Below are 72,089 nucleotides of genomic sequence, written 5' to 3'. Positions count from 1 at the left end.
TTTAATTGTTTCCTTTTTTTGGGTTGAGGCTGCGATGGCTCAGAGTTTTTACCGAACGCTCTCTTTTTTTCTCTCACTTTAATTTCTTTGGTTTCTTGTTCACTTGCATCAATATTAATATTTGTGCTATCTTCTCCATTTTTTTCCCTATTTTCTGTAAACTGTTCAGGTGGTTCATTTGACATTGAAGCTTCCGAATTATCAGTGAGCTGCTTGTACTGGATTGATTGTAGTCGGGTCAGATGTTTTTTTAAATTTGTCGTACTTCCATAAAATTTCAACTTATTGTTTACAAATTGAACAAATAGCTACACTTTTATCCTGTTTCTTAAAAATATCCCACAAAATGAACCTCGTTATGTTATTATACACGTAAGAAAACTCGAAGAAAACTCTCACAAACAAACTCAACTTTTTAACCAACAACAAAACTCTTCATCTAATTGAAAAACACAGGTATTTATTTTTTCCTCGAAAGCAAAAGCAGATAAGCAAAACTAAAATACCTGAATACGTGCAACTTTAAAATTGTCTTTCTAACTGAAAAAAAAACATTAGGCTCAGCTCCTTTTACGTTTTCTCCGAATCTGTTATCTGCGTGCCGACAGAAAGGGCTCGTCCTATGTAAAGTATAATAAAATATAAAAAATCGCGGAAAAAAATGCCGCCGTATTCCTTTGATTTCTCTGTCTATGCCGTCGACCGCCAAGTGCCAGCCGTAGAGCCGTAGCAGCGGGGATCGATTCAAATCCAAAGACTTGATTCCGTTCCGTTGGAAATAATGTGAAATAAAATCGAACTATGTTCGTTTTTGATTTCAATCGATCGTGCTGGAGTGTAAAGTACAGATCCAGATTACAAAATAGTAGTTTACTACTGAATCGAATAAAATTTAGAAATTCAGAGTACCGGAATCGATTCCATACTAAAGTACTCGAGTACTTTAAATTCTCTTAGGAATCGAATACTACTCGATTCCCGTATCCGAGTACTCCCATCACTACGGCGGCTTAGTATTGGTCTTCTAGTAGGCAGGAGCGCGTGTGCCGCATTTCTCTTCATACGTTAAAACACGTATAGTGCCATGGGGGATTACTGTGATCCCCCATTCTGCTTAGATGTTTTGGTCCATACGGGCCGTGGGGGATATATGTGGTCCGACAGACCAGAAATTACATGGGCCCATGTCGCATAGCACTGATGCGACAATTTAATGCAAAAGAAATGGCAGTGTAATACAAAGGTATTGGACAAAATAAAACATCAATTGGCTTTCATGTAAATATTATTTTAGTTCTTATAAACATGGTAAAAAAAGTCCAATATTTTATTTTCTGAAAATTATTTTATTTTAGGTTTGAAACATGTAATTCGAAAAAGCATTGCAAACATAAGTGTTTTTGACATAAATTACATCTAAATTTAGTCTTAGGGGTTTTGTTTTTCGCTATTTGACGTCCTGATTTTTTAGAAATATTGGCATAACACTGGCTGCAAGACCTCTTTTTTTCACTATCCTCAAGTATATGGCCGGTTTCCTGATTATTCACAGATGAGGTATCCTCATATTTTAGTAAGCCATCAATGACTTCTTCCCGGAATTTGGTGATCTTCATTTTATTCTGCGTTATTTGCTGATGGAGGATATAGGCATTTACAAGTCCCGAACCGACAACTACCTCAATCGCTAGTTTACGATACCACTTTACCCCACGACGAAGTGAAGAATTGTAGGCTTTCATGTGGTCTGATATATCAATATAGGCTTTGTGTTTATTATATTCAATAATACTTCTTGGCTTTGTTTTTTCTCCTGATTTTTTCTTCTGAGTAACCATTTCCGGAATAAATTTTGTTGTCAACATGAGAACATCTCTTCGGTCTTTCCATTTCTCAATAAATATACCATTGTTACTCTCATTGGCAATATGCTCCCCACGTTTTAATTTTTTTTGAACCACAACTTTTGAATTGTTTTTTCGATTGCTGCGTAATGTGCCCAGAATATATGACTGTTTTTCTAGAAGTTTAGAGGCCAGTTCGACAGATGTATAGTAGTTATCCGCAACGATTGTGCGTCCCTGGTTTAACAAATTATCCGTGAGTTTCAAGACAACATTGGAGGGTACTGACTGTCCTTGATTAGGTTCTTTTTCTTGCCCACAGTAGATTGAAAGATCGTAAAGATAACCATTTTGGAGACATAGTTTAAATAATTTTATGCCAAATTTGTGGCGCTTATTGCTAATATATTGTTTGAATTTCAGTCTGCCTTTAAAAGGTACAAGAGTCTCATCTATACAGATAAACTCGCCAGGGACAATTGGAGACTGAAAATTCTCCAGTAGTTTTGTAACAAGAGGTGTTATCTTGTACAATCTGTCACCATCAGGAACGGTTTCGTTGTTTGCAAAATGCCAAGTTTTTAACAACAGTTGAAAACGATTTCTAGGCATAATTTGTTTTATAAAATTTAAGTATATTTTGCTTGTTGACTAATATGAGGAAATTCAAGATAATTGAACCAGACCCATCCACATGATACAGCCAATAAACTGTTCCTTCTCTGAGCGGTCTGTGTTTTTCCAGCTTTGAATACGTGCGTTTCGTGATTGAACTTGGGCTTTTTGTTGTTCAGCGTATATATTTGTTTCTCGAACAAATAAATCAAATATGTCGTCAGTAATTATTAATTTATAAAATTCATATGGAGTTTGGTCATACAAATCATAAAGATGCGCTCGAATGCGACTGTGACTGTAAATAAAAAAATTTTCACGTGCACGCCAGTTACATCGGACCAAAAAAACAAATCACTTTCATGTTCTGCTAGAGATTCATCCAGCATGGTCTCATCATTATAATTGATATTTCGCTGAATGACACTCTCAATAACTTCGTCAATATTGTTACCTGGTATTGACGTTTGCGATGTGTTGTCATTAGCTTGGAGTTCTTTTGCAAACACTACTCTTTTTGCGGAAGTGCTGGGCATATCAGAGGGAGGAGAAAAAAACTCGCGTTTCTTCTCAGAGCTATTGCAAATCCTAATCTTTTTTCTCGGTGTTTCTGGATCTTCTTCAGAACTTGAAGACTCAGAACCAGAAGGGTTATAGTCACTCACATAGGGCGAAAAGTCATCCTCACTCGCAGAAAGCACTTCGTCCCATAATGTGGCTAGATTCTCCTGTTCTTTTTCGTAATGACTCATAGTACTGGAACTAAGATTTTACGCTTGCAACAGTTTTCTTTTTCACACGCCTTGAAATATCACAAGCTTACTCCACAAAAACAACCAAAAAAGAAAATAACAACTTGCGACTACTATGCGAAACACAGCGAAGAACAGATCATACAGGTGTGCTTTCTAACGTCAAACTGAATCGAATATCGAAGAATGCGCGTCGCAATTACGATTGGGTGACGGTCACCTTTGCCCCCCCACTGGCCATAATATTGCGTGTTTGCTTTCAGGCCATGGGGGATACACGTCATCCGTCAAAAAAAAATATGAAAAATTCGACAAAAAAAATGAAAATTTCGTAAAAGAAGCATGAATAATAGGATATTTACTAAAGTGGATTTAGTATATTAAATAAAATAATTTGGCCCCAGGGTACTACAATAATGCATTTCCGTTATGGCACTTTACGTGTTAATATATTTGATTTGCGCCAAAAACTGTAGGTTTAGTTTTTTATAATCCCTATTTACATTTTTACGTGGAAATATTTTTCTTTAAAAGGTAAGTTTATATATTTACTGTAAGTTTATTTATTATATTTTTATATATTATATATTTTATCTTCTTGGTAATATGTATACTCTCAATAAAATATATATATTGTCATATAATAAAAAAATAGAGCTACAAATAGGATTAGGAAAACTTGGCGTACTCAAATGAGGACGCTGGGCGGATATATACAGTAGTGGCCATAATTATAGCAACAAGTACATTTTTCCTTCAAATTATATGATGTGGTAGATTAGAAAAAAAACTGGTATATATTATGATGTATTTTTTACAAAGCTTTTTATTTATGTTTATTTTTTTGTTACTTTATAAAAGAAATAAAAAATGGGAATTTTTTTAGGAAACAAGTTGGACAAAATTATAGCAAAATTATAACACATTTTAGAAAAATCAATTTATTTATTCTCTAAAGTCAAAATAAGATTACAATACAATAATATTCTTCAGTATTTAGTATGGTACCCTTTAGCCCTTATAACAGCAATGAATCTTTTTGGCATGGATAAAATAAGTTTGTTTATAACATCATGATTGATAGACAACCAAGTATCCTGAAGAGCTTCGAAAAGTTCTCCAGCATTTTTGAAATTCCTGGTTCTACACCTGTTATCCACAAGTTCCCAAAGATTTTCTATTGGATTTAAATCCGGAGATTGGGAGGGCCACTTCATATCATTAATTTTTTCATCATGGAGAAACTCTTTTATTAGCCTTGAAGAATGTTTTGGATCATTGTCATGTTGAAATTGATATAACAGTGGCATATTTTCTTCAGAATAGGGTAACATAACATTCTTTAATATATCCTTGTACATAAATGGATCCATAATCCCTTCTATTCTGTGAAGAGGTCCCATACCATACCCCGAAAAACAGCTCCACACTAAAACTGAACCACCACCATGCTTAACTGTAGGAGAAGTGTACCGAGGATTAAATCTTTTGCCTACAGGACGTCGAACGTATGCAGCACCATCACTTTTAAATAAATTGAATTTTGATTCATCGCTAAAAATAACTGCGCCACTGATCAATAGTCCAGCCCTGGTGTTCTCGAGCAAATTCAAGTCGGGCCTTCACGTTCTTCTTGGAAAGAAGAGGCTTTTTTGCTGGTCTGCGTCCAAACAACTTATTTTCAAATAGACGCCTCCTTATGGATCGTTCACTAAGATCGAAACACCCACTGCCATCCAAAAGCCCTTTAATTTTTAAAGAGGACAAAAATGGGTTTTGCCTGGAAATCCGAACAATCATTTTGTCACCTTTCAAGTTTTCCGGGGACGTCCCGAATTTTTTTTGGGTACTACCAGCCCTGTGTTATTGTATCTTTTCACTATACGTGATACAACTGATCTGTGAAAAGCAAAATTTTTTGCAATGGATGACTGTTTGACGCCTGACTTATACTGATTAATTATAAGTTGCCTCACTTCAACAGACACGGTTTTACCACGACTCATACTGTTATTTAAATAAGTTAATAACTACCAAGAAATCACAATATAAATTATTTCAATATTGCACTTCAACAGATTGAAAGAGCACTAAATTTCAAATGTTGCTATAATTATGACCAGGTGAAATATTTGCAATTACAAATATTTATTGTCAGCAAAAAAACAGGTAGGCTTTTTTTTATTTGAATGAGAAATTTTGTTTAAATATTAAGAGGCCATCTAAACCAGTGGCGTACTTTTACGATTAAAACATACATATAATAGTTATTATTAAATATTAGTAAAATTCAGATTTGTTGCTATAATTTTGGCCACTATTGTATATATATATATATATATATATATATATATAAAATTTCTTTAGAATACTAGTTATTACAAAAAAATGAAGTAAAGGTAAATAGATGTTTTATACATGATTTTGGTTTTAGGATGAGTCGGCAATATTTTCGTCACCTGGAAGATGCTGTTGATTATCTATATTCGGAACAAATAGATGCCGACATAGGTGCACTACCTCCTGAAGTAGATGAACTTAAGATTTTTATGTCAAAAGATAAGCATATACTAAAAATCATGAGGGAGGTACAAAAAAAATAATTTGGGCGTTAATGGGTTAATAATAATAATTATTTCAATATAAATTTAAAAAAATTATTTTCAAATTACGGGTACGGCAGTTCAGCCTAATGTTGGCATCTTTTGGTATGATACAAAAAAATGTCATCTCCCACGCGGATTACCAGCTTTTCAAGCATAATTATAGATCTATTGCTGGTCACCGAGAATATAGAAATTATTAAAGTTGATATTGTATTCGATGCTTCACAGTTTTCAAATTACGAAGTTATATTCTGCGAATTCTCATTAGAAAAAAGAAACCTTATATAGGGAAGTTAGAGACCTTGTAAATATCGACTTAAAACAGTTTATTTACAATTTACAATATATTCCACGAAGAAATATTTACGAAATTTCTGACATTAATGACAAAATAACGTTTATTAATAACATTTCTATACTTATCAATATTCATGATTCTTAAAAAAAAAAGTCAAAATTACAAACAACTACCAATCCTGGCTAAAAAATACTAAAGAGTAAATGAGACTTCGTAATAAGGCATTAACTAAGTATAAAAAAAAATGAAATCTCGGCAAATCGAGGAAGCTATATAACGCAACTTAACTATCAAAACAATAAAAAATGAGAAAAAGGCATTTTTAAACTATTGACTATCGCGTACATCTAATATGTACGCGGAAGGACGTTAATAAATTTTATAACGGAATTCACCCGAACAAATTTGAAATACCAAACTCACTGAAAAACTCAATTGAAACTAATCACTTTTACCATAATTCTCTCTTCTTCTGGTACAGCTAACTCTGATATTTTTCCATATCATAAAAATAACACTGACCCCTCTATTTTCCATTTTACGCCCACAACGGAAATAGAGGTACTAAATATAATATCGCATATTACGTCAAATGCATTTGGGCTGGATGGACTAAATAATTACATTATTAAACTCTGCGGTCCTTTTCTTTTACCTTTTATAACACACATTATTAATATTTTCCTCGAAATGGGAAAAATTAATTGTTTCCAAGAATATAAAGATTTAATATTGCGGAGGGTTCTTGGGTGGGGTCAGAAATAAAACAGAAACCTGTTTATCTAAATGTCGACGTTTCGATTTATATTAAGTCATCCTCAGGACACTGAAATGGATTCAAGTAATTACAGAGATAAAACAAAGTAATTTCAAGTACATAAAAAACACTATTAAAATAAATGTTCTTTAAGTTACAAAAATTAAAACAACAAAAAACAAAAACCACGACGCAGTTAAAATTACATTCAGGTACAATCCGTTAAAAAAAATTTTATAAAAAAAACAATTTAAAATTAATTTTATTTATTTATTTTTTTTTTTTTTAACATTACACCTCTTACCTAAGTCTAGGTTTCTTAAGTTATAATTAAAACACATTTATAATAGGAGCGTAGAATTATTTTTAACATGGGTTAAATTGTAGGTGTTATTGTAGGTGGATGGGGAAAATAAAATGTAGGTTACCATTTTTTAAAAGATTCGTTGACGACATTGCCACGTGTATTCCAAAAACTGAAATAGAAAACATAAAAAGTACATTTAACAGTTTCCACCCTAAATTACAGTTCACTATAGAGTGTGAAACAAATAACAAACTTCCATTTCTAGACATTCTATTAATCAGAACAGAAGATAATACAATCATCACTGATTGGTATCACAAACCCACTTTCTCTGAGAGATTTCTTAACTACCAATCAAATCACTCATTTAAACAAAAATTAAACATAATTAGCAACCTAAAATCCCGCGTAATAGCCTTATCTCACTCCAGTTTTCGTAAAAAAAACGTTAACAAAATTAAAGATATTTTACTAAAAAACAATTTTCCTCATAAATTATTAAACAAAATCCTAAACAACAACCCTACACCTATTAAAGTCAAAGAAAACCAAAACCATAAATTTGCAAAAATTCCTTATGTCAAAGGTTTGTCTGAAAGGCTATCAGGAGTTGTTTCTGATGATGAAGTCAGAATAGCGTTCAAAAATGAAAATACTATCAACAAGTACTTCTCAAAACTCAAAGATAAAACACCAAATGAGTTACAAAGTGGCGTGGTTTATAAAATACCCTGTTCTGATTGTCAAGGTTTGTATGTGGGTCAAACGGGCAGGTACTTAAAAACCAGAATTAGCGAACACGAAAGAAGCGTAAAACCAACGAACTACACAGCATCTGGGAAGACTGCTCTAGCAGAACACTCCTTCAATCAACAACACCAATTTGATTTTAACAGCACTCGGATCATTGGCAGAGAATCAAATTATAAAAAAAGAATTTTACTAGAAATGGTTAATATAAAAAAGTATAAAGAAAGCATTAATAAAAAACAAGACACCGATGATCTAAATGCAAGTTACTATAATTTAATTAATTTACTACCAAAAAGATAAAACTAAAACATAAAATTTATTTTTGTCAAAGAGTGTATGTCCCAAATTTAGATCACACAGTGTATTAACAAATTAAGTTTCTGGTTTTGAACGTATAGATACATACATCTTCCTTATCTACTAATCCTTAACTTATCAACATAACATTAAATCATCAAAATTAAATAAATAAACGCTCGGAAGAATAAAAACATTTGTTTCTTGGCTTTTTGTTGATTCTAGTTTGCCCACAATAACACCTACAATTTAACCCATGTTAAAAATAATTCTACGCTCCTATTATAAATGTGTTTTAATTCTCACTTAAGAAACCTAGACTTAGGTAAGAGGTGTAATGTTTAAAAAAAAAATAAATAAATAAAATTAATTTTATACTGTTTTTTTTATAAAAATTTTTTTTAACGGATTGTACCTGAATGTAATTTTAACTGCGTCGTGGTTTTTGTTTTTTGTTGTTATAATTTTTGTAACTTAAAGAACATTTATTTTAATAGTGTTTTTTATGTACTTGAAATTACTTTGTTTTATTTCTGTATTTACTTGAATCCATTTCAGTGTCCTGAGGTTGACTTAATATAAGTCCACCCATATAAGTCACCCAACAACCCTCCGCAATATTGAAGATATTGGGTCACAAACACGAAATTGAATATAAAGATTTAAGGCCAGAAAGTGTACTTCCTTATCTATTAAAGGTATTGGAAAAGGTAATTAATAGTTTACTGACTAAGTATGGCGAAAGGAACAATATTCAAAAATTCAATATTGTGATTTCGACATCATAGATGCGCAACGGGACTTTCGAACGTATTAGGGTACAAACATAATGGAGCGGCGAGCCTCGAGTCTAGCCGCGATTCTAGCGGCGAGACAAATTTTAAGCAATTATATTCAAATAGAGGCGCATATAGTGAAGCAACGAGTGTCTCGTTATAGCATGGAGTCAAAGAAAGCGACGAGCCTAGATTTAAAATTTTATTTCTTTATTGCGCAATATGCAGCGATACTACACGTTACTACAGGTCAAGTGTACGTTTGTTGGCCGTGAAGAATAGCCCGAAAATGAGTATAAATGAAAATATTATAATTTGTGTTTATAATCTAAAACCGCTTTGGGATCAATCACATCCAGATCATTATAATAGATATGTTTTAGACCGGTTATGGGCCGACGTAGCCAAGGAATGTAAAATATCAGATAAGACAAATATTAATATGTTTTATTAAAATAAAAGCAAAGTATATTATTCAAAATTAAATATTTATGTATACTGGATAGGAAAGGAGTTGACATACATTTGAAAGTGTCTCGCGTAAACTGAGCTTCATTAGTAGCTCGTCCTCTTGGTCTGTTCACAACATTTTGAAGTACTCTGTCAGTTACCAATTTTAAATGTTTTTCAAAGCCTTCTTTATGGATGATAGTGTTATGCAAAATACATATTGCTTTAATTATATGATCAACAGTTTCTTCATTTGTTTCAATTGCTTTTGACAATATGCGCCATTTTGAATACAGAATGCCAAATGCGCATTCAATTGTTTTGCGTGCTCTTAAAAGACGCACATTGAAATTCATATTTTCTGTGGTCAAGTTTCGCCTACTATATGGTTTTAATAAATGCGTCATAAGTGGATAGGCTTCATCAGCAATAAAGACGAAAGGTGCTTTAATATTTGTTTCAGGAAGAAAGCTATCTGTGGGAATTTTCAATTTTTGTTGTTTAAGTAACTTATACATACTAGAACTTTGAAAAGTGCCGCCATCGCTTTGTTGTCCAAAACCTCCGACATCAATAATCGTAAAAACATAATAAGCGTTGCATACTGCTTGAAGAACGATGGAATAGAACTGTTTATAATTGTAATACATTGTACCAGAGTGCTTGGGACTTTTAATTTTGATATGCTTCCCATTTAGAGCACCAATACAATTGGGAAAATTCCACAGTCGCATATAATCATAACTTATTTAAAGAAAAGCTTGTGTTAAAGGTGCTGGCATATGTTGAGGTTGCAAAACTTCCCATAATACCTTGACTGTTTCTTTTACAATTTGGCCTACAGTTGCAGCTCCCATTCGAAATGTAAATGACAGACTCTTGTAGGATTCTCCGATTGCCAAATATCTAGAAAAGAAAGAAGAATTTTATCATAATATTACCTTCATTATAAACTGATCTTAAAACTTATGTCATAAAACATGAATTTGATCATGCAAGTACACAGGGTTCTCTCAAAAGTGTAAAAAATAATTATTATCAATACACGATTGGCATTCTGTTTTTCTTCATCAAATTTTATTTATTCCAGCAAAAGAACCACAAGCAAAATGGAAAAGTCTCAGATAATATTTTTGACGAGAACCTAAAAAAATACCTTCTCCTCGCTCAGGAGATCCCGGAGGTTCAGCACCGAAGTCTAATTGGGCCCACTTCAAACAAATGCTGTTTTTGAAAGACCAGTTTACCCCTCGACCATCCCAGAGCAATCTTTCTATTACAACCGATGACAATGATTTTGAAAACTCTGCTAGCGTATCGTTAAATAGTCCTATGTCGCCCGATAATGCCCCATCCGTCAGCGGAGATGACAATAGTCTACACGATTCAGGCACTCAATTGAACTCTTCGTCACATCCCACGCCTTCCACATCCACTGCTACTTCGGTTTATGAGGAATCCAGAACAGTTTTGCAAGCAAGACGTCGGACTAGAAAAAACGAAGTTGATATTCTCCTGAAAATTGAGAAACAAAAAATGGACTACATACAGAGGAAGCGAACGGAAGAACGTCGGTCGGAATCAGCACCCGATGAGGATAAGCTTTTTTTTGACAGTCTCATACCCCATGTCAAGAAAATTGAAGACTCTCGTAAACTGGCTTTTAGAAACGAAAATATTCAAAATATAGTGCAACGTTATGCCTATCCACAAAAATTTACAGCCACCACAATCACATCGTACGCAGTTGGAAGGGTTCAATTATAAATACGACCGAGACTACGACTCACTTGACCTAAATAACTACACTTCCTAACTCTACTTCAACTGTATTACAACAGGAAAACTATAATTTTAATAATATACCTGGTTGGTCTGGTAAGAAAAAAAAAGAACTTTTTATTTTTTTTTCTGTTTTGTAAAGTTGTTACTTCTCTTTCTAGTTAAGCACAAGATGGATTTAGATAATTCAGGGAGATACTTAAAGTGGACTGTATTTGTGTGATTAAAAGTAAATGTGGAAAGGTCGAAAAACCAGCCTTTAAAGATCCTTACCTTAAGGTGTCTGTATCCAGCTTCAGCAGGCCTGCTCTGGACTTATTGGGTCTTCTAATTGGGTTGAATCACCAAGAGTGGTTGCGGGTTTGATAAGTAAATCATGATCTGTGATGCGGTAAGATTAAGACAACAGTTGCGGAAATAAACGTATAGATCACGACGCTGGAATCAATGCGCGATGATAAAGTGCTAACAAGGAAGTCGTCTTCTCTCTGGTCCCCGTTCAGCACAAACCAAAGGAATTTAGAAATTTAAAGGCTATCGTACACGCGCAGATTTGTTGTTGTTAAGACTTAATATAAAAATATTAATTAAATTGGTTATAATAAAAGGAGAAAATTAAATTAAATGAAATGATTGGAGAGAAAAACAAAGAAATATTATAAAAAGAAAGAATTTAAACTATTTGGACGTTCACAAACTAAATGTGGACGGACCATTTTCTCCCGACCAAAGCGCAATTTTATTCTACCGGCAGAGGACAAAGTTTGACCGCGGGCCTTTTAAAAGTGCCAGTAGACGTTTTAACTTTAGCTAGTCTTACAACTCCATCACTACACGGGTAAGTCTCCAGAATTCAAGAAAGGTAAAGACAGTATAAACCTCTTTATAGGTCAGGATATGATTTCCGATGACTCGAACTAAATGAGTTTTAATTAATTTAATATTAGCCTCCCACAAACCTCCAAAATGAGGTGAAGAGGGTGGATTGAAATGCCAACTAATCTGGTAATTAGCGGCTGCATCACGAGCAAATGAATCGGAAATTTTACGAGCTTTTACAAAATTAGTGCCGCAATCACTATAAATATGTTCACATCGGCCTCGCCGACTAGTAAAGCGTTTAAACGCTGCGACAAAAGCTTCAGCAATTAAATCGGAGACTAGTTCTAAATGAACGGCTTTAACAGACATACAAATGAATAAACATAAATAAGCTTTAAGTGTTTTAGAGCCTCGAGTGCGTGACATCGTGATAGTAAACGGACCAGCATAATCAATCCCTACATGAAGAAAGGGTTTAAGTTGACTAATGCGGGAAAGCGGTAAATTACCCATTTGGGGTGAAGTAGATGTTGGATTGGTTTTCCAACAAGTAATGCATTGCGACAATATTCTTCGGATCGTTCGTTTAGCAGATAAGATCCAAAACCTTTGAAACACTAAAAAAAGAACCGTTTGGACTCCAGCATGGAGATGTTGAATATGAATAGATTTAATCAGTAAATCTGTTAAACGAGATTTAGAAGGCAGGAGGGCAGGAAACTTTCGGTCATATTCAATAGGTGCGTGACCTAGCCGACCGCCAACTCGAAGAATATTGTCGGTATCAAGAAAAGGTGATAGTTTCAAGAAGTTTTTAGATAATTTTTGACCTGTTTGAAGAGAATGAATCTCATTGGCAAAAAAACGTTCCTGACTGCGTTTAACAAAACAAAGACTAGAGCAGTATAGCTCATTAGACGAAAGCATTTCCAGGCGCTTTTGTGATAAATTTTTGCAATTATAATAAAACCGACGAATATAGGTCAAAATGCGAACCGATTTAGAAAAAGATGAATTTTGATCAAGAAGACTGTCAAGAAAATTTGACTCTACGACTGTAGCCAAAGTTGTGACAGTGCGTTCCTCAAAAAAGGCATCAGCAGAAGGTAATGTAGTTTCAACATGATTGTGAAAAGGAAATTCAGAATTTTGTAAAATAGGAGCAGTCCACCATAAAGAACAATTTACTAGTTCGGAAGGCAGCATCCCGCGGGAGCCCACGTCAGCAGGATTGTTTGCAGACGGAACGTAAAACCAAGAACAAACATCCGTGTTTTCTTGTATGAGAGCAACTCGGTTACTTACAAATGTTTGCCATTTGTGCAGAGAAGATTTAGGCCAACTTAGAGCTATAGTGGAATCGGTATAGCAAAAAACTTGAGAAATGTCAATTTTGCCAGAAAAGACTTTTAAAACAAAGGCTGAAAGCTGAGCGGTTAAAACTGCGGCACAAAGTTCAAGTCGCGGTAAGGAAATTTTCTTTAATGGAGCAATTTTGGACTTAGAACAGACAAAATAAGTAAAAATTTGAATCCCTTTTTACTCGCGTCGCCAAAACAATGAAGCTCACATCGAGAAGATTGCGATAAAACTATAGAACGACAAAGATTAAAATTATTTAAACTAGAAAGATCGGTAGCGAATTTATCCCAAAGCCGAAGAATCTCAGCAGGCGGTTCCTGATCCCAATCAAGTTTTAATGTCCAGATTCGTTGAATTATATGTTTAAGTAAAAACGTAACCGGGGACAAAAGACCTAAAGGATCAAAGATTCGTGCCAAGTGAGATAAAAGATTTCGCTTGGTACAGCTTCTGTCGAAAATGTTAACTTTAAATTGAAAATTATCTGTTACAGCATTCCACTGCAATCCTAGGACCTTTAAAGATGCTTCATTTGCATTACAAGAATCAAAATTTACCGGATTTATTACCTGATGAGGTAATAAATCATTAAGAAGTTCCGGGCAATTTGAAGACCATTTTTGAAGTTCAAACCCTACCTTTAGCAACAAAGCTGTAAGTTCAGTTTTAAGCGACAGCGCAGATTCAAGCGATGACGTTCCCCCGACGTAATCATCTACGTACATGCTAGAGCGAATAGCTTCAGCTGCCAATGGATAGGTAGCTTCTTCATCATCGGCCAATTTTAATAAAGTTTTAATAGCAATATAGGGGAAACAAGTTAAACCATAAACCAGTCTTTTGATACGGAAGACCTGGACAGGTTCATCTGGGAGAATCGCCAAAGAATGCGCTGATAGTCCTGATGATCAGGAGCAACAACAATCTGCCGATATATTTTAGAAAAAGTAAGAACAAATTTGTGGTAACGAAAACGAAGCAAAATAGATCCAAACTAGAAACCAAAATAGAAACCAAATCGTTCTGCAGTTTTGAACCACAATACAAGGTCTTATTTAAAGAGGGTAGGTTGGGCAAATGAGCAGATCCATTAAAAACTACTCGTAATTTTGTAGTTAAGCTCTCAGGCCTAATTACACAATGATGTGGAAGATAAAAGCAATTAGATAACGAAGGAGATACCGACTCCATGTGGTCTAAGTCAAGAAATTCCTGAATAAACTGACGATATAATTCGTAGGTTGGACGATGTTTTATGAGTTTGCGTTCTAAAGAATAAAACCTATGGAGAGCTAATGAACGTATATTACCAAATGTAGGATTTTCCTCTTTAAAAGGCAATTTGACAATAAATCTACCAGAGTCAGATCGTTGGTATGAATCTAAAAATATCTTTTCACACTGAATCTCGTCTGACGATAAATGATGTTGTTGAGGAATTTGCTCAAGGTCCCAAAATTGTTTAACTTGAGATTCCAATGAAATAGGATCATCAATTTGGCAAAATAACGTGGTCACTGATAAAGGTCCGGGGGTTGAAATAGGTCTCATTAAGATATAACCAAAAACAGTATTTACAGCATCAGGCTGACCTGATTCACCCCGAATGCGCCCATCTAGTAGCAGCTTAGAAAATATATCAGCTCCTAGAAGAATATCCACAGCATTTTCAATATTAAATCGATGCCTTGGTAATTCTTCACAAATTTTGGGAAGAACAAATGCATCAAGGTTAAAGGTAGGATTAGCTTTATGCAAAGGTCGAAGAGAAATAGTAACAGCGTGGTAAATGCGAGATTTCATAGAGCTGAGTCCATGTAACTGCACGGAACTTTGCGTGGGACGGAGACCTAACTTTTTGACACATTTGTCAGTAATAAATGAGGTCACACTTCCACTATCCAATAAACAACGTAGCGGCTGATAAATACCACGATTATCGAGAATTTCCACACGGGCGGTAGACAAAAGTATGCTAGAATGAGATGAAGTAAAACCTGTATGCACAATAGGCAACGAAGGCTCACTTGAGGATTGAGCTTGCGAAATTAGAGGAATATTTTGAGAATTTGAAGTCGAAGTGAAAGTTGATGCGGGTAAGGACAAGCCTGAGGAATTTCGTGAAAAATGTATTAGTGTATGATGACGTTGATTGCATTTGTGACAATTTTTATCAGAGCGACAATCAGCAGAGCGGTGACTAGTACTTAAACAATTAACACAGCTTTTATGTGTTTTAATAAGCTGATAACGCTCATGAGGGGTTTTGGACAAAAAATCTGAACATTTAAAAATTTGATGATTGGATCTGTTGTATATTTTGCAACTGGATGTTGTTGAATGTTGGGGGTCAGTGTAAATGTGGACGGGCCAATACCATAGATTGAAACTTTAGCTATGAAAGAATAATATAATTTTTTAATTTTAATTATTTAAACACAGTTGTAAGAGGTGTATTATTTTCCTTAAAATAAATTATACCATTTATGTAAACCTGTAAACTAATTAGTTAGTTACTTACCTTAAAGTAACTAAAAGTCTTTCTTCAGGCGAAATAGGTTGTCGTAGAAAATTTGTGCATTTATTTTGAAGAAATGGTGATACTGCTCCAGAATGTACGAAAATGTAGATAAGTCCATTCTCACATAGTTGAAAAATCTTTCAGGGTGGTTTTTTAGTTCTCTAAACAGAGTGTAGTAGACACCACACTTCGTTCTTCTTTTATTAACTGTATGTACAGCATCTTGTCTTTGTAAAAGTACTAAAATTCGCAATGCGGCACCACCTAGAAGAATTTTGTCCTCATTATCCAACAACATCTTGGTAACTGGACTTTAGGTTTTGTCTCTCACTAAAATGCAAAACGCGTCGCTCTACTATAGGATATATGTCTCTTCGAGTTTTTAATCTCGCCGCTAGAATTGCGACTAGACTCGAGGCTCGCCGCTCCACAATGTCTGTACCCTTAGACGACATTCTTAAAGGTACTGATGTAGGTAAAATTACTGTTTTGACTCTGCTCGACTTTTCTAAGGCATTTGACCCTATTAATCACAATCTCCTTCTCCGAAAACTACACTGTATCGGTATGAGTGTAAATGTCATTAAATTTTTTACGAGCTTTTTAACAGGTTGATCTCAGGTTGTGAAAATTGGTAGTGAGACTTTCGAAGAGTTGGCAGTCACAAAAGGAGGTCCTTCAAGGTGCAGCATTAAGTCCAGATCTTGTATACAAAATATATTTTTTTGATATTGATACGGTGCTTAAAATATGTAGTGTATATATAACGCAGACGATACGCAAATATACTACTAATTTCATAAAAATGATATTTAGGCCTCTGACAAAAGGTATAAATACTGATTTAGAAAAACTGTATAAGATCTGCCTGTATAAGTCATAACCTTTTTCTTAACCCAAAAAAATGCGTTGTAATGATAATTGGGCCAAAAAAGGAAGTTGCTACTGCGCGGAAACAAAAGTTGAAATTAATTACACTCATCTAGAAATTATGGAGAGGGTGAACAATTTCGCTGTTATGTTTGACTTGTTATTAAAATTTGTTAGATACATTTCCTATCAAGGCTGTCGGCTTTAAACCTCCCATTATGTATCAGACAGAATTGCACTACCCAGGGTTGAGTAAAGATTAGTCGCCGTACTAACACTGTTCTACATTTAAAATCAATAAGAATAATTCCTTTTTTACTTCTGGTAAAATTAGGCCCTCCAGTATTTTTACGCTACTTCCTAGCAATTTTTTCTCAAAAGAACTTATTTATGATATATAAAAATCATTATTTTAAAATTATAATGAATTGAAAGACCTTTTCAATGATTATTCATTTGACTCTGCCCGTAACTGCATCTGTTTTGTTTTCGATGCGCCATCCTGTATAAGAAAAATAAGATTATTCGGGATAATATATTTCAAGCTTTACGGTTTTGAATCTACAAAGTGGTTTGTAATGAGACAGTACGACAACTTTATTTTCGAAAAAGCCGTCATTATACATCTTAAATTTTTAACGGCAACGTATTGCGAACTTTTCTTCTCACTTAAGCGCACATTTTACTGCGCGAAGAGAAAATTAACCTAACTGTAAATCATTTTGTGTATTGTTTCGTGAAGTTTATTAGTTTACGCAATAACAGTTTACATGACAATGTATTTTACCTTTGTACATTTTTAACTTAGACGTTATTTCTGGTCGATTCCAAGAAATATCTTGATTACTCTTAGGCTTTTTTATTTTAAAGTGAAGTAATAATTAAGATGCTTGCAATACTGCTTAAATTTCTAAATTTAGAACTAAGTATATTATTACGGTCATTTATTGAAAGAGTCTAAAGAAAATAAAGTGTGTGCAAAGTGTAGTGGACCCCATGATGTTAAAGAATGTAATGTAAGCGCATTAATTGTGTAGTATCTAATGAAAAGTATGGTCTCAGGCTAAACGTCAATCACGTTTCTGGGGATGTAACTAGTTGTAATTCCTATAAGCGAATTGAAGAGTTACAAAGGAATAAATATATTAAGTAGCAATTAGACCTAAATATTGCACTTAACACCAACATTGTTTATCTTAATTGCCAAGGTTATCTAAATAACAAAGATAACATTATTTTACTGGTAAATGACTGCAGGCCTAAGATCTTGCTTTTGAGTGAGACTCACGTAACGCCGGTTATTGAACCATGTGAGTTGATTACTGATGTAGATATAACAACAGTAGAACAGGTGGGGTCTGTATTGTCTATTCATGATTATGTCTGGTTGTTGCTTTTTGAGCTATCTATGGGTGGAGGTAAATATTTGTGCTGGAGTGTAAATTAATGTTTTGTACCGAATTCGCCTCAGAAACAAGATGCCAAATTTATAGAGTTTTTTGGGGAATATTTAGAGCAAGTTAGAGGATTTAATGGCACCAACATTATTCTTGGGGATTTTCATTTTGATTTATTAAAAAACAGTTGTTATAGTAACAAATTATTAAGTATCATTTATACCAATGGGTTTAGTCAAATAATTAAGATTCCAACTTGAATAGTCCAAAGAAGTCAGACTGTGATCGATTATTTAATTTTAAATGACAAATCTCTTTCGCATAAAGTCCATCAAACTCCTAAAATTAGTGACCATTCTATTATATCAATTTCTAGGGACGAATCGAAGGAACAGCCAATGGATATAGTAGGTTATACTAGGTCTTTTAAAACCTATAAATGCAATAAACTTCAGGGAGAACTGCTTACATGCAATTGGAATAGAAATAGTTCAGATGTTGACTTACTAGCTAATACTTTTGTCAAAGATATTAGAACAATTCTTGACAGTATGTGCCCACATAGTAAGCAAGATGAGAGTAAAAAAGGACAGATTTTTTGCGAAGACCATAGATTTAAATAAAAATAATCAAAAAGAAATCTGGAAAAATCTGAAGACGCTTTTGCAAGGAAAAAATCAAAGCATGCCTAATGAAATAAAGTTTGAAAATGAAATCATTACACAGGGGGATGATATTGCACACAGATTTAATAATTATTTCCTAAATAGTATCTATAGATAGATCTTATTCTTGCAGATATTCCACCAGCAGCAAATGGTCAAACATATTTCATTGGACTACCTACAGTCCAGAATACCTTGACACAGTTTAATAAAGTTTTTATGACTAAAACGAAGGAAATACTTAAAAATCTAAAGAACATTGGTGATGGGGAGAGTGGCATTTCTAAGCAGGTTCTTTGCGATGTTGCTTATGTTGTAGGTGATCGTCTTTTGGATATTATCAATACATCCTTAACACGTTAACTGCCAGTCCCAATTAGAAAAAAAAATTACTGGGTTCCTACGGGCCACGTAATTTTTTAATTAAAAACAGTGTCTGTGTGCATCAAAACGAACGCATGTGTAAACATTTATGTAATTTTTACTTTTTTTAGTTTAAAAAAGCTGTGTCCAAATATGGTACACATGGCACCTGATTGTACAGCTTTTATTTTTTGATGTCGTGGGCCATGTGTACCTTATCTGGACACGTACAAGGTCAATGTTGATTCGCCTGGAGAGATGGCAGCAGTTGTACGGTTTTCACTAGAAGCGCAAATACCACGTGCATTTTATGTTTGTTGCCTTCTTCAGTCATTCTTTCTATAAAAATCGGTGTAAAAACATGTTGGTTTGTGGGCTATAATTTGGAGAAGCAATGGCGGCAAAGAAAAGAATTATTTCTGATACTGAGATGCAACAAGCAGTGGAGGCTGCAGCAGAAGAAATAGAGATTTATAGAAACCTCGACATGAGTGACGACTTTTCAAATATCTCAGATTTTGATTTAGATCCGACATATTTGGCCGGCGAGATATCTTCAAGCAGTTCTGAAGAAGACCGCCCTAAAAAGAAAAAGATGAAGTATGTACGTCAGTTAGGTACGTAGGAGGTTTTTGCAATTCCATTTTTTAAACATAGTTTATTTTCTAAAATATTATTAGAAAAAAACAGTGTTGTAAAAAGTTTCAATATACTAACTCGCGTACGAAACTAAGTGGAATACTTATGTATATCAAATTTAATGCCTAAAATTCATATTTTCTCTTATACCCTACCCTCCATTTTTTTAGATACTTCGGAGCCTTCAACATCTGCTCAGTTAGATATAGACATAGATTTTTCAGGCAATGATGAAAGACCGGAGTGGAGACCAGCATCAGGAAATTTTTCGACATTCACTCTACCAATGAATATTGGAATTTCACTAGCCTTGCAGATCTAAATGCGCGGTAAGGATGAACTTCATTTTTTTTAATTACTTGTATCCGACGATGTTATTAATAAAATCGTTGTCGAAACAAATAGATACGCGGAACAGCAAATTATTCTCGCCATAACGAATGAAAATATTGGCCAAATTCTCGCCTAAATTCATGGGTGGATACTAATTATAACGAAATACGAACATTTATTGCTATTTTAATTTGGATGGGATTGGATAAAAAACCATCACTAAAAGATTATTGGCGCAAACATCCATTATATAAAAACGAAATATCAAAATATTTGCCGTGGAATAGATTTGAGCTGCTTTCACGTATGTTTCATTTGGCAAATAATGAAGATTGTCCTCCCAATGACCGGCTTCATAAAATTCAATGCCTTGTTGATATGCTGAACAAGAATGCTTTTTCAGCATTATTCCAGAGTCTTTTTGTATCAATGAAACCATGATACCTTTTCGAGGTAAATTATCCTTTCGACAGTATATAAAAGGAAAACGACATAAGTTTGGCATTAAAGTTTATAAAGTATGTCTAGATGGAGGATTTACTTACAGCATGAAAGTATATTGTGGTAAAGAGAAAATAAATGGACAATCGGTTGCGGAATCTATTGTTATGGAAATGTTGCAACCATTGCTTGATAGTGGCCGGACCCTTTTTGCAGACAATTGGTACACCTCTATTCCTCTTGCGGAAAACTTGCAAAATAGATCAACTCATCTAGTTGGAACGATTCGTAAAAACAGAAGAAACCTACCAAAGTTTGTAGTTGATGCAAAATTAAAAAAAGGGGAAATTATTGAAAAACAAAATAAAAATAAAGTTGTTGTTATGAAGTGGCATGACAAGAGGGACGTGCTCTTCTTATCCACAAAACATACAGATGAACTAAAGGAAGTACACCATAGAGAGGGTCCTAGGCTCAAACCTTCTGCAATAATCGACTATAATAAAGCGAAATCATGATGATATGTTAGACCAAATGTCAGCTTATTCAAATTCTCTTAGAAAGTCAATTAAATAGTAGAGAAAATTGGCCTTTGAATTTATCACAGGTACCTCAGTCGTAAATGCCTTAAATCTGTACAATAAAATTAACAAGAAAAAAAATTCAATAACGACTTTCAAAGAAAATCTTGCCATGCAACTTTTGGAAACGGCAGTACCGCTAATCCCAATGAATCCCTCAAAAGAGCACAAAGTTTCCGAAAAGACAGATAACAAAAAAAAGCTGAAAAGAGGCAGGTGCAGATATTGCTATGAAAAAAACTCACAAGAACAGGGGCGTAATTATGCTGTAAAAAATACCAAAAGAGTTTCCTACTTACTTCCTACTAATATTGTTATTTGTATGGACTATTTTTTCCAAAAACATGTTTTTAAAAATATAAAATAATCTTTTCATTTTGAAGAATTTTTTTTTTTTAAATTAGTTTGTTTATTTTATAATTATAAATAACAATTTTACATGTTAAATTACTGTCCATTGAAAAAATAAACGTATCATTTAAAAACGTCATTATTTTATGTCATATTATTTCGAAAAATAAAAATATTTCCGAGCCATTCTCAAGCAAACTATTTCCTACGCCAGACCAATCCATACATACATTTCAATCAACGCTTAATGTGGCCGCCCCATGTACACATGGCTTGGAAGGTAAGAAGTTCTGTGTCCACTGGTGGTACACATGGCGCTGATTGGAATTGACTGTCCATATATGGTACACATGACAGTTAACGTGTTAAGTACTAGGGTTTTTCCGCAAGCCTGAAAACTTTCTACTGTTGTTCCTGTTCCAAACGTGCAAAACACTAAATTGTGTAATGAATTTCGGCCAATTAACACCGTACCTATTTATGAGAAGCTCCTTGAAGTATGTGTTAAGGAACATCTACTCGAATATTGTAATATAAATAAAATAGTTGTACCTAATCAGTCGGGGTTCCGTGAGAATCATTCATGTGAGTCTGTCATTATTAATATAGTTGATAATTTTCTCAGGGCCCTTGACTCTGATAATCTAGTACTTGCTGTGTTTTTGGATTTTAAGAGAGCGTTTGAAACCGTGAGTAGAGAAATGTTAATTAGGCAATTAGAACGGTTAGGTCTTAAACATAATGTATTGAAGTGGTTTTAATCTTATCTAAGTGGTATAGTTCCCCGAGTCATGTACAAAAATAGTTCATCTGAAAGTCTTAATGTAAAGCATGGTGTGCCGCAGGGAACGGTCTTGAGCCCCTTGCTATTTTTATTGTATGTCAACGATATGGTGCAGGTAGTGCGGAGGTGTAATGTGGTGTTGTTTGCGGACGATACAATGTTATATGTGGTAGGTAAAGACATTCATCAACTGCAACAGGTCATGAACGTTGAACTCAATAATTTATTCCTCTGGCTTTGTAGAAATAAACTAAGTTTAAATGAAAGTAAATCCAAGTTTTGCATATTTGGCAAGCGATCTAGATTAAGTTCTATAGACATAGGCAATATACAGATTTCTGTGAATGGGGAACGTATTTTGTATGCCAAAGAAATTAAATATTTAGGAACAATTTTTGATGCCAATCTGCATTTCCATGCTCATGCAGATTATGTAATGAGAAAATTTTCAAAAAAAGTTGGATTTATCACAAGAATTGGAAAAAAATTGTCAATGTACCGGGTGTCCAAATAAGAATGGACGCCGGCTGTATCTCGGAAACTATTAATCGCACAGCGCTGAAAAAAAAATTTCTTAAGAAAAGTGGCCAAAGAAGATTAACCTTAAAAAGACTACCACAAGAGGGCGTAACTGTAAAGTAATTTCAAAAAATTCAAATTTCGTCTAAAATAGCCAGTATTAGGTACCATTTTGAAAACATCAGAATAATCTTTATTAATTTTGCTTTAATTTGGCTAAAGAATTTTTTTCATATCTCCAATGAGAAGGGTGGGGGAAGATCATAAATAATGCAACTTTTTAATCGCCCTGTATTCAGGTTCCTTATTAAAAGTAATTCAAGTGAGTACTCGTTTAAAAGGAAATTCAAACGGCTTTCAAAATATGCACCTGTCAATGTCACTTTGTTTTCAGTGAAGTCGTCAGAAAGCGTTGTTTAACAGAGACTGGGTTATTAGAGATTTTCTCTAAAAAATTAAATGCAATGATATGATTTTTTCACCGCGGTTTCGAAGACTTAAAACATACTAACAAACCAGTGAAAACCGCGTTTCGATATCTCTATTTGTTTTCGAGTAATTTTAAAATAACCTATTTTTCAAATTTTAAATATAAGTACCTATAATTAATTTAACAAATGATTCAGAATTAGCAGGAATTAATAAATTAGATAAGTCGGAATAAGTTTGTCTCAGCGTTTTTACATATTTTGAGTCGCATTAATATACAGGGTGATTCACGGTAAATGGCCTATTAGGCGTTTTAGGCGAATGGCAACGCCAATCAATCTAAAAAAAAACGTTACAAAAATTAAACTCCCCCGACTTGATAACAGTTTATTTCAAATGCAATCAGAACTCAACGGATGCCTCTAAAATAATATATATGCTATGCGGTATCCAGAACAGAGACATTATACGAAAAAGACATTTGCAAGATTAGCTACTCGGTTAGCAGAAAATGGCAGTATCCGTTTACCTCTTATTCAATCTTCAAAATCCTTCTGACTAAACAATTATAACAAATAGCGCAAATTAATACTAAATATAAAATAAATAAACATAAAACATATAACTAAATCAATTTCTTTCAAGATGTTCGAAGTGTCCACCATCGTTACTAATACAGTCGCGTACTTTTCGATAAGTAACATGAACTGCAGCCTCCACTTCGGCAACTGATATGCTTGTTACCGCATTTCTGATCCTGGCTATCATATCATCTCGTGTTGTAGGTCTGGTTTGGTAAACGATATCCTTTAGTCTGCCCCACAAATAAAAATCTAGGCAAGTCAGATCAGGAGATCGCGGGGGCCAAGGAAATATACTTCCTCGACCAATCTACCTATGAGAAAACCTTAAATTTAAAAAATTTCTCACATTTATAGCAAAATGCGCGGGAAATCCATCGTGCTGTAAAAACATCCTTGCACGGGTTTGAATTGCGATGTCTTCAAGCAGTACAGGCAACTGATCTTGTAAAAAATCTAAATAGGTGTGTCCATTGAGGACCTCTTCAAAAATGTATGGACCAATAATTCTTCCCCCTATTATCCCACACCAGACATTAACAGACCACCGACCCTGATACTGCATTTCTCTCATCCAGTGGGGATTTGTGGGAGCCCAATAGTGCATATTGTGTAAATTTACACTACCAACACTAATGAAAGTTGCCTCGTCTGTCCATAGAATGTTTGAGACAAACTGGGGATCTTCTTCCATCATATTGCTAAACCAGTTACAATAATCAAGTCGTCTATCAAAATCGATTCCTGTTAATTCCTGATATAGTGCCATATGATATGGGTGCAACCTAAAATAACATTCAAATTAGGTAAAAAATAAAAATATTCTAGTAATAGTCAAATTTAATTATCAACTTTTTAACAAGCCTGTGGTCTCTTAAAATGTTATGCACAGTTGATTTCGTAATGCCCAAATCCAATGAAGTTTGCCTTATTCCTATGTGAGGGTATAATCCAATATAAGCAAGCACATTAACAATATTTTCTTCAGATCGTCCAGAGCGACGTCTTCTGTGAAGAGGTAAATGGATACTGCCATTCTCTCGCAACCGAGAAGCTAATCTTGCAAATGTCCTTTTCGTATAATATCTCTGTTCTGGATACCGCATAGCATATATTCGAGAGGCAACCGTTGAGTTATGATTGCATTCGAAATAAACTGCTAGCATATTATAGGCTACTTCATTTGGAATTTTCATTTTTAAACTTATTAATTTGTAGTAAAAAAAACACTTACACATAAGAAATAACTTAAAACTGACAACTGTCAATTTAAGTAATTTTAAATGACATTTTTCAATCCTTTGTTTCTGTTTATAATTCCATAGGCCTGTTGATATAATAGTAATATTGAAATAGAATTAATAAATAATACTCTAATAAATCATATTCAGAGATTCTCGATTGCCAATTATGATTTCAAGTGGAAATATGATTATGAGCTTTCAAATAATTTTCAGTAATTTTTGATAATATTCTGTCACAAAGACCGCCCTAATATTGCTAATAATATTTAAAATTTAAAAAATAGGTTATTTTAAAATTACTCGAAAACAAATGGAGATATCGAAACGCGGTTTTCACTGGTTTGTTAGTATGTTTTAAGTCTTCGAAACCGCAGTGAAAAAATCATATCATTGCATTTAACTTTTTAGAGAAAATCTCTAATAACCCAGTCTCTGTTAAACAACGCTCTCTGACGACTTCACTGAAAACAAAGTGACATTGACAGGTGCATATTTTGAAAGCCGTTTGAATTTCCTTTTAAACGAGTACCCACTTGAATTACTTTTAATAAGGAATCTGAGTACAGGGCGATTAAAAAGTTGCATTATTTATGATCTTTCCCCACCCTTCTCATTGGAGATATGAAGAAAATTCTTTAGCCAAATTAAGGCAAAATTAATAAAGATTATTCTGATGTTTTCAAAATGGTACCTAATACTGGCTATTTTAGACGAAATTTGAATTTATTTGAAATTACTGTGCAGTTACGCTCTCTTGTGGTAGTCTTAGGAACTCGTAAATATTTTCCAGCCCTTTTTTTTGGCCACTTTTCTCAAGAATTTTTTTTTTCAGCGCTGTGCGATAAATAGTTTCCGAGATACAGCCGGCGTCCTCTCTTATTTGGACACCCGGTACACAAAATTAAACTTTACAACGCTATTGCTCTTCTTTATTTACAGTTCTGTTCAACATTATTGTTTAACTTGCCACAGTATAGAATTGACCAACTGGAAAGAATTCAAAATAGAGCTATGAGACTGATTCTAAATTGTAATCGTTACACGCCTGTTGTCTCTATGTTGGGTGTCTTACATATGTTGTCTGTACATCAAAGAATTTTGTATAACGTTTATTTGTTTATTTTTAAATTAAAACATCAGATGCTCTCCGATTATATTTGTAATAAATTAAGTGTTCTTGGAGATATACATAACTATAATACGAGAAATCGTATAGACTTCATGCTGGTCAACAGATGTAACACAACCCAAATGCATAATTCAGTTCTATACAAAGGTTTAATTCTATTTAATAACTTGCCTACTAGCATCAAAAATTGTATTACTTTGAATCAGTTCAGAGGGCTCTTGAGAGAATCTATCATAAATAAATAATATTGTGTTTATTATGTTATTTTAATAATTATGTAGTTTATTTAGTTTTACTATAGTGTGCATTGTTTCCGTTCCAATCAGAGCCGTATCTAGACCAAAATTTTGGGGGGGGGGGTTAGGCCAGTGGCATTTGAGATATTAGGGATAAAAAAAACTTTAATTTATAAATAGATTTTACTAAAAGAAGATACCAGTTTAAACTAAAAAACACATTTAACAACGTTAAAATTTTAAAAATAGTAATTATAATAACAACTGAATATTTCTTTGCTTTTCCCTCGCAAAATGATTTAAGATCTCTGCGGTATCAATTATAATATTTCTATGCACGCTTAAAAGGGCAATAGTCCTGTTAGCCGCTCCTGACCAGTTGAATTACGCAAATAGTCTTTTAAACGCCTTAGCGATGAAAATGATCGTTCTGATGAGGCTGTAGATACAGGTAACGTAGCCAGAATTTGCAACAGAGTATGAATATTGGGAAACAAAGATGGATTACATGCTGATAATGCATCAAGAGCATTTTTTGGCCTTTCTGCTTGAGGCAGCTTAAACCATTTTTGTTTCCACAACTGTAGTTCTGCAGATAACGTATCTAGGTCCAAAAATTCCTCATATGGTAACAAGTTTTCCATTTTTACTATGTGTGCTTCGCACATATTTGGTACTAGACAATATAACAATGAAAGTGATTTTTCGTGATTTGCAAATCTTGCAGATTTTCATCAGTTCTTCTATAAATTGATCAAAAAAAGGAATTGCAACTGTGATTCGAAAATATTCCGCTGCAGTAGCTACCATGGCATTAGAACGATTCTGCTGTCGTGAAACTATTCTAGGTATTTTTATGCATTCTTCATCATCTATAGACTTTATAATAGCTCTCATATTCAGTCTCATATTCCTGACCTGACTAATAACAGTATTCACATGCTCAACAGCGCTAAATAGATCAAAATCCACAGTCTGGAGAAAAAGCAAATAAAGTGGACGCTCTTAACATACTGATAAACTCACTGGTCACAATAGCTCGAAGGAACTGCAAAGCTTTTGAAGAAGTTTCGATGTCTCTTACTTGTTTTAGTTCTTCTAATGTTTCAATAATGGGTTTTAAAACTTCAGTAAACCTAATTAGTCCATCATGATTTTCCACCCACCGAGTTTCACACATGGATGTTAACTTAGTCCATTTACTATTTGGAACATGTTATTTAATTTTATTTTTTAATAACTCAGTGCGCATAGCTGATATTTTTATAAAATTTGCCATAGATTTTATTGTTCCAATACAATTTCTGATACTCTGAACCTTACAGGAATGGGCAAGAGCTAAATTTAAAGAATGAGCACTACAGTGCACATATATTGCTGCTGGATATTTTTCTCTAATTGTAGCCTGAACACCTTTAAAACTTTAAAAAGTAAATTAAAAAAAATAGTTACCAGTCGTTTCAATTTTATTTTACGTTATAAGATTTTCGGGGGGGGGGGGGTTTGAACCCCCAAAACCCACCCCTAGATACGGCCCTGGTTTCAATCATCATCTTGATTGTGGCTTTATCTGTTGACTGGGTATTTTTGGGCCAACCGGGATACTGGTTACAGCTTCCTGGACTACCGAAGCGTTTCTAAGTGTTACACGGGGGCGGGGACCAATGTGTCTGGTCAGCAAGGTCAACCAAGCTCCAAATGTGTGTCATCGGCTGCTTGAAACCAAACCGACTTGATCAACCTGAGTCGACATTATTTTTATTATTATAAGGCAAGGCAACGTCAATTAACTGTGCTTTTAATAAGTGGTTCAAGGAAATAATGTTTAGGTTGAGTCTAGCTTTAATTTATGGTCTACCTCTGACAGGATAGTTCTGGAACCGGGATGCTGTTTCTGGATTACCAAGACCATCCTTGGACAAACCGAAGTGTCCTGATACAATTATGGCCAACTTACACTTTTACATTGTTTTTCATTTATGTTTTTATTGAATGTAGTTTTTTGCTAAATAAAGATATTATTATTTATTGCAAATTTAATTTTAATTAAATTTTAGGGTTTTTTTTAATAATCTTCATTTAGAGTAAATAATATTCTATCACAATCAGTCACTAAAATCCAATAAAAAATGTGAATTAAGGACATCTACATAACAGTACTTAAAGGATTGGTACTGTAGAGTACGTCTACATAATATACATATTATAGATAATATAGATATTGTATCCATAAATATACATTATATTGTTCCAACTTGATTATATAAGTATGTAATTAAACATACTTTTTGATTATACACATTACCATATTAATTTGTTTGCACTTTTTTAATTTTGTATCTATAATAATAACCCAACTAGCAAATTAAGTTTTATAAGGTCTATATAAACAACTATAAGATATATCTTTTAGGATACTAAAATTCCTATAACGTGCTACACAACAATTATATGATCCATATACAACCAAAAAGGGCCCATTTTTATAGAACAGTTTGATAGTATAACAGTTCTATTAAAAGTGTATACAACTCTTATACGACTGTTTTATGTACGTTTATACAGCTACTATAAAATGGTTGTATAATGCATTATATTTTTTTATAATGGTGTTTTTTCGAACACAATGAAAACATTTTATCATTTAGCAGCTTAAAAAAGCATTTTATTTTTTAGTGCAGAAAATTAGAACCAAATTATATTTTAAGCGTGTTATTGTGAATAAATCTAGAAGTTGTGCATTGCATTGTTGTTAGAATGGAGATTTGGGCGGATATCGGTCGTAAAAATATGGCGGGGCAGTTATAATATAGCATATTTTATTAAATCATTTGGAAGGTTTGAATTGCACAAATTTTAATGCGGTGCAAATTTTATTGATAGATTGTAGGCATGTGTTTGGCAAAAAAATGAAGCGCTTTAATTTTGGTTAAGTTTCACGTAAACATTTAAAAAAATATAATATTTTTTTTCTTAAAATTCTTTTTTTTAATGATTTTAATGGTTTATTACAGCATGTAACGATCCTTTCACAATATAATTCTCTAAATAATAATAAAGTCACTTTTTTCAATTTAGTTTCATGTTTCCAACTTAATTGTTCATAATGGCGGAGATAGGCGATACAAGAATTCCTTATTTAAACATGGCGATTTATAATATAAGAATTTTATCCCGAATAACTGCCTTAAAGAATGTTTCATTTGAAAATAAAACTGTTTTATAATGAAGAATATATAGGCACTATACAACTGTTTTTGACAAGTAATAATAATATTGAGATTCACGAAAACTAGAGGTTGCCAGATCTTATATGGTACCTAATAAAAATTTAAACTTTTAAAACAGCTGATAAATATTTGATAGTAGGCGTTCTCGGAAACACTGCTGCGTAAATCCAAACCTTACTACGGTACAGCTGACCCTGTTGCTGTAGCGCAGTAAACAATGGATTTACGTTAACGCTTTTTTAGTTAATACAGACCTTACCATGATACAGCTGAAACGGCATGACTGCGCTTCAGCAGCTAGTGTAATAAGCTTCTTCTGCTGTTTTTGTAATTTTAGGATGTTTAAAAATTTATTTGACGGCAAAAAAACTGATTTTTATTTTTTTTGGTACTTAAACAGCCCAAAATCTGCTTTTCTGATTTTTCAGCGTTCTACAACTTACAGTTAAGCATATACAAGCATCTTAATAGCAGATAATAATATATATATATAGACATTGCAAATAAATAAAATACTAGCAAGTCAATACCTAGGTACATTATTTATTATTGAAGTAACGCGCATCAAAGTACAAAAAACAAAAGATACAAAACACTAAATTAAAAAAAAGATTATTATTAAGATTTTTTGAGATATTACTGCTAGAAGTCTCGTTAGCGGAGTGAAAACTAATGAGGCCTAGCGTTCGGCTTATTTAAATTTATATTTTCCTGCAAATTCCTCTTTCTTTTCCTTACAACAACGCTTTCGCATTTTGAAAGTCTACCTGCCTGTATCCTTTTTGCTCCCGATGTCCAGGCCGATTTTTTCTTCTGGAAATAGATGTTGGCTGAACACCTATTTGCCTTTTTCTAGAAATTGGTAACGAATGAAAGAAACTCAACATATTAGAAGGCGTCTCTATTCGTTTTAAAGCTCTTGTAAGTTTAAGGACTTGGTCAATTGATTGTTCGTTTGTTATTAAGCTACGAGCTTTCCCAGTTAAACGAGTTTTAATGAAAGCTAAGGCATTATTTTCGTGACCTGCTGAATTTGCTTTAAGCAGTTCTAAACAATCTAAAAATGATTGAAAATTTTCAAATGTTCCATCAAATTGAGTGGGAACTAATTTACTTGCAAGATTAAAGAAATCTGTTGCAGTCACCATTGTTAAAATATTAGTCTCAGTTTCCTCGTCGTCGTCGCTTTCGTCTTCACTGTCTAAGACGTTAATATATTTTTGAAAAAATTGACTGTGGTATTATAATCCTCAGTTTTAATGCTAGAAAAGATTTTATTATTTTATGCCTAATATAATTAAAATGTTGTCTACAAATATTTTTCTCCAAAAGATCCAAAGACTCCCATGACTCCCTGACTATGCTTGTAAATTGATTATATAGTATTATAAGTTAATCCCTGACTTCAACTCGGACTATTTCACTACTAGGAATATTTTTCTTTAAAACCCTTTTTGATTCTTTAATTACGTCAGCCTTAATTGCTGCTAACTGTAAATTTAAATCTTCGTGTAGCATTTAACGTTAATAATGGCCAAAGTTTTAGGACTACTTGATAGTCAGATTCCATTTAAAGACTAACTCAAATATTTAAATAAAATATAATGACAAATTCCTAAAATTATTAAACTAACGACTAAAGAACATAAGATAGATCTAAATATAAACTTACGTACTTATTTCTAGTAAACATTTCTTTGCTGAACCCTTTTGACATTTCACAGCACTTTTAACACCTTTAACACACCTTATTGTTTACTTTTACTGGGACTAACACTGCAAACACTGCCGAAAATACTATAGGACACAACTGTATCTTTTCTAAACAGCAGCAAAGCTCGCTACTGAAGCGGCTAAATCTCTTCGGAGTTGTTTTTTCATGTTTCTTCTGCACGTCTTGTATATCTTCGAAGCAAACACGGCTACCAATATGCACAGGATAAGGTATAACACAACCTTAACATCCTTTGTGATATTATATTCTGCCTCTTGGACTATGAAGTTTGAATGAACTACTCCATTTTCTTCCACTTTTTGATCCGTTGACTGTGAAGTGCCCATTTTACCTTGCTGATTTTCGGTTTTTCACTTTTTAGGCACTTACTTTTTAAAACATAAACGTCACTTTTTTAACTAAAAGTTAATTTTTTTTTTGTCTGGCAGGGTCGCCATGTGAAATAAGACGTTCCTTGTTGCTGCTATCAATCACATTTTATTAATACCCAATTATATTACATATATTGTTTAATTCACTTCCTAATTAATTATTCAGCAAAATCCATAATGTCATTGGACTAGTATATTATAATACATGGAATAATACCTAATGCTTACTAAACTATTTAAGGTTAATGTACCCATGGTAACAATACAACATATTATTTAGATTGCACCATTTCCTATAACTAGAATATAATATAATTTGCTTATAAAATATTTTGAAGGTTATTGATCCTTTACAACATAGTTTTATCAGTACTAGAGGAAACTTGGTATGTGTTCTTTGCAACTTCACAAGTTGATATGTTTTTGCTTTGCTGAAGCATTTGGTTGTTAATATATTTATTTTTTCTGTTGTTTGCATAAGTGAGTAGATGCTTTCTGTGATATGATTCAAATACTGTTACGAAGAAGTCAACAAGGGCACATGCGTTGAAAGCTCTACAACGTTGTAAAACGATGTCCTTAAAAATTCTAATAGAAGCCTCAGCAAAGTTGTTAGTGTTGTGTCCTTTTGTTAGAAGTTGATTTCTGAAACATAGAATCCAATCTCTTTTGCATTCCCACATACCTTTTACGTATTTAATAAGATTATCATATAGCAAATATATTTCATTACTTAAAGTTTCATTATAAATCTCCTCTGCATTTTCTTTACATACTGAATAAAGCAGTCGTTGAAATTGTGTCATTATTATTTTTCTATGATCCTTTGAGATTCCATGGTTGCTGCTCCATAACCATCTCCAAAAGGCTTGTAATACGTGAAATATACAAAGCAATAAATGTGATTCTGGAAAAACGGTCCTCAGTGAGTTTCTCTCTGCAAGAGAATCGTCCGTCATAATAACATTGGGAAAACCAAAACCACCAAATCCTTCATTTCCTAACTTCTCACGCAATAAACTAAATGCTAATGTATAATTAGCCTCACTTTGTTCAGTATGTAAAATACATGCTAACGGTACAGCTCCTATCTTAGAGGCAGCAAATAAGAATGTTATGGAAATATTAGTTTGGTCGCACGAACCACTGGAGTCGATAAAGACAATGTCATGTGAATAGTCTCGCCTATGTGCTCGTAGCATTATAGGAGTAAGAACTATTATGATTAATGGATTTTCTTTTAATATTAGTTTTAGTCCTGCTTGACTTAAGGATTCCTCTTTTTGTCGTAGAACATCCAAAATGCTTTTTTCTTCCCGAGTTCCAAAATTAGCAGTTCTAAGAAAGAAAAAATTGTTTAAAACGAGAAGATTTTTAAAATTAATATTGACCTCCATTTTTCGTACAGGTAGTTAACTTGCCTTTCAGTTGGAATAACTTGAGCATTGGATAAATGAACATACAAATCAGGACCTTCATACTGCGACTCAATAAACATTTCATGGTATGCTCTTGCCACTGACGGTGTCATTCCGTCATCAAAATATTTAAGAAATGTGTTCTGTGTATCTAATGTCATACGTAAGTAACTGAATGCTTCGGCCACCATAACATTGTGACTATGTTCGAATTTCACCTAAAAAAATGTGTTATTTACCATTATGGTCAATTGCACCGTAAAAATAACTGTGGTTTAAATTTTAAACAACTTATTTTGACATATTTGCATGTAAATCTGTCAAAAAATTTAATGTTTAAAATTTAGACCACCGTCGGTGCATTTGTGCATCGTTGTAAAACATAAAGTTAAGTATTGTTAAGGAAATGGAATCTTTGGTGTGACACCTAATCAAAACCAAATCAGTTTTACCGCTACACTAAATACTCTATTATAGTCTGGTTTTAGTCCAGTTTCAAATCTGAAAAAGATTAAAAGTTAACAAAGAAGACTAAAAAGATCGACATATAACCACTTCTATTGGAAAGTTGGAATAATTTTAATTTTTTAATTATTGTTGAACTTGAAATCTTTTATAATATCTATACGTTTTTACCTCAGTTATCTCTCCTTTGATTTAGTAAACTAAGTAACTAAAAAAGTGATCTAGTTCATCTAAATTATTTGAACTAAATTGAGCGCACTTTCGAACTATTATTGTTCTATTATACCTAAGCCTAATGCGTTAAAATCGTTCTCCTTCCCCCTGCCGAAATCGCCTCACCATTCACCAATCACGATGGCGAAATCAGGCGAATTCTTGTTCTGCACCCCCCTTTAGTGCCATCTCTTGGTCGTCGGCGTTCGCGAATAAATAAGTGGTACAAAAATAATTTAAAACAAACTCACCTTAATAAGAATATTTAGTCCTTTCTTCAAGTGTTCATCATTTTTCACTGTATCTGAATTAATTTTCTTTATGAGTATGTCTATAGTGGCGTTGCAGTCCCTGTCGCGCATTCGAGAAGTATTTTTGTTCTTCATCTTTGATTTGGCAAAACTGCTGTGGTGGCACTTAAACACTTTTCGATAAATATACTTTTGTGCCGATGGATATGTATATCTGACAATCCAATTAGATGTCGTAGCAGCACTAAATGTTTTTACCTAGTTATTACACCACTTACTGGGTTCATCGTCATTGGTTATTTTCGATCTAATTATACAAGAATAGTCTTTATTTGCTTTATAATTGTAGTCAGTAATCACGTCTTTACCTCTACACACCGATTTAATTTGGTTTAAAATATCGTTCTTAGACATTTTTCCAAAACCGAGAGGTCGATAAACCTATTAGTAGAATCAAGAAAAACAACTGATTGACAATGACAGCGACGCGACCCAACTTTTAAAAAAAGCCGTTAAAAAGCAAATAGCATCGATCACGTGTTGACGTGATAGTAAGGATTGTTCCTTATTATGCCGCGTATGTGGTTCACAAACATTACCGCGCTACAGCGGCAAGTTTCGCTGTACCGCAGTAAGGTATGGTATATTAAAATATGCGTATTGCAACTACAATGTCTACTGTTATACAACATGAAGCCGCGCTGTACCGTAGTGAGGTTTGGACTTACGCGATCCGGTTGACCCAATCATCAGCTGATATCACATATCTTTTTTCAATAGTGTTCATTAAAGAAAGATGCAAGATAATCCGCTGATGATTGGGTTAATCGCATCAGTGTTTCCGAAAACGCCTAGTAATAGTAGAGCGCTCCATAGTAATATCAAATATTATTATAGCTAAAGGCAAATAGATAGCTCATCTAAATTGAACGCCGCCGCCGTGAATCGCTCGGAGATAACAATGCCGGTAACCCTCGTGACGTCAAAAACTACAGTTCTAATAAATGAGAATATCCAATTATCTGTCACTTGTCAAAAATATTCAATTATCACTCACTATTACGTCATGTAAATCTAGCATATTGTAGTTTGTGACGCCACAAATCGTACAACATTGCTCTTATGAAAATAGGCCATCCTCTTAGTTTTAGTATAATGTCCTTGGTATTCACCTCTACCTTATTTCGCGCATGCGCTTCAAAGGTTGAAAACGTTAAAATTTAAAGCAAAAAAAAGGCATCCTGATATCAATCAGCTTGTCGCCCGGGCCTATAGAATATGAGGGAAGTGTTCCTATTGGTTGGATTTTATAGCTTTAAAATATGTGGAGAGTAGGAGAGTTAAATAACTGATTCGTTTTCGGTATAATCTGTGCTATAACTACTCACTATACCTACCTATAAGAGAGAATGGGGGTTTACATTATTCTAAAAGAATATCGTTGACGTCATATATTTTTTTTAAATACAATGCAGGTAAAATTTTCATCCAACTATAAAATTTTTAGGTCAACGTGACAACCATGCTCCAAAAAGTTCAAGAAGGACAAAGCGATATCATGATGATGGCATTATACGGTTGTTTAAGGTGGTTGTGTGGGACTGGCGGCACTATACAACCTTTATAAAATCTCTTACATCCTAACCTCAAATGTTTCATCACTACTATTCACCTTTAATAAATGCTCTGGCCGGAGAATCACAAATAAAACATCGAATTTTGACTCTTATTGTTTGATTGCCATAAGAACTTTTAACAACAATGACATCATTCAGTAGTTGCTTTGCCTCGTTAACAAAATTTTGAAGATATGATTTCAGTGGAGGTTTAGGGCTTTAACTTCTGGAATTTCGTGAATGTTGCATAATATTGGCCAAAACTCGCACCTGGAACTTTTATGTATTGGCAGGCCGTCAATGTTAAAGTTAAGGAAAATCGATTCTATATTAGAAATATTCGGCAATGGCTTCAGTGCCTCACTAAGTACCGAGATAAAGCCATTGTGCCAGTAAGTGCCATTTTCTAAGGAAACTAGAACTATCGATTTGGGAGTTCTCAATATTGTTCGGGGATCTTTTGGTAGGAAATTTGGAATAGCTTCATTCCATATGGTAAAAAGCTCCCTTAATGCTGAATGTGTAATATTATAAGAGATTGCCCAAGTAATAAGCCGCTATCTAATTTCAATGTTTCAGAAAACAATTTTGTATTTTCTTCGTCATCAGTAGAAATCGGACATCATTTACATTATCAAAAGAAGTATCCTCAGATTCCAGATTTGGAATATCCATACTATTACTATTATTGTCTGGTTTGTCTTGTGGGATCGGAGGAATTATGTTCTCAAGCTCTGTGGTATCAGGCCTACTTCCATTAAAATTAGAACAAACAATCTCTGGATTACTTGCACGAATTTGTTGATATTTTTTCTTACAAGCTCTTTTAATATTGCCACTGCGTTTGTTAATTTTTTTCCACTGAGAATTCATTATTAAGTATTATTATTTTAATTAAATTTGTCACCCATCAAAATAAAATATTTTAGTGCAAAAGTGAGGTTACGGCATTCACTTCACTCTTATAATGCAGAAATTTATTTTGTCAGACACTGTTTTATCCTATAAGGCATTTATAATGGAGAATGTCGTATAGTATCTAAAGTTCACGTATTAAAGTGTTTTATTATGCAGTGCAATTCAATGCTATAAAATATTTATTATGCAACACTATACAGCTTTTATAAGACAAGCTTAAGTAACTATTTTATTGTGCTCTAATATAGTATATTATAGAACTCTTATACAATAGGTATACAGGTTTTATAAAATTATATTTTTGATATTCTATAAAACTTGCTTATAACGTATTATATCATTTTAAAAGAAATTATCGTATATTGCGTTATAGGATATATCGTAAAAGCCACTATAAAACCATTTAATACAACAATTTTATTTTTAAAACAAAATTATCGCAACAAAAGGCTTAATAAAAACAAACAGTCCCTAAAACAAGGCTATTCGATTGTTATACAATAATTCGGTTCTTTTAGAATTTCATTTTGCTAGTTGGGAACATAATAGTTAAAAGTAAATTAGTTAAAAAGTGGCACATATAATAATGGCAGCTTATCCGTCTGGAACATTAACTGGTGATCGATTGGCATGAATTATTCTAGAGATGCTTACCTTTTAAATTGTGTACCAAAAAGAGTGCGGAACCTTCCAAAAAATATATTGCGATAGCTTGTGAGAGTTGTTTTCGCTCATCATGATTAAGTATTGTAACTGTTTGTATGTATTATTATTAAGCTCTGACTTTTGTCGTCTAGTCAAAACATCACTAATTTAAAACTATGAACAATAAGATACATTCTTAGCTGGAACGACAAACACAGATTTAATGTAAAGGCTCGTGTAAATGAATCTAGGTAATTAATGAAATTATGACTAAATTTGATAAAATATTAGTCTTGGAGAGTTCTCATCATTCTGTTTAATGGTTCTTGGTCATTATGTGATCATAATATGCTTATATAATCGACAAAAATGGAATAAGGGCAATTGATTTCTAGTGTAATGATTCAAAGTTCGTTAAATTTTGTAGTGGCATATTTGGTTAAATTTTTACTTAAAATTTGCAACGTTCATTATTTTGCGCTGATTTGTTAAAATGAGTCATGCTAGCTAAAGAATTTTCAATGCTTGTCAAATAAACATTAAGGTATAATTTTAACTAAAAATTTACAAACAAAATGGGACTTAAATTAAATTTTTTGATTGAAGATGATAATCGTATCCAATAAAATTATGCAATAGTTTATTTTCTTGACACAAGTCAGACAAACTCGAAAAGTCTGTTTTATAACTTTTTCAATACTTTATGGATTACCAAAAGTAATTTTTATTACATTTCTTTTCCTATCCATGTAACGTCTTACAAAAATATTCACATTTAATTGTTTTCAATTGGATTTATTCATATACTTTTTAGTACATTTAATTTTTTATTATACATATTATCGTGAAACTTTTATCTCCAATTGTTATTTAAAAAAAAAATCAATATTACAACCTAATAAACTGTCGAGTTAAAAAAAAAGAATCAAATAGTTCCTTCCAGACATCCTTGGTGTGAGTCAGTTATCGATTTCCAGCCTGTCGGATTTGGACCTTATGTCAATAGTGTCGAGTGATTTTAGCCATCCTGAACCCAATTTACCGGAAGAATCGGGATCCTTGACGTATATGTATGAGATACTTCACCGTTTTCCATTATGTTAGCGAATGTACCCTTGACCCCTTCAAGAGGAAGAGGCGTAAATGAAATTTGCAGAAATTGCTATAGCACACAGCATTTTCGTCTTACATTATTTTGATGGATGAAATAGTGGTTTATTATAATAATAGAATATCAGATTGAAACGATGTGTTTATTTTTCAAATTTACAGATACAAACTTATAAATAAACTTAAAAAAATGCTATGAATTTGCAAAAAAGAAGAAAAAACAATTTGCGAAAAGGAGTCAAAGACAATTTTAAAAAGAATAAAGATTAGCTCCTGTGGAAAGAGAAGAATGTCACAATTATGAAGATACCTTTAACTATTTTTGATGATAATATAAGGTGAGTGAATATTTTTTTTTTTTGGCATGTGGCATTTAACCATGCAGCCAGTTAGAATTTTTATATTGTATTTGATTTGCCATTATTGCGTATTGCAGCATTCATTTACAGATAGCTCCATATTAAATAAAAATATACTTAAATTAGAATAATCACAGCATGATAAGAGTATACATATATACCGGGTGGTGCGTCGCCGAGCGGAACATAGGAAAACCCATGTAAATTTTAAGGAGGTCAATTATTGGCTTCCCTGTACATTTTATAGAAAAAATGTAAGCTAACTTTTTGAAGAGACCAATCTGGCAAACCCTTGTGCAAAGTTTCAAAAAATTTTAATAAGCGAATCTTGAATTATTCAATTAAATGTAATTGCAAAATTAGCAAATTTTCGGTTCAGGTAAAATTAGACACCAGCCACCAGCAAACAATTTGTTATAAGGCTTTGTCAAATCTGACGTACAGCCGAATACAAGAAATGTTTTTTTTTCGTTTTATCAATCTCACAACCATACATTCAAAGTAAGACACGTTAACATCACTTTTTTATCGAAACTTTAATTTAATATAATGATAAACTATTGAGGTTATGAAAAACGAATAATATGCGAATTTCAGTTGCAAACGCAATAATTTTATTATTTGACAAATTTGTTATATTCGTTACAATCACCACATAAACACGGTTCAGTTGTTTACCGGTTGCTACGCATATAAACGATAAGCCTTCTTGATAAATTTCTACTCACATTAAAGGATATTAAATTGTCTTTTAAACAGCATATTTCTTTTTTTGATCTGATATATAATTTTAAAAAAATATATATTTAAAGTCAAAAGTTTACAGTGGGCCGATTTCTATGCACGCAAGTGTATTTAACCTAATATTGGAGAAAAAATGTATTCAGATTTATGAAAAACCTCAAAAATAGCTCCTATATTTAAAAGTGGTGACAAGGCTAATATTTCAAATTATAGACGTGTAGCATTAGTTTGTTGTCCAAGCAAAATTTTTGAATCAATATTATATAGCAAAATTTATAATCATACAATCGGTGTTATCACTGAAAAACAGCACGGTTTTATGAATAGGTCAACAGTCAGAAATTTAACCACATTTTTGCAGAAGCTAATTGGCGTGGTAACACGACATTTTGTTAAGAAAGCTAGATTGGTTTGGCTTATCGCACGATCTTCTGCAGTTGCTTGTTTCATTCTTGCAATCAAGGATACAGTAAGTAGTATATAGAGGGTGTACATCTCGAAGTTTTGTCGTTTTGTCAGGGGTGCCTGAGGGGTCTAACTTGGGCCCATTGCTTTTCTTATGTCTTATCAACCATTTACCATTGTGCTTAAAATATTCTGATTGTGAAATATTTGCCGATGATTTTAAATTTTATACAACAACTAATAGTATTAAGGACTGCGAACTCCTTCAGCATGACCTGAATAGAGTAATACCGTTGATTGAATATTTGGGAAGATACGCAACCTTATGGGCTAAAGCGTGACCGCAAATATGCGTGAAAAATAGATGGCGATTCTCTCCAGTATGCGCGAAAATAATTTCGTCCGTCGCTTCTCATTAGTAATCGGCCGATCATCCTAAGTCGTGTGGGAGAGTTTTTGCACAGGTTCGTGTTTGCCGTATTGCAATTTGGTAGTTGTTAAAAAATTTTCTTGGATATCATAATCACAAATAGATAGATATATGTAAATGTGTTTAGTTTGTGAGACAATGGCTCCTTTAGGCAAAATTAATCAGTGTGCGTATCGTGGGTGCAATAATGTAAGAAAATGTAAAAACAATGTTCTCAGTTTTTTCAAATTTCCGATTTTAAAACCAGTGTTGCTTAACCAGTGGATAGAAAATATAGGCAATGCGGAAACATATGTTATGGATGAAAATTTATTAAAAAACAAAGTGGTTTGCGAGAAACATTTTGACAAAATATATATTGCAGTAAGTAAAAAGCGAAAGAGACTTTTAAAATCAGCTGTACCAATTTCATGGAAAGGTATTATTTTTGATATTTTACTGTTTCCTTCCAAATTAGTATTATAAATTTACTCTAAATTATAGAACCGGCCTCTAGAAACACAATTTCTTTGCCTGATACCTCATGTAACGCTCAAAGCCTTGAGAGTTTAGATGCGAAAGTTTCATCAATAAATTGGGAAAATGGTAAGTAAAGAATATTATAATATTACTTAAACTTGACACTTTATTTTTTATAGGCAGATTTTTTTAACTGTTGTATTAAAAGTACATGAGTGGGTATACTATATATATATTCTCGTGCTCGCATTACTGAAAATATTCCTATTTGCCCTTTTGCATATTTTCAAACCCTTTTACAAGTTGGTGACAAACCTTACCTATTACGACAATAAGTATTATATTATTATTATAACTATAATTATTATTATATATTACTTACATATAGACAGGATAATTCTTTTAATGCACAAATGTAAATGGACGAAAGATCTCATCATTTTAGGATAAAAAGTTTGTTTGTTTTTTAGCAAAATTTGGAAATGCCTATTTATTTTAAGAAAGCTTCGCTTTTCAAAAAAAGTTCTACAGCAAACAAATATTTTAAATTTAACAGGCCACTTAATTGGCTAACTAGAAGATGTTAAAGACGTATCACAAACATTTTTGGGCGGGATAAAGAAGCTTTTTATAGGATATTACTTTTTATTTATAGGGTCTATATTTATATTTATAGGTATATATTTATTTATGTAAGATTTATGTTCATTAATTCTTATTGGTAATGGTCTACAGGTTTCACCTATGTAAAATTTACCACAAGTACAAAGAATTTTATATATTAGATTTTTATTAAGTTCATTTTAATTGAAAGGTTAAGTTTTTCTTAATAAATATCGTAATGTGTTTTGTGATTTAAAAGTAATTCTTATGTTAAATTTTTTAGCAATGCTTTTTATCTTATAAGAAAAACCTGGAATAAATAGTAAAATAAGATTTGTCGTAAAAATTGGTTGATTCAATTTTATACGTGCATTATCAACCTCTAATTAAACTAACAAACTAAAATAATTATTTTGTATTAAGATATCTTTGATAAAATCTTTTTCAGTTGTTAAATATTGATTATTACAAGTAATGTATTTTTAATGGTATTTTCTAAATTGATTTTTGCTATAAGCGACGTAATACCCAATAAAATTAGTAACTTATAACAGATCTAAGTAATAAAATACAGTGAAAACTACTTTTGGGTGATTACTTTTCAATTTTCTGTTAGATACTTTAGTCTTTGACGGTGTTTCGAAAATCGTAATATTATTATATATATTTATAATAATCCTAATATTTAATAAACAAAAAACTGAATTCACTGGTCAATTTTGAGCACTTGTACTTAAATGTCTCTAAATTTAGCAGATAGTATAATACACGTCTTTAGAAAGTTTTTATTTGTAGATACAATTGATACAAATGTATTGCCTGGCACGCATATTCAAGTTGATATTTTGCAGCATAGTCCAAAAAATGGTAAGTGTTTGGTAAATTTTTCCAAATTTGCTTTTGTTTGCAATTAAATCTAAATAAGAAATGAATTACTTGAATTTTAAGGAGATATATTTTCTTTAAAAATTGGTAAAATTGGTAACACTTGATCTATTCTGGTCTTCGAATAGATCAAGCATATGTCAACGAGTAAGCATATGTGAGAACGATCAACCATAAACCATATGTTTCTAAATAAAGGAAGTTAAAATTTTCTTTTAAACTTTAGTGTTTTTAAAGAATTTGAATATTCTTTAGCAATTGCTCAAAAATAATTCTACACCTGTTATTTTTAGTGATATAGAACAAATTTAGCTTTAACTGGCTGGCTGTAATATAATGATACAACTTAATAAACTTTTTTTCCATTTATAAAATTTATTCCTAGTTAAAATATAAAATTAAACGTCCTCCTATATATTTAAATTCACGTGTTTTTTTAGGAAGTTTTTTTTGAGAAGTTATTAAGGATGGTTCGTTTTGAAATGAAAGCACTGTATAGCTAACTGTTTTGAATGACCCCTTAATGTTTTAGAAGATGGATAAATTGTTTTATATTTCAGATAAACAATTAAAAACTTATTCTCGTAAGAGGCTTCAGTTCACAGTTGATACAGCTGACAGTTCCAAAGTTCACTGTAGATTATCCAGATACCCCATCTTCCACAAAATCTAATATTAAAAAAAAATCAAGAGTTTTAAGTGTTAAGTTAACTTCATTAAAAAAAAGTTTAAAGTTAAAAAAAATAAGTATTTACGCCTTAAAAAGAAAGCAAATCTAGTGTCTAAAAACTTTTTGCAAATTTACTTAAAGGAAAAAGTACAGCTGTAAAAACACTAATTAACATGCAGTTATCTCCAACGAGGAAAAAAGTTTGGACGACCAATGAGCGACATTTGGCACTTTCTCTTTATTATAAGTCGCCTGGATTTTACAAGTTTTTAAGAGAAAAATTGTTGTTTTTTTTGTCATCGCTTCGTACGATTCAGTCATGGCTTCGAGTTATAAATTTAAAAACTGGTCTGGAAAATGTTTTGACAAAAAAATTAAAAATAAAGGTCGAAACCATGTCTAGAAGAGAACGAGCATGTGTAGTCTTTTTTGATGAAATTCATTTAGAGCCTAAGTTACAATATAATAAATATTATGATTTTATTGAAGGATACGAGGATTTGGGATTTCTTGGGCGAAAAAACGAGGTTGCCAATTCCGCGTTAGTTTTTTTTGTTAGAGGCGTGTTTGAGAATTGGAAAGTTCCGCTTTGCTATTTTACTTTAAATGGGCCAATAAAACAGAATATGCTGGCACAAATAATACCATATGTTATTCGGGGTATACAAAATGTACAACTTTTCCCAGTCGCTCTAGTTTATGATCAGGGCACCAACAATAGGAGTGCGTTTAAAATTTTAGGCGCAACAGAAAGAAATCCCATTATTACCATTAACAATTCTAATGTGTTTACCTTATTTGATGTTCCTCACTTACTAAAAAGCTTAAGAAATAATTTTATGAATCCAAAGTTAGAATTTCGAATAAATGGTTTTTCTGTATCTTGGCAAGACGTTGTTAAAACGTACTTATTAGATAAAGAAAGCAAAACCACAAGAGCATTACCGAAAATTACAGATATCCACATAAATCCAAATATTTTTCAATATTTTTGTCAAAAAAAAGTGTACTTCACAGATCTCACTATCCTACACAGTTTTTGAGATATTGGCTGGTTTCACAAGCCCGTATTGTCAATCACATTACGGGCTACTTTTTGCAAAAAATTATTGACTCTAAAAAACTATAGTACCGAATATAGATATTAAATCTTTAATTATTTAATTTACTCTTTATATTTACGTGAAACCTACCTAGAAAAAGTGGTCACAATAATTTATTCATTTAATAAATACTTTTTTCATATATTTTTAAATAACGCCAGAAAAAAAATAAAATGATTTTGCCAAATTTTAGTTTTTTGCAAAATTTAGGACGTATTTAGATTTTATTATAAAAGGACACTATATTGCTTAACTTTCCTCTAATTATACCACCTCTATTGACGTCCTGTATAACCGTGATGCGGGGTCTTTAAACAAAATGTTTTTTTTTTGTTACTGGGTATCTTTTTATAGTTTTAAGTATAGTTGTAACAACTGGTAATTGAGAATTTTCCTGTGTCGCTTAAAACATAAAATGTGGCCTATTTTCTATTTCTATTAACATCCTCACTCACAACCCCTTACTTTACAGATCTCACTATGCTGCACAATTTTTCAGATATTGAATCACATGACAAAATGGGTTACTTTTTACAAAAAATTATTGATCAAGAAGTTATATTACCATCGGTATTGTCTTATGAATTATTTCAATTATTCTTTATAATGTTTACGTGAAACCTACTTAAATCTTAAAATTTGTTCCACATATTTTTTGTATATTAGTTTTTAGTTAATTAAGTGCAACGGGCTTTTTATTTAAAAACTTGACCCTCTTGAACACAAAATGGAGGAAACATAATGTTTGTTGGAATTATAACTTGTATTAAACTTTGTTGGTAATTATGTAAAAATAGCTTTTTATATATATTTTTGTATTAATTTTTGTCTCAAAAACATTTTGATAAGTAATTATTTGTTTATAAAATTTAACTTTTAAGAAATTTCAATATGCCTCCACCCTTAAGTATATCACTTATCACTTGACCACCACTTAAATGACACCGTGTTGTATGTTCAAAAAAAATAATAAAAACATAGTTGGCAGCATCATCCCATATCTTAAAAAAATATCCAACACGGCCGCATAACCAGAGATTCAAGCGTCGTTAAAAACCTGACTCAAAGAAGCCAAAAGCCAAGTCCACGCAGCTAAAATAAATCGTTCCTAGATTTGACGCTTCGCGGCAGCACCACACGGTGCACGAAACTCAACGGCAATCCGATAGTCGACCGGGTACACTTTTTAACACAGGATTGCGTATCTTCCCAAATATTCAATCAACGGTAATACTTTGGGCAAAACAAAACAAATTATCTTTTAATGTTGTAAAGTGTATTACAGTAAATTTTACTAGAAAAAAAGTGCTAATTAATTACAATTATAAAATTTGTACTAATGTCTTAAAATGTAAAACAGAAATAAAAGACTTGGGGTTAGTTTTCGACAATAAGTTGCATTTCGATGCTCATATTAACACAGTTGGTAATAAGGCATTTAAGATTTTAGGATATATAATTCGTAATGCCTTTAACTTTACTAATTTAAAGACCATTACTACTCTCTGTAATGTCTATGTTTGCAGCATATTGGAATATGCCTCGATTGTTTGGTGTCTATTCTATTCCGTTTACGTACAAATGTTGGAAAAAGTTCAAAAAAAGTTTTTGCGGTATTTTTACTATAAAAAACATGGTGTATATCTGATGAATATATCTTATGAAAACCTTTTGACAGAATTTAATTTAAAAATACTTACTTCCAAAAGAACTGTGGCCTGCTTGTTGTTTACACATAAGATCGTTCATAATAATATAGATTGTTCATTTCTTCTCGAAAAACTGCTGTTAACGGTAAATATTCATAACAATAGAGATTTAGGAACTTTTTATATTAAAAAAAAACAAATACCAACTTAGGTAATACTATTTCATATTGACATATTTTACGAACCATTTGGGAAAGTTTTTTTTTCTTTTTGTTTTTTTTTTTTAAGTTACCTATGTGTTAGCTGGAGAAAAAAGAATCTATTTTTTTTTAATTTTGTTATATGTACTGCTTACATACTATGCTTATTAGTCATTAAGGACCAATTGAAATCATTTAATGGACTTTGTATCTGTAGACTGCATAAATAAATAAATAAATCAACTATAAAACAAAAAACAATAAATGATTTTTAAATAACCTTTAAATATAATTTGTTAGTCAAACAAAAAAATATAATTTAAGGATGACAATAATGAGAAAAATAAATCTTAATAAACAAACAAAACTGCCTACCTCTTAACTGAAACTAAATGATTTCCCATTGGGACATAAAGATTATAATTATTTTTTAAATTGGTCAAATTATTAAAAGTCATGCCTTTCGGAGCCCGCCTTAAAAACAGTCCATTTAGGAATGCTGGCTGGTCAATGGCTCTATGCAGCTGCGTCGTAAAAAAAACCTCCTAATGTTGATCCCTTATAAAACACATTTACAAAAAAAGAATCACATTACAAGAACCACCTTGGCTGTCATGGCGCGTTTTGAAATGATGGATGCCCTTAAATTATTTTATTTATCTAGGGGCATAATTAATGCATTCGATGCACTTATAACGTGAATAAATTCTTGATAGGATCATCGACGATGCAATTATAATTGTATGGTGGTATTAATGATAACTTTGGTGCTACCGGATATTAACAGCTTACGCCAATAACATTATTAATTGTTTGTAACTTGTAATTAGTAAGTATACTTTGAAGATACTAATTTAGTTATTATTTAAATTTGATTAAAATAATTGAAATTTCTACCGAAAACGTTCTGAAAATTAAAAAAAACAAATTTAATTTACTCGTAGTTATTTGGAAGATCTTTTGGTATAGAAGAAGACCTACTCTCCTTTAATTGAACGGCACTGTAAACCGTCATAATTACCCTTATTGGTCGGACTATAATCCACACATTTATCACGAAGCAGTTACTCAACATCCCCAAAATTAAACGTTTAGTGTGGTATTTATGGCAATCATATTATTGGACCATTTTTTATACTCGGTAATCTTGATGGGGACATGTACCTCAGATTATTACAAAAAGCTATCGATCCGGCAATAACGAATATTATTGGAAATGACAATAACAATCAATAAGTTGATGTTTTAGCAGAATGGTGCGCCCCCTCATTACGCAATAGCTATCTGCAATTATTGTGATGAGAACTATCCTGATCGTTGGATTGGACGGAGACACTTTGTTGAATGGCCCGTCTGGCGTCGTCGCCCGATCTTTCACCTCTGAATTTTTTTGTTTGGAGTCACCTAAAGAGTAAAATCTATGCAACCCGATTTAAACAAAATCTGTATTATTGCATGGAGGTCAACAATGGCCATTTTCAGTATTTGCTGGACTAGAATTTATGTATGATTGTTATAAATTAATAGTTTGACAGAAAATTTCAACTATTTTCCAAAAAACTGTACTAAATGCTAAAATAGTCAATAGTTTAAGAACCGATAAAGTAAAATTCTTTAAACTAGGTATAGCCGTAAAGAGAATCAAAAGACCTTTCAACCCAGTTATTACTCGGCCCACGTTTTTATTTAAAATTTTTGAGGTTAGTTCCATCTTGACTAAGCGATAACAGATGTATTATATTTTAAAAATGTTTTCCCTTGGTAATTTGAATTGTTGGAGCTTTTTCATTTCATTAAAATCTCTACGAGCTCGACATGGCCGCTGTTCGTTTTCGTTTAGCCACCCTGTATGTATATGTAATTTACAGCAAATAAATAAAATTAAATATCGAGTCTTTACATTCATTATCATTGTATTGTATCTAAAATGATTAAGTGTCGTCTACAAAATATTAATAAAAATTTAGTGTACTACCACAACATTTCGTTTAAATCTCGACAAACATTTTGCAAAACTATCGCAAAATAATTTAAATTATGTATTTAAATTAACCGCCATAGAGTTTATCCATCTTTTATTTATTGGTTAGAAATTAGAAAAACACCAGATTTACGTTGGCAACATTATTGGCTGCAGTGACCATTTTCACCGGCTTAATAGTCATTTTTGGGTTTTTTTTAATATGACGTGATAACGTGGTGCAAATGTGTTCTAATACTTTTGACGCGGTTTAATATAAGAAGAATATAGAATACCACCAGATGAACCATAAAATAAAGAACAAAATTAGAATATAGAAAGACTTGACGATCAATATCGCAAAATCGAAGTTCTAGAAGCTAAATATGATACTCTTAATATGCACAAGAAAATTAAAGAGGCTGCTGGTGTATACAACTCAGGTAGCGAAATAACGTCAAATGAAGTCATTTTTAGGTTACATTGGGGCCACATACTTTTTGTTACCTAAAATGATCTCCGAATGACGTCATTTTAGGAACGTCACTTTGACCTCTGTAAAAGACGTCTTTATGTCGTCCTGATTGGTCATTTTAGCCCTAAACGCATGGCCTCATCGACGTCTTTCAGCCCTTATTTAGAACGTCTTACCGATTTCTCTTAAGGCGTCATTTTGGATGTGACATTTGTACGTCGCTTTAAGGTCGTAAGAACGTCAAAATGACTCGTCATATAGATAAACAAAAAGTACGAAAAACGACGTCTTTAAGACATCTCGGTTTATATTGCAATAAATATGCATATAAACAATAATATTGCGTTAAGATGACGCATTCTCTTAGACATTGCAGCTACAATAATATATACAATAAGATCAGATATTCCTGAACAATATACATGCGGAGAGCTAAATATAACTAAGAAAAAAGTCCAAACTCGTTGTAAAAAAACGAAGAGTCACTAAACGTAATTGTGAAATTAATATGGTCTACCGATGGTGTGTCATTCCTTCTAACTGGCTCAAATCAACATTTATACCGCTTCCAGAGAAGAACACGGCAAAAAGTTAGATAAGCTATTAACACGTTAACGACTATGTGCACCATATTGGTGCACACCCTGGTTTCTGCACAGACCGTGTGACCTTATTTGGGCACAGTGGATTGTAATGTTCCAAGTCGTGTGGGTCTAACAGGGACGCAGCTACGTGCTTTTTATATGTATTGTTTGGTTGGTCTGGTCCCTGGGAAACAAAAAATTGCATTGGGTTGAGATTTTTGTAATGTTTTTAAAATTTTTTTATAGGAATTCAAAAAATTATAAATTTTTAACTTTATCAGCGAAATTTGTACATATTTACATTGTACATTATTTGTACATTTTTAAGTTTAAAATTGCAAACGTGACAACAAAATGCTCTAAAAAAATACGGCGACGGATTATCAGCCACGGAATTTGTTGTTTTGATTTGGTTATAGTGTCATTTGTTTTATTTTGTCGGCATGTAAATATTGTTCTTCTGTTTACTGCCTGCGTTCGTGTGATTAAGTGGTTGTATATAATAATTTATTTGGGTTTATATAAATTATGTAACGATACTACGGAACTCTGTTTTTAAAAAAACTTTATTCAAATTAGATATGTCTTATACAGTACAGAGTTAATTCTAGACTAATTAATAAATTTACGTACAATAAAAGCTGAAGTTTATAAAATGCTGAAAATAGGAAAAGGCAAAATGATGATTCGGCAAGCTGGTTGGTATTGTACAGTTTCTTATAAGTTAAATAAGGATATAATATATAACTCCTCCCCTTTTAGAACGAAGCATCCCCTGGAAGATTTACTCTTGGGCATCTTGGCTGTAGGGGAATATCTTGCAGGGTAGGATCTTCGACATTAATTCTGGTCCGTTTCCAATAGATATTTCTCTTGTAAACAAGGTAAAAGAGCACTGCGGCTATTAGACCAATATACAGAGTGGTTGTCCACAGGCTTGGTATATAATATTGGTCGGCTGATGTGCTGTTTTCTAATGGGATAATTGGGTTTAGCGCTGGAGTATCTAGGCGCAGATTTTCCAACTGTATGTGAAACTGTTCGAGAAACTTTTAGGTGTGAACTCAAGCTTAGGGGCATCAATGACCAAAGGGCTTCCATAGCTCGTCTCTTGAAAAATTAGTATTTGTTTCCTGTAAAAGATTTTGCAAGCTCCTTCTTTAATTAGGTAAATGCCTTTAAGTTCTTTTACATCTATTTGCGACTGGCAGTGAATTTATAGTTTTTCGGCTTTGGGAAATAGTGCCAAATATTGGTTTAATTCAGAAATAATTTCTATGTGGTTTTCCAAAACATGAAGTTTGAGGAAGCGGCAAGTACTGGTTTTTTGCCCAAACAAAATTTTACTTTCGCAAGTTGCGTTAATTATTTTTGACTGCAACGTGCTTGGGCAATAATACGGTTTACCTCCGGTACATTTGTCACTAAGAGGCCTAATAAGTTCACCGTTTTCTGATTTCAGACAATATTTTATTTTTGGAATTATTGCAAAATATTCTGAATTAATTTTTGTTGGAGTTGGAAGTAAATAATATAAATTAAAATTGTCTTTATATTCTATGGGAAGTGATAAAAAACACGATATTTTGTTAGAATCGATTTTGCAAGAGATTTTTATAATGTTTTCGAAATTTATTATGTTCTCGAGTTTCACATCGAATGGAAGTTGGTTCTTATAGTGTGTGGCAATTTTTTGCAATTCATAAAACAAATCTTTAGATTTAATTATGCTAGGGTGCATTACGCCCAGTTTGCAAAAGGTAATTGAATTTTCGATATCTTGCAAAGTATTAAGTATGGAGTTATATAAGGCTATTAGTTGATTAAACAAGTCCTTGGCAAAAAGCATATCTTTGAAACTAGCATCTTTAATTAATTGGTTAAGCTGCAATATTCTTGATTTTAAAAGATTTTCATTGTGCATAATACTTTGGACAGTATTATTAAAATTTTCGATAATTTGTTTATTAACGGAGTATTGCATTTTAATTTGATTTTCTAGATTTTGGTCATTTTTTTGAAGATGTTGTAAAATTGTGTAAATTTTTTCACCGTCTTGAGCGTCTAAATTTCCAGTTATGCTTTTAACAATAGAACCCAAGCCATTAATTATACCTCTTCTTGTGCGGTTATGTTTATAAAATTGTATATTTTCAATTTTTTCAAAAATGCAATATTGGGAAAAATTTACAATTTTGTAATAATTGTCTAAATCGAAATTATACGTGCCGTTCGAGAGGGACGACTTAAGTCTACTGTATTGATCATTTAAATTAATAAATTCATTATAAAGGGGCTCCAGACTAAAATAGTGTACAAAAGTGTGATCTGTACGTTGTAGTTTTGCAGGTCCTAGATATATAGGCAGGATGCCTAGGTTGCTGGTGATGTCCCTTATTTCTGTTCCTTGTCCAAGCGAAAGGAACCTGAAATATTTTGAAACTTGTAGGGTTTCTTTTTAGGCCTTTTTACATTGGAAAGATGTATTTTTTCAGCCGTATTACCGTGTGTTGTTTTTAATTTTGCAGTTTTTAAAGTGGGGTCGATTGTTTTAAGTTGTTCGTTTTTATATTTATTTAGAGTTTTGCTTTGTTTTTGTTTATTTTTATCGTACACGGTATCGGGTATTATCGGCAATTCTTCACGGTGTTCATTAGCTTTATTTATATCCACTTGTTTTTTCTTCTGAATATCATTATTAATTTTTTTGTATAAAATTTTAATTTTATCTCGGTGGTTAGAAATATAATTATTTAACAAATAATTTCATAAGGTTTTAAGTTAGTTACAGAATGAATTGTATTATTATAGGCAAGAATAGCGTAATTAATTTTTATTTCTATAGGTTCATTTTTATATTCATTTTGATTATTTAATAGTCTAATGTGTTCAATAAGGGTAGAGTGAAAACGTTCTATAAGCCCGTTTGACGCAGGGTGTTGCGAGCTAACAAAATGGACTTTAATTTTATGCGTTGTCAAAAGTTCAGAAATAATAGAGTTTTTAAATTCTGAGCCATTATCAGAAATGATTTGATCTGGTATACAATGGTGACTGAAATATTTTATTAAATTATTTGCTACTTCAACCTTAATTTGTATGCTTGTGCATACTTAGAAAAAGAGTCTATGATAGTAAGGAATTTACATTTTTCCAAAGTGATGCTGTCTATATGTAAAATTTGGAATGGTTTTGTGGCTGTTGGGGTAATGTTAAAATTTAATTTAAGAGGTCGTCTGTCATATTTGGTAATTTGGCAGAGTTCACATTCATTTATATATGTTTGAATTGATTTTTGTTGATTTGGCCAATAATAAATATTTTTTATACGTTTTTCCGTTTCTTCTATGCCTCTGTGGTTTGTCTTTCCTTCATGGTGATTTTGGATTATATTCTTAATTTCGTCTTCGGTGGTAACATCTATTAATTTTTTAGTGCATTTTATCATGGATATTTGGGAGTTTTTATTAAAATATTTTTGTAAAACACTGCTAAATTTTTCATATAAGGGATCCTTAAAATATAAATAATATTTAATTTTTGGAGCAATATTTTCTTTAATGAATTTAACCATTTCTTGTTCATAGTTATTTTTTGAAAATTGTACATGGATTCTTTTCTTTGTTCGATACAAAAGATTGACCCTATTAGTATCTGCAGGAGAGAAATTGACTTCTGAGATAATTATTTGATTTTTTCCATAATTTACGGGGCAATCTACGATTGGTATTCCTATCACTGGATTCTCGTGATTTGAGTGTACGGTTTCGTTACTATCGTCTTCAGCTACGTTTTCTCTGTTATCCAGATCTCCCGTTTCAACTATTACAGATTCATTTTCTCTATTGTTTTGTTCAAGTTCTTGGTTAAATTGATCTATGTAGTCATGTAAAGAAAAATTTTGCTGTTGTTCGGATGTTTCATTAGCGTTTAGTTCCATACGAGAAAGGGCATCGGCATTTTTATTTAAAATGCCCTTTTTGTAAACGATTTCATAATCAAATTCCTTTAATTTGAGGCGCCATCTTATTAACTTTGAGTTTGGTTCCTTTAATGAAAATAGCCATTCGAGGGGCTTATGATCGGTGACGATTTTAAATTTACGCCCAAACAAATATGGCCTAAAATATTTGGTTGCCCAGATTATTGCCAAGAGTTCTTTTTCTATTGTTGAGTAGTTAATTTCTGATTCACTTAAGGTACGGCTAGCGTATGCTATTGGCAAGTCAGATCCAATTTTTCCTTGTGAAAGTACCGCTCCTAGAGCAAAGTTCGATGCATCACAGGTTAAAATAAACGGTTCGGCAAAATTTGGATACTGTAAAAGGGGTTCGTTTGTTAGAAGGTTTTTACAAAATTCAAAGCAGTTGATATAGTCTGGATCCGAAATGTTTACAATGGCGTCTTTTTTTAGTCTTTTTGTTAGAGGTTTAGTTAGTTTCGCAAAATCTCTAATAAATTTACGGTAGTACCCTAGTAACCCAAGAAATCCTTTGATCTCTTTTTGATTTTTTGGTATTGGGAATTCTTTTATCGCTCGGATCTTATCAGGATTGGGCTTTACACCATCGGGTGTGACTATATGGCCCAAATATGACACTTCTTTTCGCAAAAATTCCGATTTGTCTAGTTGGACTTTTAAATTGGCTTCTCTAAGTCGATCGAATACTTTCTTTAGTCTGGTTATATGCTCCTGGATGCTGGTGCTAAAAATGATAATGTTATCTAAATATACGGCGCATATTTCATTTTGATATCCTCGGAGAACATTGTCCATGACCCTCTGGAACGTCGCCGGAGCATTTTTTAGCCCAAACGGCATTCGAAGAAATTCGTAGTGTCCGTTTTCTGTATTAAATGCCGTTTTCTGGATATCTTCTTCTGCGATTTCGATCTGGTGAAATCCAGAGGCTAAATCTAATGTAGTAAAATACTGACAGCGCCCTAATTTATCCAGCAGGTCGGTTATATTTGGTAGTGGATAGGAGTCGCCTATGCTTTTTGAATTAATGTTTCTAAAATCGACGACAATTCTCCATTTTTGGCGTCCAGATGAGTCAGCTTTCTTGGGGACAATCCAAATTGGTGAAGACCAAGCCGAATGGGATGGCCTAATTATATTTTGGTCCAGCATGTCCTTGATTTGACGTTGTACTTCCTTTTTGTGTATTTCTGGGTACCTGTATGTTCTGGTGTGTACGGGAATATTATCTTTTGTCCTGATATGGTGCTTAATTTTATTAGTAAATGTTAGTTTATCGCCTTCTTGATAAAAAATATCTGAATATTCCCTTAAAAGTTTAAAAATTGCGTCACGTTCTTCAGAATTCATATGTTCATGCCGAATTCTCGAAAAATCGAATTTAATTTTTTTTTTATTAACGTTATTTAAATTTTTATTTTTATTAAAGTTACTTGATATTTCATAATCACAAAAGTCTATGACCTCTATTGGGTTGGAAAAATCAACATTTTTCTGCTGTTCTGACGAATTTAATATAGAGCAAATGGCGTGATTATTTTCAACCTTCACAATGCACTCGGGAATTTCAAGATTATCCGATTTCAAGTGGGGTATTATCGCGTTACCGTCTTTTATATTTTTTACTTTAAGTTTGATAACTTGCTCTGACCTTGGTTGCAGTACTATGAAATTTGTATTATGGGTCATCACATTATAATATGAGAGTTTTATTTCAGTATCTGGAGTACAAAGAATATTTTTATTTAAATCGATCATAGCCTTTAATTTTTTTAAATTATCAATACCAAGTAAACAATCAAAGTAATTATGAAAATCAAAAATATAATATTTTAAATCAAGAGACTTTTTTGTTTTAAATATTTTAGAGCAGGGAATTAGAGTGCTAAAATTTTCAACTGATGTACCATGGGCAGTGGAAATTTGAAACGGATCATGTTTTCTACAATTTTTAAAATATTTCATAGCGATATCAGGTTTGACGAAAGATCTTGTGCTACCTGTATCAATAAGGACTTTTAAATTAAATTCAGGAAATATGATATATGGTAATTTGCTTTCGTTATAAGTAAAATTCATCAGTTGGAATTTTGGCAATCTTGTAATGGTGTCAGTGCTACCGAGGCTTGTGACCGAAAAAACTCGTCACTTTCACAGGGCTGTTCAATAATACAATCGGATTGATCGTTTTCGTCATCAATCTCGTAAAATATATTATCATTACTTTGTTCGTCCATGTTATGTAATTCCTCAACAATAATATTTGGGTTATTTCGCTGATTTTTAAAATAATTATTACTAAGGGGTGGCTTAAAAGTATTCCTCGTTGAAATTGACATTGGTGTGGGTGCTGGGAAAGATCTATTTTGGTTAGGTCTAAAAACGTTTGTGGTGTTTTGTGTGTTTAAATTTGTTTGTGTTGGGTTTTGAGTGTTTTTAAAATTCTGACCAATATTGCTTGGACTTTGTAAATTCTGAGTTTGAAAATGTTGCCTAAAATTGCTGGCTTGATTTTGATTTTGTAAATGTGTATAATTATTATGGCTATAGTTTGTTATCGGTAAATTAAAATTCCTTAGCATATTTGGATATTTAGGCCTATTATTATTAGATTTATTAAACGTTTTTAAACTTTTTTGTTCCGCTGACTGAATTTGAAAATCGTTAACTAACATATTTAAAGCTGTATTTAAATCCTGTGGATTTTTGGTTCTCATTAATGAACCAATTGGATCTTTTAACCCTCTTAATAAAACCCTAAAAGCTAAATTTCGGCAGTACTGAGACAGCACTGGAGATTCTATCACACTTGAATGTGTTGAAATAAATGATATTTGCAAATTTAATAAATTTTGTATTTTATTATAAAACTCGAATGGTGTCTCATTTTCTTGTTTTATTTCTGCCATTTCGATATTTAACGTATAAATATCACGCTTATCAGCATAAGCATTTAGTAATGCATCTTTTAATTCTTGCCAATTTGTTATTAAACTAGATGAAATATTTATTGCGGCTTCACCTTTTATTTTAGAAATTAAACTTGACATTAAATATTCATTTTGAAAATCAGTTAAATCTAAAGTATTGTAAAATTTATTTACAAGTTTTTCCGAAATATTTAAAAATCTAGGAAGTAGTTCCGTTTCGCCATGAAACTCGGGAACCATGTCTAAGTATTCCTTTTTTAAAGAAGGAAAGGTTGGAGTCGAAGCTCCTGCACCTTCGTTAGGCATATTAAAATTGTTAAAGTTACTCTCTTGAATTTTTTTTTCCTTATTAAAGTTTTTGCGATGTGCCTTCGCTTTTACTTTTAAAGGAGATCTTGAACGATACTTAAAATTAAAAGAACTTGGTGAGCCAGAATTAATATTCTCTGTATCTGAAGATGATGAACTTTCGTATGAGCTATCACTATCAGTATTAGACACTCTAAATGACATTAAATGTACTTACAGCAAAACCAGTATCTTGTCCATACGTAGCCCTTCAATGTCCCTTTGAAGTCTCGTCTTTGGATCTGGCTGCTTCCGACGTTGATATTCCGTCAACGACGTAGTACTGTTCCGGATCTTCTCGTTGAGCTACTCAATTCACCCAACTGGTTAGAAGCGCGAAAACGACGTAAAAGTCCAAAACCGCACTCCCGAAAACAAAGGTTCACCTCCCAATAAATCGTTAAAACGAACCGTACTTTAAGCTAAGAACGTGAGAGAGTCCTAAAAGCCCGACTGCGCCAATTATGTAACGATACTACGGAACTCTGTTTTTAAAAAAACTTTATTCAAATTAGATATGTCTTATACAGTACAGAGTTAATTCTAGACTAAATAATAAATTTACGTACAATAAAAGCTGAAGTTTATAAAATGCTGAAAATAGGAAAAGGCAAAATGATGATTCGGTAAGCTGGTTGGTATTGTACAGTTTCTTATAAGTTAAATAAGAATATAATATATAACTTATATAAAAAATATTTCTCGTAAATATCTAAATGATGAACAACTTCAACAAATCTTGGAAGATAGTGATTTTGAATGTAGTGAGATCGAAAGCACCTTTGACGATTCAGATGCGGATCCCATATTTGAGGCAGATGGTGAGTCCAGTACATGTAGTGATGAGGTTATTTTGCCAAGTAAAAAAAGAAAAGTGGAACCTACACCTGGGTCTAGTAATAGACCGGATTTACCTGGCAAAGATTCTAGTGACGACGAACCGGAAAACGAATCTGATTCTCCTGTTTTTCCTCCACGTTATAGTAATTTCGTATGGAGTGATGTTTCTATATCTGATAAATTAAACGAATTTATGTTTACTGCAAGACCAGGATTGCGACAAGAAGAAATAGATCATCTGAAAGGCCATAAACCTATTGATTTTTTCCTATTATTTTTTGACGAGGAAGTTCAAAAATTACTGGTTACGGAAACAAACAAATACGCTACACAACAAACAATAAAGGGTATATGTGAAGAGTCAATCACTGAACGTGAACACTCCATTTTGGCTAAGTGGTACGACACAAATGAAAATGAACTTTTGCATTTTTTTGGTCTTATAATCTGGATGGGACTTGATAGGGATGGCCTACGATTAGAGATTATTTCAGTAAAAATATTCTTTATAAAAGTGATGTTCCAAAATTAAGCCACATAAGTAGAAATCGGTTTGAGGCATTGCTACATTGTCTGCATATTTCTGATAGTGAAAATTGTCACCAGGTGATAGATTATATAAGATTTCTCCACTTGTAAAAATGTTAAATAAAAAATTTCAAAACATTTGCAGTCCAAAAGAAAAAGTATGCATTGATGAAACAATGGTTCCATTTAGGGGACGGTTAAGCTTTCTGCAGTACATTCCAGAGAAGAGGCACAAATACGGTGTCAAACTATTCAAACTTTGTGTTGATGGGGGCTACACTTTTGCGATTAAAATATATGGCGGTGGTGGTGGAGGGCAAACTTTTGATAAGCCATTAGCTACAAGGGTTGTCATGGAACTAATGGAACTTCTTCTGAATACTGGTAGAACCCTATTTACCGATAACTTTTATACAAGTGTTGGTCTAACATATGAGCTAATTCAAAACCAGACAAATTTAGTTAGCACCCTGGGTCAAATTCGAAAACTTAATCCAAAGGCAGTTACAAGTGCCAAATTAAAAAAAGGTGAAATGAAGATGCAAAAAAAGCAACACGAAAGTCGTAGTTGGAAAATGGCGATGTTTTATTTCTGACAACGCAAGCTATCCCACAAATGGTTGAGATTCCAACAAGAAGAGGTAATATTTTAAAACCATCAACAATAGTGGATTACAATACAGCAAAAGGCTTTGTTGATATTTCAGATCAAAAAGCTGCTCATAGTTCTCCAGTACGCCGCGGAGTCAAATGGTACAGAAAAATTGTCGTCGAACTATTGACAAACACTGTTCTAGTCAATGCCTTGGTCGTGTTCAAGGAAGTAACTGGAAAGGAAGTAACATGAGTGTGACAGAATTTCGCGAGAATATCGTTTGTGCTTTGTTGGACAACGAATCCAAAAATAACATACAAGTGCAACATATTTTAGAGGAGAAGCAACCTCGAGGAAGTTGTTCAACTTGTTATGAACAGTTTGCAGAAAGAGAAGGGCGCCAATCAGCTATGAAAAATGCGAAAAAAATACATTCATTTTGCCCTGCATGCTCTGAAAATATTTCATATGTGTGTAAAATGTTTTTTTGAGATCCATACTGCTTCCATTAAAAGCAATAATGGTTAGTAATTATATTTTTTGTATGATTAGAATATTATGTTATATTTATAATGAGAATTGTGAGTTTTTGTTAAAATAAAATGCAAAATAAACATTTCTGGGTGTGGCCCAATATGGTGTACATGGTCTGTGGTAAACTTTACTTATTTTACTTCTGCTCAGACCGCGTGTACCAAATTGGTGCGCATGTTTTTTTTTACAAAAAACTCCTTTCCATCAACTTATTTCTCAAAAAAGTATATTATGAAACTGTCTTTTACCAAGATTTAGGAAAAAAATACCCTAGTCCAGGAGTAAAGTTTCAAATACTAGGGCTGGTCGTTAACGTGTATTAACAGCTTTAAATCAGTTTTATAAGTCACTTTCTTAAGATTTTCTGAACTAAACTGCACAAATTAGGGTAGATCAACAGATATTAGTCAAAAGTCGAATCAAAAGGGGTATCCGATAGGCTACATCCTTTTACCATTGTTTCTTAATATAAGCTTTGTTCGCGGTGACAGTCGTGGACAAGTTCAGAATTACTTCGCATTCTTAAAAAGAGCGTTCGTGGTTACTAATCCTGAACATTTAGTTTGAAATCCTGCATTCGCGGATGTTGTGTTACTTGTTCAGGATCAATCTGTAGCTAGTTTAGTCGACCCTTGAACTCTCATTAGAATTTTGAGTTCTAGACTTGCGCAGCAGATTTTTAATGACATGTATGTTGACTATTTACTCTTTTTGTGATTATTTTCTGATAAGTGGTTCTCATTTTATTTTATTTGAAATTTAAAACCAATAATAGTTACTGTTACAAAAAATAATTGCTTGTCATACTATTTTTTATTAGTTTTATGAGTATTTTGTTATTGATCGATTTTGTTTTAGATTAGTTGTCGATGATAAAATTACCATGTCTGATCATTTATGTTCTAGTGAAGAGGACTTCTGGTTTGGAAGTCCTCTTCACTAGAACTTGGTTGGAAGAGGTTTGAGGAGCTTCCAAAAATGTTGGATATTTTGAAAACTTTGTCCTATAATTTGACGATAAACTGTATTTTCAAAATTTTCGAATGAGCTTTGCACTGACGAATGAACTGGCAGATCGATTTGCTGCATCCCCATTTTATAAAGATCAGGAAGGAGACTCAGAAAAAATAGCTATATTAAAATTTATTACAGTATTTTTTAGCTACTTCTCTGCTTTAAATCTTTACTGTTTAAAGAAAAAAAAAACTTTTCTAAACAAAATAATCGGAAAACATAACCTACAACCCCAACAAGTTTAGATGTTGACAGTCCGTGGATCGTTCGCGGTTGAAATAAATCCCAAACCGGTTATGAAACACGCATGCTCCTAACCTTGAAGGATGAATAGTTCCTAACTGATCCGGGATGCGTTCAGACTTGTCACCGCGAATAAAGCTATTTACTCAAACAAAATATTTGAAGGTACACTAAGAAACGACCCTGAAAAAAATTCCATTAAACACCGTCATAATTGCGAACTCGTGAAGGGTCATGTGTGACCATGTGGCAACTAATCGTGCAGAATTTAGATTAAATTTAAAGTGATTAGTAAGAATCAGATTGAAGGAGGTATTCTACAGGCACTGAACTAACAAATCAAACGCCTCCAGTCACACAAATATCTTGGATACAAGGTACACGAAAACTGGGAAGCTATGCAGGAGGTCCGCTTTGAGGTCCGAGAAATGCTTTGGACATTTCCTCAGAAACAAAAAATATGGACTTCTCAATTTAATAATAGAAGGTAAAAATTAAGGCAGAAGAAGACGAGGGCGCCGTAGAATATTGTAGATAAACAATTTGCGACAATAACATAGTGAGACTACGATAAGTTTCTATAGAAAAGCGGACGACAAAGTACAGATAGCGCTAGTGAATGCCTACGTTCATAGAGGACAAGGCGCTTAAAGAAGAAAAAGAAAAATAGTTGTTGTTAGTTTGCACTTAAAAATGGTTGCAGATACTTCCCAACTGAAAAATGCTCGTGTTGAGTTTAAAAATGATATAAGTTTGAACTGCTAAAAAATAAAAACGAATTGGTTAATTTCTATGATTAATGTTTCATGTTGTAGTTTATTATGTAACATTATGTTTTAAACAAAATATCATTAAGATGTCCACCTTGGCTACGGCGGCAGACGTTTAGACGATGAACCCAATTTTCAATCACTTTTTCTAACAAGTTGGGCTTTCAACTCATTGATGGTTTGAGGATTGTTAGAATACACCTTCGACTTTACATATCCCCAAAGAAAAAAGTCCAGGGGAGTAAGATCACAGGACCTTGGTGGCCAGTTGATATTGCCATGTCGCGAAATTATTCGATCTTCAAAACGCTCTCTTAATAAATTAATTGTGGCTCGGGCGATGTGTGATATTGCTCCGTCCTGTTGAAACCAATTCTGTTCAAAGTCTCCACCATCAATAGGGAACTAACATAGAATTTTAAATAAGCTAATTATACTATAAAACACAAGAAAACGTAGAGATGATTCCAATATGTCAAGTGAAAAAACAATTTTTCACTCCACGTTCGTAAAAACTCGATTCAAAGTTGCTACAATATTCAAATTTAAGGTTTCGGCTAAGAACGCGTTTCTATTGGCCGTGACGTCATGACCCGTGTTTCTCGCCAGCAACACGGGTCAAAAACTAGTATTTTTATTTTGTGATTTAGTGATAAAACAATGGATGAAGGTTTTTGTAAGGGCCAGTCTGATAATTTACCTAAGGTGGACATGTTCATGGTGGCAACTTTTATAAAAAATGCAGAGAGCTTTTCACTAGGAGAGGTTCGGGGAGTTAAAGCAGACAGGTAAATAATACATAGTTATTTTTATTTATCGTGTTCGCTGTTTATCATTCTCGAGTGTTTGGTAGAAACGACTTAAGTCACTATTTTGCAAAATTTGGAAAAATAATGGTCCAGTCAATATTTTCCTTTCTTTGTAGCAACTAGTGTTGGGACTCGAAACCAGTTGAATACTGTCACTTATCATTATCTTAAAATTAGAAACTAATAATTGGATTCACACTAACTTAAAATACCTATTCTAAAATTCATTTTCTCGAAAACAGCAATTTTTGACTTAAGTCCTTATTACCTGACCTTAGAGCAGTATTTTTTTGATGTAGTCATGTCATAAAAATATTTATTAAAGAAAATCAGGGTTTTCATAACCTTTATTTAATTTATTACTTTAATTATAGGTCAGGTAGATAATCTTATGGAGATGCTGCAGTTGGTTGGGTACAAGTTCGCAGAAATCAGGACATATGCACTGTAAAAGGGAAAATTACATCTGAACATAATGTGAGAAAGCAACAATATTCAGTGAGCTGTAGCATTAATGAAGTAACTGAAGAAGTAATAGATGTCCAATGCTACGATTGCGCTGCTTCATTAGGTAGGCACCTAAGTATTTATTACAAAATTTAAAATTAATAAGATAATCTTTATATTATTGTTTTCTTTAAACAAAAACAAGATAAGACCATTTAAAGTTATTGCTAAATAAAATATACACACTGTACTTTGTTTTTGCAGGGGGCTGTAAGCACACTATAGCATTTCTAATGTGGTTGCATCGAAGAAGCGAAGAGCCTTCTCCTACTGAAATTACTTGCTATTGGGCAAAAAGTAAGCTTTCAAAGGTTGGAACATCCATTAAATTCATTACTTTAAAGGAATTTGGTGCAAAGGAAGAACTTGCCTCAGATGAAGAAAGTACTAATTTTCTTGAAGAAGTTTTGAAGAGAGGGAGCGAAACGGATTCTGACAGTCAGTTGCTAAAACATTTTGCTACAGATGAAGGAATTGATGAAAAATTAGGATTGCATCAGTTAATGCATAAATTTGTTTTACAAGGTGGAAAGAGAGAATATTCAGAGTTCTTCACCTATTGTTCAAATGTAATGAACATCCAACTTTGTAATGAGGCAGCTATAAAAACTACAGAGCAATCAAACTGCAGCCTATGGTATAATCTTCGATATGCCAGAATCACAGCATCAAAGTTGTATGATGCTGTACATTGTAAAAAGTGTGACGGAGTTTTCGTCAATCAAATTTTAGGTGTTTCAAAGATTAAACCTAATTCTGCAATGCTAAGAGGAAAAACTTTGGAAAAAGAAGTTGTAAAATGTTTAAAAAAAGAACTTAAAACTAATTTCAAACATATTGGATTGCAATTAAACCCAAAATATCCAATTTTTGGTGCTTCTCCTGATGCACTCTGCAATGAATATTGTATTGAAGTCAAGTGTCCAAATTCAGAAAAATCTCTTTCAACATATTTAACGAAGGACAAAAAAATTACTGCTAAGTACAATGCCCAAGTGCAATTGCAAATGTTTTTATTCAATAAAAAAAAATGTTTATTTTGTATTGCAGATCCAGATTTTAAAAATAATTCTAAATTTCAATATGTATGGGTAGAATATGATAGCGAACACTTACAATTTTTATTAACAACTGCAGAACATTTTTGGAGGGATAATATTTTTAAGCACCTTTATGATAGTGCAACAAAATAAAAAAACAATGTAAGATTGATATAATAATAGAATTTACCTTTTTAATTATTGAATTTTTTTAGGTGGATGTTACAACAATGAAATTAAAACAATTCTTAATATATTTAAAATATGTATTTTTGGTATTTTCTAAGCATATTATTATATAAGCACTTACTAATATCTGAGTTTCATTCAATTCAGCATTATTTTCCCTTAATTCTAATACAAAAATAACCAACTCAAAAAATTATATTTTGATAATGGTACACAGTTCTATAGAATGTTTAGAAACATAATATGTACCTATAACTTTAATTTATGATATTCACTTTTCCTAACCCTGTATATGATTTTGAAGAACCTGTCATTCACAAAACAAAAAGTTGCATTATATTAATTTTTCATGAAAAAGTAAGTAATAAACAAACATTTAAATAATGAGCATTTTATTGTTTTCCTGAAATAATCCCTGACTGTAAATTTATAAGTCCACATACTATTTTAATAATTTGATCTGTATGTGGTAGTAATTTAATATCAATGCAAGCATGTGGAGCCAGAAATGAAAATTCCCTTATTCTTCGAATAACTCTCTCCACATGTATTCTTAAACTAGCTATACGTTTAGTCTCAAAAACCTCATCTTTTGAAGATTTAACAGTTTCTGAAACACTAGGGGGTCTAACTAAAATACAATTTTTGGAAACAAGTAAATGTTCAATATGTTTAAATCCTCGATCTGCCATTATGGCCACATTTTCTGGTAATATATTTAAAAAGCCACTGTGTTCTACAATCACTGCATCAGATGCCCTTCCACCAAAGCCAGTAGAAATGAAATTTATTATACCATCAGGGGTACAAGCAATAAGGTATTTCAGAGTATTGCACTTTTTATAATCTGACCATGTTAATGACTGTTTGATAGCATCAGATGGCTTTTCAATTTCTATTTCGAGACAATCAATAATACAGAACACATTACTATATCGAGCTCGGAAGGCTAGTGGTAAATTTGCTTTGATTTGATTCACTGAAGGTGATATTATACATTTTCGTAAAAATTTGCTAATAACAGGCAAGGATTTAGAAAACATTCGTGAGGCATGAACTTCAGTTGTACCAAAGTCATCCCCTAAAATTGAAAATGAATGCCCAGTTCTTATTTTCTTTAATGTTAAAAATATATATCTACTTTCTAACCCACTATATTTTTCAAGTAACTGAATTACATAATATGCAAATTCTGGTAATCCCAAATAAAGACGTGGTCTGCTTTGTAATTTTTGCATGGTACATTTTAAAAATAGTCTCTGAATGTCTACCTTTTGTTCACTTTCTAGTTCTTTTCTTTCACTGGATGACAACTGATATTCTTCAGAAAAGTCACTTACACTATATAAACTTCCTCCTTCACTACTCTTATCCACACTTGAATGCTCAGAAACACCTGAACATACACTAGCGCTACTAGTACATGGCACTGGTTTAGTTGGTGTAGTTGCGACATCATATGTAGATTGTTTTAAAGGGGATAAGGCAACTGTAATACCGCTACGAATGTTGCACTGTAAACACTTGCTTCTGACTTTTGGATGGGCTTGGATAGAAACATCCTTTTTTTTAACTGCTACTAAAACAGAGCTGCCCCCTGCTACTTCTTCAATAACTCCTACTTCGCTTATTTTGGGCTCAGTATGCTCCTGATTCTGCAGTTCTCTCACAACCTCCCCCTCAGTAAATGCTCGAGTAGACGATATTGCATCAGCCACAATTTGTCTTCTGATTCTTTTAGCGGCTGTTAGTCTAGGAGGCTGACTGAAGGTTCTTTTCCTATCAGGCTGGCAGTCAAATATGTGAGGTACAGAATGTGGTTTCATTATTTTTGGGCCACCCATAATCTTAAATTTGATATAATTGTCCATATCTTCTTCCAACTGAAAAAAATATTAAATTAGTTTCAGTTCAGATTTGAAAAAAGTAGGTCATATTGAAAATGCAGATTTTTTAATAGAGACTGGTGAATAATTTTATTTCTACTTACGTTAAAATGATCTTCACAAACATAAACTCCTTTATTTGACAGCGATATGTCATTTTCATTTCTCCTACATGCTTTTAACCACTTTCTTCTGCGGTCCTTATTTCCTGGCAAGCTTATAAAAATCTTTTCTGGAGTTTTCACTGTTGTATTTTTACATAATGGTACTAAACAATATTTATACTTTTTACTCATGGTAACTAAATTGATATTCACGGTCGACAAATAAACAAAATTCGCAAACAAACACTATAAACAGAGCTACAAACATCAAAATGAGAAAATGGCCTAATTTTCGTTCCGTAACGCACGCCGTAGACCGATCGATAGCGGGTCATGACGTCACCTGCATAGCGGGCTTGGTCAGGCGTTTCAAATATGTTTATGGCGGGCTTAACTTTATCAATTTTTATTTCATGAACCGTTTATTTTTAAGACGTGTGGTTTGGCATGGGTACTTTTTCGATAATACTAAATCTATTTATGCATTAAAAAAAATGTGTAAGTTCCCTATTGCAGGCCAAAGAAAGTTTGTTATCATATCGCGGTAGCGCTCTCCGTGGACTGTCACAGTACGCCCCCCTGCATCCTCAAAAAAGTATGGACCGATAATTCCACCGACATGCAAACCACACCACACAGTCACTTTTAACAGGTGTAATGGCACCTGTACTATTCTGGGGATTGTTCTGACACCAGAAGCGGCAATTTTGCGTATTGACAACGCCACTAAGACAAAAATTGGCTTCATCTGAAAAGATGATTTGTTTCCAAAAATCGGCATTTTGTTCCAACTGCAACAGGGCCCAGTCGGTAAACGTTCTTCGCAAACCATGGTCAGCAGGCTTCAATTCTTGAGTTAGAACCATCTTATATGGATGTAGGCCTATGTCTTTCTTCAAAATGCACCACAGAGACATTGGTGAAATGCCTAATTGCTAAAAACGGCGCAAAACAGACACATTGTTATTCGCGTCAACACTTTCTTTTGCAGCGGCAATGTTTTCAGCGGTCCTTGCATTTCATCAGGCTCTAACCGATTGCGCATTTTCGTAATACCTTTTCACGATAGCTATACGTTGCTCTTGACTTAAACGATTCATGATGAAATGTCAAAGTATACTTATCACAACTGACGCTTGATCCGCGTTTTGATACATACCATTTTGCGTACATGGCCCACTAAACTTCTATCACTTCTATTGGTAGACCCATTACTTTCAAAAACAAATTGGAAAACTGGTACAATCCTGAAACTAGCAACCTATTCACATGCTTAAAAAAAAATCAAGAATCACATTGGTGTTCGATTGAAATCCACGATGTCAGGAACAACATCAGTGCGCATTTTAAAATGCGCCAGTTGAGAACTGGGATACCATCGTTGGAGGAAGGCATAGCTGGAAAATGACTGTTAACAACGGTACCAGGAAATCAAACAACTAACCTACCCTAGATAAAGAATATGAGCCAATCTTTGCCAACATTCATTATACTTGTCAAAAGTTGAGGGAAATTTTGAAACTCAAACAACAAAGTTTCAAAAACTAAATACTACACGCACGATCAAGACGGACTCGCCCCATACGAAAAAACCATAATTAACGTATTCGAGAAAACCTTGTCCAATAATGAGTAAAAGGTATTAAGCTTAGTTTTTCAATCGCAAAGGTTTTTGTTTTGGATAATATCACTTCTATAAAGCCTTCTATTACCTCGGGCAGAATCAGATGAATTTCGCTATGAGATAATAGGTACTCCAAACCACCTGGTAAGGAAACTACCAAAAACGAACATCTCCAGACAGAAACAGACTGTACTCAAAGATCTGTAAAGAAACACTAATATCAACATTTTACGACATGAACAAGGGGTAAGTGCATAAATCTTCAGTGATAAAGTTAAAGAAGTCCTGAATAAAGGTAAATATAAACTACTGGCGAACAATCCTGCACTATCAGAAGAAAAAAGAATTTATAGGACTCCTAAAAACTATTCTGCTTATTTCTGGCCAAACTCATGCCACACCATAGCAATTCTACGGGCTTTCTAAAATACACAAAAAAGGAATACTTTTGCGATCTATAACCAGCTCCAGAAAATTCCAGCTTCAGCAATATTGAAAAAAAAAGATTCCTAGAAGCAACCTATATCACACAAAATGAACGAATCTTCAGTTGATGCAATAAAAATAAGACTCGGCACTGATAAATATACACTATTGTATGTTCAAGTTACCACAAGATCACCAGAGAAAGATTTTGCGTTATATAACCAATATGTAAATATCTGGGGTTGTATCAAAGCTTAAATATAGAAGGACCCAAGCACAAAGCTCAAACAAAGAATTCGTTTTTTAAAAGCGTTATCATAATCCTAAAATTCTTATTTAACTAAAAAAACAAAACTTCTAGGGCACTAAAAACTACTACATCTAGTCAATCTTGCTCTTGTACCCTTTTCTATAAAAGATTCTTGCACTTTAATGTGACATTTGTGATAATGAAAATAAAAGAATGTGTCGAAACCAAATTTATTTTTTTTTTCGCAAGAAATTACACTATTTTAAAATGTAAATTAAAACAAGTCTCTACATTGTACTACCATAAAATCACTTACTAATTTAAACTCTTTTCTGTCTCTATAATTTAACCTAAGTCTTTCGAAAGGAGTATAACCAGCCATAATAAGCTGAGCAAAAATAATAGCGCTTTAAAATTAAACAGTGGAGCGTGCAGTCAAAACAAATGCACAAAAAAAATGAGGTATGACAAAAAAAAATAAAAAGAGCAAATACCTATCAGATGACCGGAGGTGACCGTTCAATAACCAGAGAAACCGGTGTTGCCATTGTTTTGGATATTAAGTAATCTTCAATTCTCCAACCTGTATATATACTATAGATTACTGCGCGATGGAATTAAATAGATTAGATAAGAAAGCTTCTGAATCTTCCAATAAACTCACCAGATGATCTGGGCTTAAAGTTTGCCTGGGATAACATCCTTAAGTATTCTCTAGTCATCACTTTCAGAAGCAGGCTAAAAATAAATGGGATAATTCATTTATTTAGAGCGATAATAATGTCACCTTTGAATTCTTTTCCTTTTAAACCAGTTTTATTTTTCTTATGGTCTCATGCCCTCAAAGAATACATTAGCTAATCTGTATAATATAAAGTTTATTTGTAAACTAGAATAAAAAATCTATAGTAAAAAAAATTCTTTTAACATTTTCCTATTAGTCAAAATTAGTATATTTTTAAATAAAAGAGGTGCCTTCTGTTCATCTCACAGACGAAAAAACGTGTTTTGACACCCGTATAATAGTTTATCAGAATGTGCAAGTCATGAGCAAAGGCTACCAGATTTCATTGTACGATTGTTCAGGTATATTTTATTATTTAGGCTGTGAAGAAATTTAATCATTAAAAATATTGTGTTGGAAAAGTCGCTATCATCACCATAATTAATGGTTTGTTTGTTATTTGAACAAGAGACTTTTGAAGAGAACGGGACAGTAGTGGTTTTATTCAATATTATGGTACAGCGGCGGTTCCTAAAAATTTTAAGAAGGTTAAAAAATTAAAGGTCACGCTTCAAAACATTCTGAAAAGATGGAAACCATGGAAGTAAATAATTTCTCGTTAATAATATTATTAATTCGATTTTAAACTTAAATTTCAAACTACTGTTCTTAGCGGAAGAGCAGTTCATTTTGCCTAACGAGTCAGATAATAAAGTTCTCTACTTTATTTTTGTGAAATATTATATGCTATATAGAATTGGAAATATATTGATTGTGATTTCATTTGGTATAATAGTAAGCTCTTTTTTAGCTCTAATTTTTATAAGTGCATTTTTAAGCTCCAATTTTTATAAGTGCATTCTTTGGAATGTTTTGAAATAACTTTTCTATATTGTGCGAGAGATATATTCTCCGTGTCAATTAGTATTTAGTGAACAAAGTGATAAAGACTTAGCAAAAACGAGAAGGTCTTCTATAAAAAATTAAATCTTCCGATCTTCATTCTTCCATTATTAACTGTCAGGTTGCTTTTATATCGGTAGGTTAGAATGGTAGAGAATATTGGTGCAATTCATGAGCAAATTGAGAAAAAGAATAAAATAGGATTTTATTCTTTTTCTCATTAAATGTGTTTGTTTTGTCTGAAGATCCTACTTTATCTTGCTTGTGAGCCTATGTGATGATCGAAAGTGAAAAGCGCTTTTTGGAAATTACTGTCCAATGAAAAACCAGATTTACCTGAAAACTGACTGGTTATTTAGGGTATAATCGATCTAGGTTATAGAACTCCTAGTATTTTTTCAAAACACTGCTTCATAATTGAATAGCAGAAATATATTGAAGAAGTTCTGTAGCTATATCAGAAATTTGGGGCACGTCTTTGGTGTTAAAAAGGTACAATAAAAAACCCCAAAGATCTTACCCTTTTTTAGAGGTGTACCTGCTTTCAGCGTATCAAGTATAAAGCTCAATTTTCTAGCAAAATTTTATTTCGAAATGAAAAAAATGCAACGCATTTCTATCGAAAGCTTTGAGGCTAATAAGACCAAAAGCTAAAATAAAAAAGACTACATAAAACTATATGTACTCTGAAATAATCAGAGGTATCAGAGCAAATTATTGCATATAAATTTAAGAGATTGCGTTAACTGTAGCTCAATAGAACTTTTTAGGGTTGCGGCAAATAAAGTAACAATAGCAATGATCATATGCCACCTCCGATTCCTATTTCATGAGTACATAACCTGAAGTATTTTAAAATAAATACAATCATTTTCTGATTTACTCCAAATTTAAGTCGGAGGATACGACCACTCGCTTTTCAACAACAATTACTCGAGCATATCCACGAAATTAATTACTCTAAATATAAAGTCTGATAATCGTATCCAATTCGAATATCGCTATTTCTTTGGCAATGAACTATAGATTGAATTTTCACTTTTATTTTTAATATATTTTAACGACTGACAAAAAGTCTTTTGTATTTGATGAAATATTTGTGGATTAACTCCATTCTAGCGACTACGAGTAGCAACCGAGTATTGCTGACTTTTTAACGGTCATATTTTCAGCTTCTTTGAACATAGTCTACAATTGACTAAGCTCTTGTGTTGTTCAAATATTTAATTTGTTTAACAATTATGTTTTATGTACCATAACATGACGTAGAACAAAAATTAATCCGACGTTTCGTTTTTTTTCGATCATCATCAACTTTATTTTTTCTTATAGGCGCCATATAAGATTTTCTTATTTTTAAAAAGTATTTTCAATTGGCTTTAAAATGAGGTATCGTACTTGCATGTTCGATTACTCCTTTTGTTACTTCTCATAAGAACTCCATGAATGCAAAAGAGAAAGATATATCAATGGGATTTCCAAATAAATTGATTTTATATAAATTAAACCTATAAAATAATTGCGCAACTTTGCCTTCATTTAACTGACCCCGTAACTCTTACGGTTTTCGAGATCCCAATGGTTCCCCTTAAATTTGGGACATCTTGTACAGTGCTTTTATTTCAAAACAAACCACACGTCAATCTAAATATACAAGAGACGTTTAATTTTATATTTGACAAAGTTCTGTCAATCACCTCTTCACCTCCAGCTAACCTTAATTTGTTATGTCAAAAGGGAACCCCATCGTGTGACACATCATTGTAAGCAGCAATAAAATGTCTAATCAATAGTACCAAAAAGAGTTAGATCAGTTTATGTACTAACGAATACTGAGCTAAAATGTCTGTAATAATTAATATTTTATCCACATCATACTTAGGTAAGTCAAACGCCTTTAATCTGACATCATTTATAAAACATACTATTTACCACCCAACAGTGTATAAAAAATGTAAATTTAAAAAAAAGTGAAAAAATTATGAAAAGTAAGGATGTAAAAAGGAGTTTAAAAAATAAAAAATTTAATCAGTTCACAGAATTTATTGTATTATGTGTTCAAAATGTGCTCCGTTATTAGCGAGATAATAATAAAGTCTATTTTGCAATTCCTCACACACACGCTCATTGCAAGTATTTGTCCGCTAATATCTCTACTTTCGCGAGTAATTCGATCCTTTAAATTATTAATGTTTTCAGGTATTTTAAATACCCCCAAAGGAAAAACTCTAGTGGTGTTAAGTCTGGTGACTCAATTGCCCCATGTCACTCTCGAACAGTCATAGCGTAGTGCTGGCGAGCTCCATCGCATTGGAAATACAAATTAAGTTCATTTAGTATCCCAGCATTATTTTCATCCACTTGGTTTTCCAAAGATTGGACCTCGTCAATTTGCGGGCACATCAGTTGGCAAAATTCAATTCTCCTATCACGGAGATTGTATTTATTTACGGCCTACGTTCTTGTTTGGATGTCTGTCATTAAATGCCCTGGCTATTCTACACCTACTTTCTTTATGGGACCGATCTTCAACGCTATAAAGAAAAGTAATTTCTTCTCTTTCGGCTAACGTATACACCATTTTAAATTATTCGCTTTCTATCTTTTAAAGTTTTAGTGCAATTCTTGGCCTACTGTATAAGACTTCTCTACGCCATGGTTATATATCCAGTATTGCGTCCGTAACCTTGCCACCATATTTACTCTGGATTAAATATAAGAAGAGACGTACTATTAGTTGATTCTCTCAATCATTCAAAAAAGTTTTTAAAAATATAAGAGGTATATGAAACCCCATCAGATTGCATACAGAAACTATAAGAAAGAATTATTAATTTGAAT

General features: G+C 32.7%; 3 protein-coding genes across 3 annotated transcripts; 1 reads left to right on the top strand and 2 right to left on the bottom strand.

The window, feature by feature from the left end:
* Positions 1–20,231: 20,231 nt before the first annotated feature.
* On the bottom strand, positions 20,232–38,462 carry LOC126734669 (uncharacterized). The gene is made up of 4 exons (XM_050438369.1): positions 38,409–38,462; positions 33,232–33,476; positions 32,245–33,178; positions 20,232–20,360 (listed from the first exon to the last, which is right to left on the bottom strand). The coding sequence occupies exons 1-4, from the start codon at positions 38,460–38,462 to the stop codon at positions 20,232–20,234; spliced, it is 1,362 nt and encodes a 453-aa protein (XP_050294326.1).
* A 22,984-nt stretch (positions 38,463–61,446) lies between these two features.
* LOC126734668 (uncharacterized) lies at positions 61,447–63,376 on the top strand. The gene is made up of 5 exons (XM_050438368.1): positions 61,447–61,574; positions 62,024–62,166; positions 62,307–62,690; positions 62,835–63,111; positions 63,358–63,376. The coding sequence occupies exons 1-5, from the start codon at positions 61,447–61,449 to the stop codon at positions 63,374–63,376; spliced, it is 951 nt and encodes a 316-aa protein (XP_050294325.1).
* Positions 63,377–63,608: 232 nt separating this feature from the next.
* LOC126734120 (uncharacterized) lies at positions 63,609–65,641 on the bottom strand. The gene is made up of 2 exons (XM_050437653.1): positions 65,322–65,641; positions 63,609–65,214 (listed from the first exon to the last, which is right to left on the bottom strand). The coding sequence occupies exons 1-2, from the start codon at positions 65,511–65,513 to the stop codon at positions 63,724–63,726; spliced, it is 1,683 nt and encodes a 560-aa protein (XP_050293610.1). The 5' UTR covers positions 65,514–65,641; the 3' UTR covers positions 63,609–63,723.
* Between the last annotated feature and the right edge of the window lie 6,448 nt (positions 65,642–72,089).

This window comes from Anthonomus grandis, chromosome 3, assembly GCF_022605725.1.
Source record: "Anthonomus grandis grandis chromosome 3, icAntGran1.3, whole genome shotgun sequence".
In the NCBI taxonomy this organism is placed as follows: domain Eukaryota; kingdom Metazoa; phylum Arthropoda; class Insecta; order Coleoptera; family Curculionidae; genus Anthonomus; species Anthonomus grandis.
The sequence above is the reverse complement of the archived record's forward strand: the minus strand, read 5'-3'. Positions and strand labels throughout refer to the sequence as shown.

Excerpts from the sequence above, each read along its gene's own strand:
- LOC126734668 (XM_050438368.1), top strand. The coding sequence starts at position 61,447 with ATGGATGAAGGTTTTTGTAAGGGCCAGTCTGATAATTTACCTAAGGTG. Across the intron at positions 61,575-62,023 it reads CGGGGAGTTAAAGCAGACAG|AAATCAGGACATATGCACTG; the intron begins GTAAATAATACA and ends ACAAGTTCGCAG. Across the intron at positions 62,691-62,834 it reads TGTAATGAACATCCAACTTT|GTGTTTCAAAGATTAAACCT; the intron begins GTAATGAGGCAG and ends ATCAAATTTTAG.
- LOC126734120 (XM_050437653.1), bottom strand. The coding sequence starts at position 65,513 with ATGAGTAAAAAGTATAAATATTGTTTAGTACCATTATGTAAAAATACA. Across the intron at positions 65,215-65,321 it reads TTTGTGAAGATCATTTTAAC|TTGGAAGAAGATATGGACAA; the intron begins GTAAGTAGAAAT and ends TATTTTTTTCAG.
- LOC126734669 (XM_050438369.1), bottom strand. The coding sequence starts at position 38,462 with ATGGAAAACGGTGAAGTATCTCATACATATACGTCAAGGATCCCGATT. Across the intron at positions 33,477-38,408 it reads CAAGGATCCCGATTCTTCCG|GTGAAATTCGAACATAGTCA; the intron begins GTAAATTGGGTT and ends ACATTTTTTTAG. Across the intron at positions 33,179-33,231 it reads TACCTGTACGAAAAATGGAG|AACTGCTAATTTTGGAACTC; the intron begins GTCAATATTAAT and ends TTTCTTTCTTAG.